Genomic DNA, 71,470 nt, shown 5'->3' on the forward strand with positions numbered 1-71,470 from the left:
TCATTACCAATTATCTCTGTCAAGGGCATTATGTAAGGCTTCCTATGGTCAGCATTATAAACCTCTTGGTGATTCCTTATGAGACAACTATCCTATAAAATATACATTTGAGAAATTCAGCAGTGGTGGCGCACGCCTTTAATCCCAGCACTCAGGAGGCAGAGGCAAGCAGATCTCTGTGAGTTCAAAGCCAACCTGGTCTACAGAGCGAGATCCAGGACAAGCACTAAAACTACATGGAGAAACCCTGTCTCAAAAAACAAAAACAGAAAGAAAGAAAGAAAGAAAGAAAGAAAGAAAGAAAGAAAGAAAGAAAGAAAGAAAGAGAGAAAGAGAGAAAGAAAGAAAGGAAAAGAATTTCACCAGAAGAGCCAGGCATGGTGACACACGCCTTTACTCCCAGCATTCAGGAGGTAAAGGCAGATGGATCTCTGTGAGTTAGAGGCCAGACTCTCTACATTGTGAGTTTCAGGCCAGCCAAAGTTAAATAGTGAAACCCTGTCTCAAGAGATCAAAAAGACAGCATGGTGGCCCACGCCTTTAATCCCAGCACTGGGGAGGCAGAGGCAAGCGGATCTCTGTGAGTTTGAGGCCAGCCTGGGCTACAAAGTGAGTTCCAGGAAAGGCGCAAAGCTACACAGAGAAACCCTGTCTCGGAAAAAAAAAATCCATAACTCCAATCCCAGGGGTATTTTATGCCCTCTTCTGACTCCACGGGCACTAGGCATGCACAGGACACACGTACAAACATGCAGTCAAAATAACCAGGTACATAAAATAAGTATAAAAACTTTTAAAACAGCAACATTAAAAATATAATAATCTCAGGTTGGGGATTTAGCTCAGTGGTAGAGTGCTTGCCTAGCAAGCACAAGGCCCTGGGTTTGATCCTCAGCTCAAAATAAATCATCATCATCATCATCATCATCATCATCATCATCTCACCAAGGTTCATCATCCAATTTACCAAAAGGCATTAATAACTGTTTTATCTAAAGCATTAGCTCAAGGTGTAGACTTGAGAAGTTAGGGGTCAGTTGTTGGTCAGCCTTACTAGTCTGTTCCAACTCTCTGGCAAATCAAGGCCCCATTTCGGTCTCTATTCAGTTCCCTCCCTGGGGATTTTAGAATCCATTACTACACAGAAGGTAAACCGTGTTCAAACACATTGGAGAGTGCTCAGCGTGCTCTGTCTCTACCACCATGACACTGGATGTGTGTCTGCACAACGTAAGCCAGCAGCGCAAATGTGTGCTCTTGCGCCGTCTGTAGATTTGGGATGTTCTATTTTCAACTTCAAAATTGTTGCCTCCATATCAAGTTGGGTTTTCTAGCCCTCTCCATCTCTCTGTGTCTGTCTGTCTGCCCCCCCCCTCACACATGCACACACATATCTCTCTGATATTTGTCTCTATTCTAAGTTTTAGCTCCATCTCTAACTTTGAGTGGCAGAATTCCAACATCCCCTGAGTTATGCGAAGGTCTAGAGATTCCTTCTATCCTTTAGCTCCGATTTAAATGCCGTTTTCTGCCAAGCAAGACAGCTCATGGCTTTACAGGAAGGCTCATGCCTTCCCAGCATCTGAGAAGCTAAAACAAAAGAATCACCAGAAATCCAGTGCCAGTCTAAATCACAGGGTCAGTTCCGGGCCAGCCTGGGCTACAATGTGACACTTTGTCTCAAAAAACTGTCTTTTCTCTGACCCAAGTAGTAATTGTCACAGACTAAGATTTTCTACCAGTTTTCCAGAATCATTCTTGGCTAAAACATTTGTTCATTTCCCTCTTTCTCCCGCCGGTGCTTATCAAGCATCCTCCTTGTATTTGGTGAGAAAGAGCCTGCAATGAGAAATCATCCTACCCTAGGGTAAAATGCCTAAAGAACTCAGTTAGGTGAAGTAGATTCGGCATTTGACCAGCTGTGGAAAATATAAAGCAGGAGTCAAGAAAGGTAAAGACTCCAGATTCTCACAACTGACCAGAGCCTGAACCAAGTGTGTAAACAGCCATTTCCGGCATTACCAAACCCCTTGTCCAGGGAAACAACTTCCCAGAAGAGTAGTTTCTAGACTGATTCAGACCTACAGGGAATCTCACAGGGTAAATGATACAGTGGTTTTTCTGGTTTCCCAGGACGGCAGTGAGTGTGTGTGTGTGTGTGTGTGTGTGTGTGTGTGTGTGTGTGTGCTGGTGTATATGTGTATGCAGGTGTGTGTACAGGTGCGTGTGCATGTGTGTGCAGGTATGTGCACTTGTGTGTGTGCATGTGTATACAGGTATGTGTGCTCACAGGTGTGCATGTGCACATGGTATGTGGAAGTTGGCGACACATGTTAAGGAGCTTCCTCAATCACTTTCCACCTTCTTGGGGGGCAGGGTCTCTCCCTGATCCTAGAGATCTTCGATTTGTCTAGCATGGCTGGCCTCAGGGGTCCTTTATCTCCCCCTCCCCATACCCTGGATTACAGGTGAGCCACGATGCACATCTCCTTCATGTGGGGGCCGGGAGTCAAACTCAGAACAGCAAGCTGACTGAGCTGTCTCCCCATCCCATCTTAGAAGGAGAAACAGACTGAAATGAGTTTGCTTCCCTGGGGATATGCATGACTTCAGAATAAGGCCACCTCTGTCATGAAGAAGTTCACCCGGTGTGGCTGTCCTCACCAGGTACACTGCTCGCCATTGTGATGTTCTCTGGTGTCTATGTATCTGTCCCCAAGAAAAAGTTTGGGGAAAAGCACTACAGAACAGTACGTTATGCAGAATTTGGAGCCAAGCAAATGGGTCAAACTGTAATCCCATCATAGTGATCCTGAGTAACTGACATAAACTCATTGGATATTGATTTCTCTCAAACTACCAGGAGACAATAAGGCTTGTCTCCAATACTTGCCATGATGTGTAAACATTAAGCCAAGCAGAGAGTGTGTCCCTAGTAGAACATTGCTTACTATTTATTGCCTGTCTTCCTCCATGTTGAAAGATCTCTCTTCCTCAGATTTCCATGAGGAAGTCCCATGGTGACTGTGAGAACCAGACCACCTGGCTGATCCTAGTGGGCTTTGGGGAGCTGAACCGCCTGGGCTTCCTCCCTTTCTCCCTCTTTCTAGCCATCTATGTGGTGACAGTCGGTGGCAATATCCTCATTGTGCTTGCTGTGGCCTCAAGTAGGACCCTCCACACACCCATGTACTTCTTCCTCTGCCACTTTTCCCTGCTAGAGATCGCCTACACATCCAACATCATGCCTCGGCTGTTACGGGGCTTCCTGGAAGGAGGGGACAGCATCTCACTGGTCAGCTGCCTCGTGCAGTTCTACGTGTTTGCCTCCCTGGCTGCCGCTGAGTGCCTCATGCTCTCTGCCATGTCCTATGACCGTTACTTGGCCATCTGCCATCCCCTTCACTACCCTGTTCTCATGAGCACCTGGTCCTGCAGCTGCCTGGCCACCGGTGCATGGCTCAGTGGCTTCTTCTTCTCAGCCTTCACTCTGGCCTTGGCAGCCCCTCTGTCCCTCTGTCCGGGCAGCAGGGTGATTGACCATTACTTCTGTGACTTCGCTCCGGTTGTAGGGCTGTTCTGTGGGGAGGTGTGGATCCTGTGGGGAGCTGGCGTCAGCATCTCAGGCTGCCTTACACTCGGCCCCTTCTTGTTGATTGTCACATCCTACGTCTTCATCCTGAGGACTGTGCTGAGAATACCTTCAGGCCAGGGGAGACAGAAAGCCTTCTCCACCTGCTCCTCCCACCTCAGTGTGGTTGGACTGTTTTATGGCACTCTCATTGTGGTCTACGTGGCCCCCACAGACCACATGCCCCCCTTGCTCCGGAAGGCCTTCTCTGTCCTCTACACTGTGCTCACTCCCATGGTCAACCCCATCATCTACAGTCTCAAGAATCAAGAAGTAAAACGGGCACTGCACCGGCTCTGGAGACAGCTCATCTGAGGACATGCTCGCACTGAGGTGTTCCCTATGTAACTTAGTTCATTCCTCAGAATAGGACAGAGAAGGCCCTTGAGTTGAAAAGACAAGACAATGGGATCAAAAGCAGGTCTCTCACAAAATGAGGTGACTTCAATTTTCCATTGTGAGTGCGTAGAGATCAAAAATGCACGTCCCTACAGACTTCATTCATAAACACTCATTTTGATGAATTAAAACTGGAAAGAATGAAAGAACTGAGCAGTAACTCCAGATGGAGACTATTGACAGATTCTTTCATTTTATTATTTTGTTTTCTGGGTTGGTGTTTTGCCTGCATACATGTGTGTGCACCATGTGCATGCCTCTTGCCTGGCACCATGGAGGACAGAAGAAGGTGTCGAACAGCTCCTTGGAACTCAGTTTATAGACAGTGTGAGCTGCCATGGTTAAGACAGAAACAGGAACAAGAACAATACACCCTGCAAGTTAATGCAAGACCAAGACAGGAACAATAGACCTTGCAGGCTAAGGGTTCTGGTTGCAGTTAAGCCCATTGAGAATAAGTTCCTGTCTGTCCTGTGTTTGTTCAACCCATCTGCACCAGATGTGTGTGCTTGGTCACATGTGGGCAGGAAGTACATGAGCAGGAAATACGTCATAATGTATGCTTGCCCCTGATTGGGTGCAGGATACATGCTTGCCCCTGATTGGACATGATGGGAAAGACGGTGGCCTTATGGGTTTGCCTTTATAAGCCTAGGCAAAATGTGACTCTGCACGATTTTCTAAGAACCCTGGAACGGTCCATCATCCTGTCCAGTATTTAATTCAAACTTACTTCAAATTTGGCTCAGAAAAAAAATGTGGAACCGGTCTTTCTCTCGAGATTCTCGGGTTTAACGCCGTGTGGGGGCTGGGAACTGAACGCGGGTCCTCTGGAAGAGCAGCCAGTGCCCTTCACCAGTGAGCCGTCTCTCCAGCCTCTCTTTCAGATTCTTAATCCAAGGCTGCCAGGTCTAAAGTTGGAAGTAAAGGAAGGAGGGGTTGAAGAGGTGGTTGAAACCGGAATTAAGACAGGACTTCCTGCCATGCTCCAAATGATAGCTCAGAAATGAAGAGATAAACTCCTAGCCTTAAAGTCCATCGGGGGTACTAGCCAGAGGGGTTGCCTACGGACTGAGGTTTGGCTTGGAAAACAAAGGTCAGTTAGGGAACAGTCAAAAGCTCAAACTACCCAAGCCTGGAGCCCAGGAGACCAATTAGGCCCCTGCTCTATGAGTCCCAATTAGTTGGTGTCGTTGATATTGGAGCAATAAATAGGAACAGACAGGAAGGAGGCAATTAAATAAGGAGGGAAGGAGAAATTAAACCCAGAGAACTAAGTCTTTCTGCCTCTCCCAGAGAGTCTTTGAAGACTCTAAAAATGGAAAAAGCTAAGAGTAGTGGCATGTGTCCTTAGCCCCAGGGGTTCAGGGCAGACTACACAACAAAGTAAAACTCCACCTCTTTAAAACAAGAAAAAAAAAAATCTGCCAGGCAATGGTGGTGCACACCTTTAATCTCAGCACTTAGGAGGCAAAACAGGTAGATCTCTGAGTTTGAGGCTAGCCTGGTCTACAGAGTGAGTTCCAGGACAGCCAGGGCTACACAGAGAAAGCCTGTCTCATAAAGAAAAAAAAACCAGTCTGAGTTGTGTCTCAATGATTGCTGCGACCAGGTGTGTGGTAGGGGTGTCCCTGAATGGAGGCTTTGAGAGGCCATTGTGTGATGCTGTAAAGATGAAGCCTGGATTGCCTTGGAGACCCCAAGATACTAGAGATGCCAGAGTTGTAGAATACCTGCTGAGGAGAGCTGCTAACAGGGGGTGGAACCAGTCCAAGAAAGAGAAGTGCGCTGTGGCCAAAATGCTGAAAAGGAGCTGGAGATCCGAAGTTAGACATCAGACGTGGAGATGCAGAGTTTGGAGTTTGTCCAGCTGGTTTTCTGTCTTGCTTTGGACTGTATTTCCTCACTGTGCTCCCTTTCTTACATTTTGAAATGCTAATGTATATCCTGTGCCACTCACTGTATGTTGGAAGTCTGTGATCTGCTTTTTTTATTTTGTTTTTATTTTGTTTTGTTTTGCAGTTAAGAGATTGCATGAATCTCAGAAGAGACTTTGAATTTGGATTTTTAAACATTGCTGAGACTGTAATAGACTATGAGGACTTATTAAGTAGGACTGGATGCATTTCTGCATTATGTTATAGCTACGAGCCTATGGGGGACAGGGAGTGGAATGTAGTGGTTTGAACAGGTATGTCCCGCATAGACTCATGTATCTGAATGCTTGGCCCAGAGGAAGTGGCACTAATAGGAGGTGTGGTCTTGTTGGAGGAAGTGTGTCCCTGTGGCGGTGGGCTTGGAGGTCTCATATGCTCAAGCTACACCCAGTGCGGTACACAGCCGCCTCCTGCTGGCTGCTGATCAAGATCTCTCAGTGTTAGGACCCTGTACATGCACAGCGTCTTACGTCATCAGTAGGTGCTGGTGACTACACACCCACCACATAGTCACAACACAATCCCCACCTTAAAAAGCCAGATGCAGGGGTTGGAGATTTTGCTCAGTGGTAGAGCGCTTGCCTAGCAAGCGCAAGGCCCTGGGTTTGATCCTCAGCTCAAAAAAAAGCCAGATGTGGACCCCTACCCCCCCTTTGTTCTCTGCTCTCTGCTCCCTCCCCCCAGGCCTGGCTCCCCTCTCTCTCCCCCCTTTCCCTTCTAATAAAGCCCTCTGTAACTCTAATAGTCTTGGCCGTGGCTCGTGACTTTTACCCTGGTAACCAGCTGGTAACGAGCTCCACCACCAGCACTGTTCATCCTTTCATTGGTGCCGTGGAAGCCTAACAGAGGACCTGGGACTGCCAAAAAAAAAAAAAAAAAAGCACGAGAACAATGCTGGCACAAGCTGGGATCTCACCTCTCCTCGTTTCCCTATTGTTGGGGTAGGGAAATAGCCTTACTCCCCACCTCCTTTCCCTCACCAGATTTAATTGTACTTTCAGGGTTACTTAATGGGAAAAGAGTTTCCAGCTAAGGTAGGAGCTTTCATTTCATTGCTCCCTCCATGGGTCTCCTCCCTGTGCATACAGACAGGGCCCTGATCCATGCCTTGTCCCTAATTCCAAAGAAATAAATTCTCATCCCACAAGCTTTTCTCTTCCCAGCTCCCTCTTCCAATTAACTGCTCAGCTAATGGTTACAGGACCACCACAGAACTGGAGTCCAGGGATCATCAAGTATGAAACCGTAACAGCTAAAAGGTATTTACACCCCCAGAACCAAAAGTGTCTGGGTTCTGCAAAAACAGACTTTAATATAACCGTCTATTACTGTTCAATGCTCTCAACAGTTGGTCCCCTGTGTCTCCTGGATGATAAACTAGTAAAGGAAACAGGTGCCTTAAACAATCTGTCTCTGATAAAGCTTAACAACATGTTCCAATCTTCTGTCTCTCCCATTAACACTAACCAATATGAGCAGAGAACTAAATGCTATAAATGGTCACTAATTTTCTCATGGCTGCTTTTATTTATTTTTTTTTTACTATTTATTTATGTATTATGTATACAGCATGTATGACTGCAGGCCAGAAGAGGGCACCAGATCTCATTACAGATGGTTGTGAGCCACCATGTGGTTGCTGAGAATGAACTCGGGACCTCTGGACCTCTGGAAGATCAGTCAGTGCTCTTAACCTCTGAGCCATCTCTCCAGCCCCTCATGGCTGCTTCTTAACATGTTCAAAATTTTTCCCAAGCTCCAGAAACCAGCTTAAATCCATCTGGACAGGTTGGATCTACTTCAGGCCTTTCCTGTCTCACCAGCATCCTGTCAGACACAAAAGCGGCCAGAGTGCCAAGCCAAGAGGGATGGATGGCTCCAGGGCAGCAGGACAGCCCACCATCCCAGGACACCTGTCTACCTGGGAAGGCCCCCTTCCTTACCACTCACCAAGTCAGCTGGAAGCAGTCTTTTCCAGGAGAAACGATGGCCCTATTCCTATTCACTTGCTTTTTTATAATAAGCAAAAAGTGTGGAATGTTAGGATCCTGTACATGCACAGCATCTTACGTCATCCGCAGGCACTGGCAACTTTGTACCCACCACATAGTTGTGCAATCCCACCTTAAAAAGCCAGATGTGGACCCCTACCCCCTCCTCTCTCTCTCTCTGAGTGTTCTCTGCTCTCTGCTCTGCTCCCTCCCCCCAGGCCTGGCTCCCCTCTCTCTCCCCACTTTCCCTTCTAATAAAGCCCTCTGTAACTCTGAAGCGGTGGCCGTGGCTCGTGACTTTTCCGCTGGTAATCATTTCCACCACCAGCACCGTTCATCCTTTCTCTCAGCTCCCTCTCCAGCACCACGTCTGCCTGCATGCCGCCATGTCTCACCATGATGATAATGGGCTCTGAACTGGAAGCCACCCCAATGAAATGTTTTCCTTTATAGGAGTTGCCGTAGTCATGGTGTCTCTTCGCAGCAAGAGAAACCCTGACTAAGACACATACTAACTCTGTCCAAGGGTTCCCCTCTCCTCTCTCCAGCTCTCCTTGGTCCTGCCACCATCTTCTACAGACTGATGGAAACAGCAATTTAAAATGCAAAACATGGAACTGGAAAGATGTCTCAGCAGTTAGGAGCACTGGATGCCTTTTTGGTTGGGGGGGATTGGCTTTTGGTTTTGGTTTTTGGTTTTTCTCTATTTTTTTTTTTTTTTCTGGAGCTGAGGGCTGAACCCAGGACTCTACAAGCGCTCTACCACTGAGCTAAATCTCCAACCCTGGTTTTTGGTTTTTCAAGACAAGGTTTCTGTGCATAGCCCTGGCTGACCTGGAACTCACTCTGTAGACCAGGCTGGCCTCCAACTCACAGAGATCCACCTGCCTCTGCCTCCCAAGTGCTGGGTTTAAAGGCGTGTCTCACCACCCTGGATGGGGAACTAGTTTGGGTTCCCAACACCCATATGGCAGCTCCCAACCATTTGTAACTCCAATTTCAGAAGCTCAGACCCTCTCTTCTGGCCTCTGAGGGCACCAGGAATGTGTGCAGTGTGCTCACATGTATGTGCTCACACACAAGACACTCATACACTTACAATAAAAGTAAATATTTTTTAAAAAGAAAAAAAAAAAACAGTTAATCAGGTTCCCAGAATCTCTTTTGTAAATATTTACAGTCTTACAAATTTCACTTTGGAAAGTGGCTTCTGTTGTCAGAGGCCTCACATGAAGTGAAAATGAACAGATTTCTCACCCCTCACCACTCCCCAATCTCCTGGAACATCCTTTCAACATTTTACAAAGCCCTTTAAGAAACCAGATCCTGTTGGGTGTGTTGGTACACACCCGTAATCCCAGCACTCAGAGGCTGAGGCAAGAGGATCAACTGTCCAAGGCCACTCTTGACCCTCCCTCGGTCACATGATCTTCCCAGCCTCTCCTGTGGACAGTGTATATTTTCTGCATTAGGTGAAGGGTGAGCTTTGGCCATGTGACTCATTTTGGCCAGTAGAATATCAATAGATGTGATACTAGGAGGAACTAGAAAGGTGTTTACACACTGTTGTCTGGGGTTTTGTGCCCTTATGATTACAGAAAAGAACAGAGCCCCATGCTCAGGTACTAAACCCAAGGCACAGGCCTGATCTTAACCCAGATTCTCCTGTAGCATCAGATCACCAGTGGCACCACAACCTACCAGACCCAAGAGCCAGGAAACAGTGGTGCTGGAAGCCACTGAGTTTGGCAGGGGGATTACAACCAGCAAGGAAACTAAATACTGAAACTTTCCCACCCCCAGACCTTCTCAGAACCATGTTCTTTGTGTTTTCTCCTTTTAAATTGTGTGCATGTACATATGTATATATGTGTGCACCTTCATGTGCACACATAAGTAAGCGAGCCCTCCCCGTTCCATGTGTGTAGGATTGGAAGGTGGACCCCCTAGTTTGTTTTCTGTGCACAGAACCACCCCCAGGCAGGTGCCACCAGGCTGTGTAAGAAAAGCAGCTTAGCAAGCCACAGGAAGCAAAGCAGTGTTCTTCCGGGGTCTCTGCTTCAGCTCCTGCCTTGGCTCCCCTGGATGATGGACTGTAACCTGTAAGTCAAACAAACCCCTTCTTCTGCATAGTTGCTTTGGTCGTGGGGTTTATCACAGAAGGAAAACTAGCACAGCCTCCTCCAAATTCTGTGCCCACGTGGAATGCAGAGGGCCCTTAGACCGTCAGCCGCATCGCCCTAAATCAGGCCCACTGGCCGCTTGGACCCACTCCTGTTCCTGTCCAAACCACGTCGGTGGACAAAGGGACTGTCACGTCTCTTCTGAGGCTTATGCTCCACTACTGAAACCTGTACAGTAGGTGGGGGGTTGTGACGGTTTGAATAAGAACGGCCCCCACAAGCTCATAGATTTGAACACTTGCTCACCAGGGAACCGCACAATGTGAAAGGATTAGGAGGTGTGGCCTTGTTGGAGGAAGTGTGTCATGGAGGGGAGGTGGGGAAGGAGGGAAGGTTGAGGTTCCAGGACCCAAGCCAGGCCCAGTGGCTCTCTCTCTCTCTCCCTGCTGCCTGTGGATCCAGATATAGAATCCCCTCACCTTCTTCAGTACCATGCTCCCCTCTGTGAGGATAACGGACTAAACTCTGACACTGTAAGCCAGTCCCAATTAAATGCTTTTCTTTATAAGAGATCATGGCATCTCGTCACAGCAATTGGACAAACACTAAGACAGGAATGCACAGCAGTCCCTTTCCTGGGGGACTTGGTTCTAGGCGACCTATCTCTTAGGAGCCTATATCTTATATTATCACGTATATTTTATTGGTCTCAAGACTCTCCTGTGTCTGTTGTTAGGTGACTCCTACTTAAGTGTGCCATTCCTTGGTACAGACAACCAGACACACTTTGGAGTAGTTCAATATCCATTTCTATGAGTTTTAGAGAAGTTCCCAGAACAACTCTCAGACTCACAGCCATGGATTTCAAATCAAAGGCTAGCATGATAGATAGGTAGATAGATAGATCAATAGATGATAGATAGATAGATAGATAGATAGATAGACAGATAGATGTGTATAATTATATAGATATCAATATAATGATACAAAGTGACCACCACCTTAGGCCTTTCTCAGGATACCAAGTCCTGAGCCTCCAAACCACAGCAAATAGTAGGGCTACATAGAAATCCCTGAGGTGGGCCTGGAGATGTGGCTCAGTGGTTAAGAACACTCACTGCTCTTCAATTCTCAACACGCACATGGCAGCTCACAACTGTCTGTAATTCCAGTTCCAGGGAACCCAACACCCATGGCAAAACACCAATACACATAAAATAAAGATAAATATTTTTTTAAATCCCTAGGGTAACACGATACAACAAATGTCTATTGCCGACCTTCCCAGGTTGGAAAAAAAAAAATTGCTCTTGGTGTGCTACATCATGGTACTGGTCAGGGTGAATTCATGAGTCGTCCCACAGCTGCGCGCACGCTTGGCAATACAGGCCTTTCGCCATGTGCCGCGCAGGCCACACGAGGGCGCTGTCTGGCTGTGTTTTGCCCATACTATAGCAGCTTGATTGCCAAGCAAAAGAATACTGACTCAAACAAACCACACTTCTTGGGGTTCACAGCCCTTGTGGGAAGGGGTGGTCCCTCACCACGGGCTTTATAGTCTTTTCAAAATATTCATCCCTAGACTATACTCAACCACCTGGAGACACACTGCAGTCTGCTTGGCTGGAGTCCCAGCCCACCAAGACCCGAAATGTAAACACGTTTATAAAGTTAGGTGTGTCTGAGCAGCCAGGCTCGGTCCCACACAGCATCAGCACCTGCAATGAGGCCAGCGGCAGAGCTAGGGGTTGGGGGAGCACCCCACTGTTCGGACCACAGAAGCCAACTCTTTCCAGGCCCTGCCAACCCTGTGCACTGCTCATCCAGCATGGCCCCTAGAGGAATCGCTTACAAGGGGGAGTCTGGCGCATTTTTAACTCTCAGACTATCCTCATTAAGTCGGTGTAGAATTCTGTTTGCTAACCGTCTGTGACGGCTTGCCAGCATCGGCCTACAGAAGATGCATCCCAGCTGCCACCTGGCTCATTACCCAGGATCTGTAGGCTCTGCTTTAAAGAACAGGTTATAATGGAGACTAATTTTTCTACACCCTCCACAGTCAGCAAGGAGCTATCTACCCATCCCAGAAACGCAGTAGCCGGGTAAAGAGCGGCTCCCCTGGGCTCTGAGCTACCGTTTCCAAGCTCCCCCAAAGCCATTACAGTACAAGGACTGTAGCACGTGTGTTCTGTGGCTGTTCTCTGCTTCCGGGCGGACAGCTTTGGCCCAGGCACTGTCTTAAAGAGCTCATTCTCTAAATGACAAGCCCAAGCTTCTCATTTCTCTCTGGGTGGGCGTCTTGTGTACGCTCTGGCTTCTCAGCCCTTTGCCATGAGAATGCAGATTCTGTACTCTATGGGTGGGGGGTCTGCACTGCCCCCACCCAGCACTGGGCACAGACCCTTGGCACACACATATGCGGGTATGTGCTCTACTTCTGAGCTACAGACACAGGCCGTCCTTGAGTTATAGTTATCTATATGTTTCCTACACCCTTATTTTGTGATTGTTTACCCCAGATGGAGGTTGGGGTGGGGCTCCCCGGCCTTTAATCCCAGTTGTAGTTTGATGAAAGAATTTAAAGTCCACTCCTAGAACAATCCAGCCATTAACTGACAGGCTTCGATTCTTAACCAAAATCTAGTCTAATTCCTTTTTACTCCCTAGATAAATCTACCAGTGCTGAGTTTTGGTTCATGTTATTGTAGATGCTGTTAAGATCCTGCCCTCACTCTTCCGGATTTAACGTCTTACATCATCAGGAGGGGGCGGGCGACTGTGGTCACGCAATCCCCACGTTAAAAGCCGGACATGAGGGGTTGGGGATTTAGCTCAGTGGTAAGAGCACCTGTCTAGCAAGTGCAAAGCCCTGGGTTCGGTCCTCAGCTCCGAAGGTAAAAAAGCCCGACGTGAACCCCTATCCCTTCCCTTTTATGTTTTCCCCTCTGCTCTGCTCCCACCATCTTTCTGTTCCCTCCCCCAGGCCTGGGTCTCCCCCCACACTCAGCTCCAGGGGGTATGTGTGTGTTATTTTGTTTGTTTGTTCGTTTTTTGTTTTTTTGAGACAGGATTTCTCTGTGTAGCTTTGTGCCCTTCCTGGAATTCACTTGGTGGTCCATGCTGGCCTCGAACTCACAAAGATCCACCTGGCTCTGCCTCCCAAGTGCTGGGATAAAAGGCGTGTGCCACCACCACCGGGTGTGTGTGTTATTTTATATGTAGTTTAACAGTGTGTGTGTGTGTGTGTGTGTATAAAATGTCAAATTATAATCACCTGAACAGGGAGACTCACCTGAGGAAGTGCCCTGATTGACCTGGCTGGTGTGGGAAGGCCCGCCCCGATTGTGGGCCTAGTGTAGCGTAGATGAAAATCTTATTTGGAAGGAAGTTGTCTCCCTCTTGCCCGAGTGGCCTTCCCTCTTGCCACTGAGTTTATTTACCCTGTTGCTGAGGATGATTTCTTCTCTGATATCAGAATCAGCATGTTCAAGCTGTCAGCTCTCCAGGAACCTCTGGGCTTCTGATGCCACATTAGGACTGAGCCACCCTGTCTAGGTACAGAGCAAATAGCAGCTGCCAGATCTTGTGGGACTATTGAGAGGCATTTCGGCTTCAAGCACCAAGTAACTACTGGGGTCTCAGCTCTCCGGTGGGATTCTGCTATTGTTACCATTTCCAAACTGACCTAATACATCAAATGGATGCATACATATGTTCATCCTATGGTTATGTTCTCTAGAGAACCCTGACTAGTACAAAGGGCTAATGCCTTTCACGTGACTCTCCAGTGGACATCTTTTGACAATGCTTTGATGTAGGATGTTACTTTTTTTTAAAGTTTAGATATAATATAAACTGTTTTTTTTTTTTTTTTTATCCTAGTAATGAAATGTTGCATTAAAGCTTGCCCTGTGATTGGGTAAAACCAAAACTTATTATAAGCCACAGTCATCCTAGGGTCTCCCCTGCTAGGTAGCCTCCCTGGACCTGTGGGTAGATGCAGGTAAGAACCTCTAGAAGTCCATGAAGGCAGCGTGATGGCTCCAGAGAGTCTGAGTCCATGATGATGGAGGGAAGGAAGGTCAGCATGAAAGCAAGGCAGAAGAGGCAGGAAGCTGAAGGCTCACATCTTGAACCATAAACAGGAAGCAGAAGGAATGAACTGGAAATAGTTCATGGCTTTGAATCTTCAAGGACACGCCCCTCCTGGCCCCCAGTGACATGCCTCCTCCAACCAGTCCCCACCTAAACCAATCCAAACACCAACAAGTGGAGACTGAGAATCCAAAGAGCTGAGCCTCTGGGGGACATCCTCATTCAAACCACCCCAAGACCCCTGGTGCCTTCATGAAGGTGTTTAGTCATCATTCCAAACTCTGGGAACCAAACCTAGCATAACCTTGTCACCCCCCAAAAGGACCTACAGTGGTGTTGGGTGTTGGCTAAGTCACAGTTAGCTGTGTGTGATCAGGAGACAATTGTTTTGGAGGACAATTTGAGCCTTTTGGACACTATCCCCTTGAATCCATGAAGTTTAAGGTCTTCATGGTATTTTGTTAGAAGTCTCTAACTGGCCGGGTGGTTGTGGCACACCCCTTTAATCCCAGCACTCGGGAGGCAGAGGCAGGTGGATCTCTGTGAGTTTGAGGCCAGCCTAGGCTACAGAGTGAGTTCCAGGAAAGGTGCCAAGCTACACAGAGAAACCCTGTCTCGGGAGGGGGGTGTGTGTGCAGATCACTCACATACAAGAAAACAGCCCCTGCCTCTAAGTTATCCAAGGTCCCTTTTCAGTCTCCAGCAAATCAATGGGGACTACCTCTGAATGTCCAGGTCAACACAGCCCGCGCATACTGCTTCTGATGACAGCTCCCCATCAAAGGCAAATAGAAACTGAGTTGGGGCATCTCTAAGGTCCAGGACCAAAAACTGGGCACCTCCTGGGAGTTGACTTATGTGAGGTGGGGGCCTGGTGGGAGTTCCTGAAAGTAGGAAGAGGGTTAGAGAGGGTAGAGGGATGTGTGTGACCAGAGTGGATTATAAACATGTATGAAACTGTCAGAGTAAATTATCTTGTAGAGTATGTGGATCAGCCGCTAGCAGGTGTTCAGGTACCGCAGTCTCTTTGGCTGGCCCCAGGTCATGAAATGGCCCGTACTCCTCTGCAGGTTTTAGGGCTTGTAGAATGGGGGCTAGCAGGGTGAATGGCAAGTTTTTAATAGATCAGATCTCAGGAAGTGATCTGTAATGTGTCTGAATCCTCTTCCAAGTGTCTTCCCACTGTGGTATTATTCAGGGTTTTTTTTTTAATATTTATTTATTTTATGTGTATGTGTGTGTGCCTGTGCTAGGTAAGGTTGTTATTGCTGTGATGAAACACCATAACCAAGCCAACCTCGGGAGGAGAGGGTTTATTTCAGCTTACCCTTCCATGTCACGGTTCCTCGCCAAAAAGTCAGGACAGACAAGGCAGGAACCTGGAGGCAACAGCTGAGGCAGAGGCCGTGCTGCTTACTTCTGGCTCCTATAAAATCAAAAATAAGTTAAATACTTTCTTACTTCAAGAGGGAAGAACCAGGACATAGTCACAATTAAAGCAAAACCAAACTCCAACTGTGTCAATAACTCCATGTTCAGTATCTGGGACCCACTCATGATCTTCTAGACTCTTCCAAGGGACTTGGGTCGCTTCTGCAGCTCTGCCCTCTGCAGCACACACAGCTTGTCTTTGAGGCTCCAGCTGGCTCCACTCTGCCAATGCTGCTGTTCTTGGTGGTCATCCCATGGTACTGGCATCTTCAAAACTGCTGGGGTCCCTTGCTGCACCTAGGCTGAACATTCATCGGCATCCTCTCCTGGGTTCTCTTCAGGGACTCCGGCCCTGCCACAAAGTACCAAGCCTCAGCTGCTCTCCATGACCCCTTCGTGCCTTCAGAACCAGTAACACCTGGTGACTCTTACACATTACCAAGTCCTGCTGCCAGCACAAGGTATAACCTGTTGCCGTCTCTAGAACACAGCTTCTGTGTGCTGACCCTAAGGAAGCACTTCCCAGAAGACTTCACCTCAGCGATGCTGGTCTCTTCTCAATCATACCTGGTTCTTCAACCCCAATTGACCCTTTTCAATTGAGTCAGCAAAGCAAAGGTTTTATTTTAGTGGTTTCTGGTCTCTTGTTAATCACGGCCAATTCTTCAGCTCCACCTGACCAGACACCACAGACTTCACACAAAGGCCTGGTAGAGTCTCTGCCTCCCTCTGGAACTTCACAAGCCAGGCCTCTGCTTCGCTTTCAACATTCTTATCTTCCAGGCTCCTACAGAACATCCCAGGGAGATCTCAACGCTCAATGGCTTTTCTAGTTTGTCATAGTCAGGGTTTCTGTTACTGTGAAGAGACACCGTGACCACGGCAACTCCTGGAAAGGAAAACATTTCGTTGTGGTTGTTAGTTATTTGGTGGCGCTCTTACCCTGTGAGGAAATGTCACGAAACACGACAGAATCCACTAACAAGAGTTTTATTAAGATAGGAAAGAGAGAGACAGACGTGAACAGGCCTGCGGAAAACACACGTGAATCAAGAGAGAGAGAAGCCACAGTGGAGGGGACCCCTCCCCCCACACATAGAAACATGCCACAGTGGAGGGGACCCCTCCCCCCACACATAGAAACATGCCACAGTGGAGGGGACCCCTCCCCCAACACATAGAAACGTGCCACAGTGGAGAGGACCCCTCCCCCAACACATAGAAACATACCACAGTGGAGGGGACCCCTCCCCAAACACATAGAAACGTGCCACAGTGGAGGGGACCCCTCCCCCAACACATAGAAACGTGCCACAGTGGAGGGGACCCCTCCTCCCACACATAGAAACGTGCCACAGTGGAGGGGACCCCTCCCCAAACACATAGAAACGTGCCACAGTGGAGGGGACCCCTCCCCACACACATAGAAACGTGCCACAGTGGAGGGGACCCCTCCCCACACACATAGAAACGTGCCACAGTGGAGGGAGTAGAGTTCTCTAAACATTAAAAAAATTATTCTATACACAATTAATACTTCAATGTTTTAGTGTCTCGTGTAGAATATTATTTTAAGATGTGTTACATTTGTTTATGCTGTGGCACATTTGTTTAATGATGCAAAGATGGGAACCCACTCTGTAGCCCAGGCTGGCCTTGAACTCATGAAGATCCAATTGCCTCTGCTCCCCAAGTACTGAGATTAAAGGCATGTGCTACCACTGCCTGGCTAAATTTTGATTTTATATAGAGAGAGATGTTTTGCTTGTATGTATGTGCACCATGTGTGTGCCTGGTGTCCATAGAGGCTGGAGGACAGTCAAAAAAGCAGTTATAGACTTTGTGAATTGCCATGTAGGTGCTGGTAATTGAACCCAAGTCCTCGAGAAGAGCAACTAGTACTTTTAACCACTGAGCCATCTCTTCAGCCCTATGTGTTACATTCGTTTATGTTGCATTTGTTCAACTCTGTGAGGCTGTGTTACTGTGCCTGTCTAAAACACCTGATTGGTCAATAAAGAGCTGAACTGTCAATAGCAAGGCAGGAGAAAGGATGGGCGGGGCTGGCAGGCAGAGAGAATAAATAGAAGAAAAAGGGAGAAAGAAGGAGTGAGGAAAGAGGAGGACTTCAGGGGCCAGCCGCACAGCCGCACAGCCGCACAGCCGCATAGCTGCACATCCAGACTCGGAGTAAGAAGGAAAGAAAAGGCATACAGAAATAGAGGAAGATAAAAGCCCCGAGGACAAAGACGGATGAGATAATTTAAGTTAAGAAAAGCTGGCAAGAAACAAGCCAAGCTAAGGCTGGGCATTCATAAGTAATAATAAGCCTCCATGTGTGATTATTTGGGAGCTGGGTGGCGGGCCCCCCAAAGAACAAAGAGCAAAAACAACCAACAACAGTCTTGATTTATTTCAAGCCAGCAAACGTTCTCTTTTCTGCAGAAGACAATTGAGTCTGTAGTTTCTATTCTTAGAAATCCTTATTCGAGCAATATTGGGCTCTCCAGCTCAAGGAGAGGAAAAAGAGTGGATGTCAGGGTTATAGATCCCATCCCCGACTGTGGTGGAGAGACTGTGAAGAGAGACATCACTGAAGGAACATGATGAGACCCAGACACCTGACAAAAGATGCCCAACATCACTGCTCACCTGTCTGTCCTCTCCAGTCATTCTTCTCCTAAACATGTGCTCAAGAAGAAGGGGAAATATATGTACTCACAAGCTCACATACACACATTTTTACAGCAGCTTTACCTGTAATTACCAAAAACTAGATACAAGCTAGATGTCTACAGTCCTAAACTACATAAACAGCTTGTGATTCATCCATTTGTAGAGGTCCCGTTTAACATGACCACAGCCATCTTGGTCGTAATTACCATTTTGCTTGCTGGTGACCCCTATATACATCTCAAGGACAGCCAGCTAAATACGGTATGGTGGTCATTAGTGCCCAGACTGTTTCTCAACCAAGATAAGCATACTAACAGGTTTGTTTTGTCTTCCTAAAATTCCAAGCATATTCTGGCTGAGAATGACTTATCTTTAGCTAGGTCGGGAGCTGTCTTACAGCCTCCTATGACCCACTCCTGTCCGTAAGTTCGCAGTAAGTTGCATTTTGTGTCACTCTGCATCTGCCTGCCTCTTCTTGCAGTCTTGTGGCATGATGCTGTCAGTCTTCACACACAAGTATCTCATTTTTCTGGAGTGACACACAAAAGCACAGCACGGGCCATCAAAAAGGAGCAAACCATTGTCACCTACGATGTACCCGATCTCAAAATAGACCAGTGGCACATACAATGTATTTGAGTAAAATATTTATACTAAGAAAAAGAGCAATTACATAATTCCACTTACATAAAACTCCAGAAAGTGCATAATAGTATCTAGTCCACAAGCCAGATTGGGGATTGCTTTGGGAGGGGAATAGGAGGCATGGGAGAGAAAGGAGGTATGGGGATTTAAGAAAAGGTTTTGGGATGACTAGACTGCTACACAACTCCAGGGAGGCTACCTAGAAAACGGGACCCTAGGAAAGACCCAAGGATCACCCAATGACAGAGAAATGGATGAGATCTACATGAACAACCTGGATGACAGTGGGAGTAATGAAGGGCAAGATTTGAGGGAAAGGAAGCTTAGGGGAGCAGGAGATCCCAGCTGGATCAAGAACAGAAAGGGAGAATGAGGAATAACAGACCATGATAAATGAAGACCACATGAGAACAGGAATAGGCAGAGTGCTGGAGAGGTCCCCAGAAATCCACAATGATATATCCTCTGTAGACTGCTGGCTATGGTCGAGAGAAAGCCTGATCTCACCTAGTCTGGTGATCAGATAACTAAACACCCTAACTGTCATGCTGGAATTCTCATCCAATAACTGATAGAAGTGGACACAGAGATCCTCAGCCAGGCCCCAGGTGGAGCTCCAGGTGTTCAACTGTCAAGAAAGAGGAGGGTCTACAAGAGCATGAATTGTTGAATCCAAGACTGCAAAAAGCAGAGGGACAAATAGCCAAATGAATGGAAGCACAACCAAAGGCTGTGGAGCCCCCAGCTGGATCAGACCCTCTGGATAAGTGAGATAGCTTGATCTGTTTGGGAGGCACCCAGTCTGTGGGACCTGGACCTGTCCTTAGTGCATGAGCTGGCTGTTTGAAACCTTGGGCTTACACAGGGACACTTTGCTCAGTCTGGAAGGAGGTGACAGGACCTGCCTGTACTGAATCCACCAGGTTTAAATGAATCCCCAGGGGTGCCTTGATCCTGGAGGAGATGGGAATGGAGGGGAAGGGCTGGGGAGAAGGCGGGGGTGGGGGCGGGAGGGAGGAGGACAGGGGAACCCATGGCTGATGTATAAAATTTAAAACACATAATAATAAAGAAAAATAAATAAAATAAAAAATAAAAATAAATTAAAAAAAGAAAAGGATTTGGGTCGGGCAGTGGTGGCGCACGCCTTTACTCGCAGCACTCAGGAGGCAGAGGCAGCAGATCTCTGAATTCAAGGCCAACCTGGTCTACATAGCAAGCTCCAGGACAACTAGGTCTACACAGAATGACTCTGTCTCAAGAAGAATGTTTTAGACGGTTTCTATTCAAGCATATTCCCAATAGATCTGGACATGAAGAATTATAGGGTTGGTCAGCCCTGGACTGGTTTTGGGTGCAGGCACAGTAAAAAAAGCTGTGTCCTCTTGCAACCTTTTAGGAGATCCTCCTGTTCACCTTCATACACCCTCCAGCACACACGCGCACACGCGCACATGCACACACAAACACAAGAGCAATAAAAATTTCTACCCACCAAACTATATATTTTAAATATGTGCAGCTTACTGTGTATTGAGTATGCTACAATAAAGCTGTTAATAGAATAAAACGATAGGGTTAGAGAGACAGCTCAGTCTATAAAGTGTTTTCCTTACAAGCGTGAAGTCTGAGTCCGACCCCCAGAATCCACATTAAAAACAAAAATCAAGCTGGGTGGTGGTAGCGCATGCCTTTAATCCCAGTGCTTGGGAGGCAGAGCCAGGTGGATCTCTGAGTTCGAGGCCAGCCTGGGCTACCAAGTGAGTTCCAAGACAGGCACCAAAAACTACACAGAGAAACCCTGTCTTGAAAAAACAAAAAACAAAAATCAAGCACAGCAGCATGCTTTCCTAATTCCAGCACTGGTGAGGTAAAGCTGAGACTCACTGGCCAGCTAGTCTAGCCCGTTTGACAAGTTCCAAGTCAGTAAAGACCCTGTCCTAAAATAAAGGTGGATGGTTCCTAAGGAATGACACTCTAGATTGTTCTCTGGCCTCTGCACACATGTGCACACACATGCATGTACAGCTACACACACAGACACAGGCACAGCTACACACAGAGACACATGCACAGCTACACACACAGACGCATGCACAGCTACACACACAGACGCATGCACAGCTACACACACAGATGCATGCACAGCTACACACACAGACGCATGCACAGCTACACACACAGACGCATGCACAAATAAAGAAAACTGTACTCTCAGCACTTGGCAGGCAGATCTCTGTGAATTCAAGGTCAGTTGGTCTTTATAGCTAGTTCCAGGTCAGCCAGAGCTACACAGTGAGAGTTCATCAAAACAAAAAGACACACACACAAATATATATATTTGTGTATACACATATATATATTTGTGTGTGTGTGTGTGTGTGTATATATATATATATATATATATATATATACACACACACACACATATATATTCTGCCTACAGGAACTCAGCTAGAATTCAGAGTTATGACCATGTATGTGTAGTGGGTAGCCATTCCAGCCCTGGCCTGGAAGTTCCAACCCTCATTGAGGTTTCGGTAATGGTCACACCTACAAGGCGGGGCTGAAAGAGGACCCTGAAGACCCAGGATCAAGAGGAGAGGCTTCTCTTGCTTCCAGGACCCTGGACGCTGGAGGTAGACTGAGCAGAGTTCTCCAGAGAACACCGCCAGACTGCACCATACCTTTCCCAGACCCTGCAACCTATCCCTTCATTTGTAAGTTACCCCATAAAATAAACCTCCCTTTTAACTACGTGGAGTGGCCTTAATAATTTCACCATTATCTATGTAACCCACATGTGTTACAGAAACAGGAATTCATATAAGGGCATCATGAAAAAGGACTATACCTGAGTCTACTTGGGTCCTGAGGCCAGCTTTACCACTAACAACCTAGTGGTAGGAGTTGCAATGTGGCTCCCAAAGTAGAAAATGCTGATGTCCTGGCCCCGGGATCGTAGACTGTGTCTTTGTCTGGGACAAAGGTAACTATAGATACAATTAGTCAACACGAGGTTATAATACAGTTCCCTTTATGTCTAATATTCTTATGTCCTAGTTAAATTTTGATTGCTATGATAAAGACCATGACCAAAGCAGCTTAGGAGGAAGGGTTTGTTTGTCTTAGAGTTTACAGTTCATCATGCAGGGAAGCCAAGGCAGGAACTCAAGGCAGGAATGAAGCAGAGATCATGGGAGAGTGCTGCTTCCTGGCTTGTTCTTGTGGTTTGTTCAGTTTGCTTTTTTATACATTCCCAGGACCACCTTCCCAGGGTTGATGCAACCCACAGTGGGCTGGGCCTTCTCACATCAATCATTAATCATGAAAGTGTCCCCATTTTCTCAGTTGAAGTTCCCTCTTCCCAGATGATTCTGGCTTATGATTATGGCAAATTGACAAAAAATCTAAGCAGGACACCTTATAAGACAATGCACTGCTGGGCAGTGGTGGCGCACGCCTTTAATCCCAGCACTTGGGAGGCAGAGGCAGGTGGATCTCTGTGAGTTCAAGGCCAGCCTGGTCTACAGAGAGAGTTCCAGGAGAGCCAAGGCTACACAGAGAAACCTTGCCTTGAAAAACAACAGCAACAACAAAAAGTCATCCTCTGGCCTCCACATGTGTGCCATGACATATGCATACACAATAATAATAATAAAATAATATTACATTTTAAATCATCATCATTCAATGTGAATACACTACCTTGGTGCAGAGATGAAACAGTGGGCTGATCAGAGTCCTATTATTTGGAGGGACAAACACTAAATATAGGTTTGCTCAGCATTGTACATTATGATGATGCTTTTAAGTCACAGCACACACGCCTGGAGTCAGGAAAGTCTCCCTGAGAAAATGAATTTTTAAGATGAGACCTGCTGAATATTAATCAGGAGAAAGGCATTGAAGAGACAGATGTTTGTTGGATGAAGCACTCCAGGGAGAGGGGAGGCGTGTGCAAAACTTATGAAGCACAGGGACTTTGTGCTACATTTGCAAAATGCAAACAGGCCAGGAGAGATGAGGCTGGAGACAGATGGCATGGCCGCCGCCATCCGTAACCAAAAGTCACCCTCCACACTGTTTCCGCAGACTTGGCAGGAGGCACGGGGTCTGCTGCCAGGGGCTCTGTTCTGCTTCTTGGGCTTTCTAAGTATATAAAGCTATAGATGGAAATTTGAAGACATGGCCAAGAAGGAAAGGCCCATTATGAAAGAGGACTGAAAACCTAGATTCCTCCTCAAGAGGAAACAGAAATGAAGTTGATGCCAGAACTCAGGAGGCCAAGGCCATGTGTGGTCTGACAAGCACCAGCGGCATCTCATAACAAGTTCCCAGCAGCAGCCGTTCTCGACCTTCCTAACGCTGCCGACCCTTTTATACAGCCCCTCATGCGAGGTGACCCCCAACCATAAAAGTATTTTCGTTGCTACTTCATAACTGTCATTTTGCTACTGTTATAAATTGTAGTGCAGATACCTGATGTGCAGATGGTCTTAAGCAACCCCTGTGAAAGGGTCATTTCATCCCCCAATGGGGTCGCAACCCACAAGTTGAGTACCACTGAGCTCCAGGCTCCTCAACACACCCGAAGGAGCTTAGAATGGTTAATTTTGTTGTTTTAATTACTTTTTAAATTTTAGGTGTGTAAGTGTTTCACCTGTACACATGTCTGTGCACCACGTGCATGCCTGGTGCTCTCAGCGATCCAAAGAGGGCACTGAACCCCCAAGAACTGAAGTTACAGACAGTTTAAGTTGACATAAGGGTGCTGGGATGAACCTGGGTCCTCCGGAAAAGCAGCTAAGTGTTCTTAACCACTAAGCCATCTCTCCAGTTCTGTGATGGTTAATCTTAACTGTCAACTTGATCGGCTTGAGAAAAAGCTAAGATATCAGTAGAGTGTACCCATGATTAGGTCAGGAAGGTTCTGACCAGATGACCCAAATGAATGGATCATGTGACCAAATGATGGAGTCTTGGTGTTATGACATAACTGGAAGATGTTCAAAGGAGATGGAACCTACTTGAAGAAGTTAGGTCCCTGGGAGCTGTATCATGCCCTGGGTCCTTATTATATTCCCTTTTTTTCTGGTTCCTGGCCACCATGATGTGAGCTGTTCGGATTCTCCACACCTCTGCTTCGGTGAGCCGGTGTCTCTAAGGCTGCGAGCTAACACAAACCCTTCCTGCCTTCGCGGCTTGTCAGCAGAAGGCTGATGAACTCTGGGAAAACAAAGAGAAAATACTGTACACGAAGAGACAGAGGAAGGGCCAAGGCAGCTTCAAAAAGGCACCATCAAGGCTGGAAAAAGAAGATGACTGGGGGAATGAGGAGGAGAGCGCCAAAGAATAAAAGGAAGATAGTGATGACTACAGGTGATTCTGATACAGTCTTTCTTTGTCTACAAAACACTTCACCCTTGGACTGGAGGGAGGGCTCAGCAGGAAAGAGCACTGGCTGCTCTTCTAGAGATCCTGAGTTCAATTCCCAGCAACCACATGGTGGCTGCTCACAACCATCTATAATGGGACCTAATGCCCTCTTCTGTCATACAGACATACAGGAAGACAGAGCACTCACATACATAATAAATCAATCTTAAAAAAAAAAAAAAAAAAAACTAACCCACTTGTGCAAACTTTTGGTAATTTGAAGACAGGGTCTCTCTATGTGTAGCCCTGGCTGTCCTGGAACTATGTAGTCTAGGCTTACCTTGAACTCCCAGAGATCCACCAGCCTCTGCATCCTGAGTGCTGGAATTAAAGGTGTGTGTGCCACACCCTGTGGTGGTATTGTGTTCCCCAAAATATTGTGCACCCTAATAAACTTATCTGGGGTCAGAGAACAGACAGCCACTAGATACAGAGGCTAGAAAATGGTGGCACACACACCTTTAATCCTAACATTCCAGAGACAGAAATCCCTCTGGATCTCTGTGAGTTCAAGGCCACATTGGAAATAGCCAGGCATGGTGACATATGCCTTTAGTCCCAAGAAGTGAGCCTTTAATCCCAGGGAGTGATGGCAAAACCAGAAAGATATATAAGGTGTGAAGACCAGAAACTAGAAGCATTTGGCTGGTTTAAGCATTCAGGCTTTTGAATGGCTTTTGAGAGGTTTCCAGTCTGAGGAAACAGGATCAGCTGAGGAACTGGCAAGGTGAGGTAGCTGTGGCTTGTTCTGTTTCTTTGATCTTCCAGCAATCACCCCAATAACTGGCCTCAGGTTTGATTTTATTAATAAGACCTATTAAAATTCATGCTACAACACCCAGCTTGCAAACTAACTTTTTTTGTTAGAACTCAACCTGTAGACCAGGCTAGACCAGGCTGGCCTCAAACCTAGAGATCCACTTGCCTTTGCCTCCTGTGTGCTGAAATTAAAGGCTCAAGCTAACTTTTTAAAAGTTTTTTTTTTTTTTTTTATGTGTTATGAGTATTTTGCCTGTATACACATTTGTGCACTCTATCCATGCCTAGCGCTCTCAGAGACTAGAAGACAGTGTTGGATGCCCAGGAACCAGAATTACAGGGCGCAAACCTGGGTCCTCTGGAAAAGCAGCCTGTGCTCTTCTTAACTGCTGGGCCATCTCTCTAGTTCCAACAAACTAACTTATTTTAAAAGAGGAAAAAAAAAAAAAAAAAAAAAAGCCAGACATGGTGACACGTCTTTAATGCCAGTACTAAAGAGGCAGAGACAGGAGGCTCTCTGACTTTGAAGCCAGCCTGGTCTACATAGGGAGTTCCAAGCCAAACAGGTCTACATGGTGAGACCCTGTTGAAAAAAAGGAAGGGAGCGGGGGAGGATAATTCCTAAGACTGTAGGGTTTATTTGTATATTTTGGGTGTGGATCTTTTCTTGCAATGGCAAGAATCAAATGGTGCTTAGAGCTATTAGCCTTGCTAATACAGAATTACCAATCACAGGGAGCATTAGAGCAAATTCTTGTCTGTGCACAGTAGGAATGATCAACATATGGGGACGTTTCTCGCCTTGTCTCTGAGGTAGCTCACTGAAGTGACTGTTCAATAATTCAGTGGCACTCTACAACAGAAAGCCTTGAGCTACTCTGTAGATATTCTGAGTGCTTCTAAACAAGATCTATATTACAATGATACCGGCTTTTTAATATTTTTTTGGTTTTTTTAAGACAGGGTTTCTCTGTGTAGCTTTGGAGCCTGTCCTGGATCTCGCTCTGTAGACCAGGCTGGCCTCGAACTCAGAGATCCGCCTGGCTCTGCCTCCTGAGTGCTGGGATGAAAGGCGTGCACCACCACCGCCCAGTGAAACAGGACTTTGAAATGAAGGTATGTGCCAGGCAGTGGTGGGAGCACTTGGGAGGCAGAGGCCAGCCTGGGCTCCAGAGGGAGTTCCATGCCAGCCAGGGCTGCACAGAGAAACCCTGTCAGGAAGATCCGTGATCAAAGTGCTTCCCTGCCTGGTCTTCGGATCCCTGCTGGGCTGTTGGAGCGCTGCCCACTCCTCTACAGCACATCATTATCTCAGCTTCTGCTCCTCTAACACTCTGCTTTCTTCCCACCCCCACCCCCTTACTTTCACCTCTGCCTCCTATTTCCCCCACTTTTCCTGGACTGAGGTTGGTTGGGGAGTGACAGGACGGGACAGGGATGCCACATGAACAAACACCTACCACCTCGGATAGGACAGCAAGGACACACCAAAGAAATTATTCCACCCGAGCAGTTCAGTGGACTGTTGAGTTTATTGTTTACTTACAGTAGCATGGATGACTCAAAGACAGGTACATCACTGAAAGCGTTCACCCCAACACTGTGACAACTCACAGAAGTCGCATCCCTGGAGCTGGTTTACAGAGTTTGCTTATTTTGGAGTCTCCTCCCCAGAAATTAATTACTGCTTATATATCTTTGGGAAGGTGGGACTTAAGAACCTTGTAGGCTTCAGGAACTTACTGAGATCTAAGTTTCATTTACTTCCTGATTCCTTGAGCGGCTAAGAGGATACTAATAAAGGAATGTTAGCAAAGCACGAAAGGACCTCAGTACTTATATCTGTCTCTCAGTCAAAAAAGGCAATGTTGGGTACGGCAGCATTAACAGGAGCCACTATCCACCTAGCCATAACCTACATTTCCCATGAGCCATCCAACCTTCTCATCCTGCGGCACTGAGAGGCTTCTGTCTCCCTACCTCTGATGGTCCTGGTGGGGTGGATTGCACTGTTTGGCCTGGCTCAGATACAACAGATGCACTCTGACCTTTCATTACCACTGTTTGGACCAACTCCCTTCTAACAATCTCTGTTGCCGTACTGTGGTTCTGGGCTTTCCACTGGCCAAACCTGGTGTGGTTGTATGAATGGAAAATGTCCACCAGTCTCTGCCATTTGGACACTTGACACCCAGTTGGTGGCAGTTTTAGGTGATGCAGACTTGCCTCAGGAAGTTGGGCTTTGAGATGAAAAGCCTTGTACCACTTCCAGTTTGCTCTGTTTCATGCTTGTAGTTAAGGACATGAGCTCTCAGCTTGCCGATCTTGCCACACCTCCCCTGGCTGTCATGCCTCACAGCCATGGCCTCTTACTCCTTCTGGAACCATAAGCCTTAGTCAGAAGCAACAGGAGAGTAACTGAAAACAGCCTGGGCTGAGCGCATGCTCTTCACCTCAGTATACTTTCTCGTAGGGTGAAATGTACAGCTCATGCAGGTAACTGAAAGACAAACTCAATCTTCTTCCTCGCAGTTTTACTATTTATGAACTGTTATTCAGACTTCAGAAGCATCTGTCAAATGTTTCCCTAGACCAGCGTGACACAAACCTCACCACCAAGCCCTTTGCTTTGCCATTTTCCTGCCCTCTATGGGTTTCCACCAAGGCCCTAGTGCACTGCAGTCTTGAGCCCACTACTGAATTAACTCTTAACTCTCCAGGGAACACAATTCTAGCTGACCCATGAGTCATAACAAGTACCATTTCTCTCATGCCGTTTCTCCAGTGATGCCTGTCCAAGGACAGAAATATTATGTGTTTCCCATTTCCTTCTTCCCTCCAGATGGCATTGGAAGTCCCAGAAAATAATACAGACACTCAAATACAAAAACAAAAAACCCAAATTCAATTCACACTACTTTACATTTCCATAACATTTTAACATTTAATAGAAACTATATACAATAACTTTACTATATTTTACATGGGGGAATCCACCAGACATTTACATAAATAAAAAGCAAGGATAATTAAGGAAAGCCCAGCCCTGTGAGCTAGCTGCTTTTCAGTCAGTCACTAGGAAAAGGGGTTTATATTGCCCAGTTATGTGGAACCGAGGAAAGGCTTAAACACAGGCCTTTAGATACAGATAGCCAGACACCGAACAGCCAGCACCTGAGGAGCGCCATTCCTGACCACAGCCCCTGCCTAGTAGCAGGAAATCACATCACAAAAACGTCTCTTTCCCAGGCATAGTCTCCAATATTCATTCCATCCCAAAGGCAGGGACTATGACACTCTCTTCCTTGCAAAGAATCCCATGACTTTTAAATACTAAAGATCCATTCCTCACAAATTTGGTTTATGTTTGCTTACAAGCACTCTACAGCCCCGAAGAAAAACAATGAAGTCTGGGTTGTCCCTGTTTAGTGAGAGATGAGCAGAGATATACTTGTTTGGAGAATGGAAAGTTCAGATCCACCAAAGTCAACAATGTCCAGAATGAACTGTCAACTGATGGAAGTGGGTCCCGGGTTTCCATTTGCAGCAGCCAATCCACGCTGAGGGAATGATGCACAAGCTTTCTCTAAATTCCGAGGTCCCTGGGCTCTGCACCCATCCCCAGCCACCTGCATCTGGCCCTATTGAAATAAAGGCACTGTGGTTAGAGACCCGGCCAACGGTTCTGAAGCACAACTCTGATTTATCAATGCCCATTTATAGCAACTATAAGAACCCGAGAAATAAAGTCACTTTCCCCAATGTTCTGATGTCCCTGAGACATCACAAGTCATGACTGAAGCTATCAAAGGAGAGAACGGGGAGCTGTTTCTTCCAAATGGAATAGTCATTCTCTACTGAGGCTCCAGAATAGCTGATAAACCACAGGAAGACACTTCTTTAGGCCTCTGCTTGAAACCAACAGCTACAGTCCAACTGCTAGTCTTCAGTAAGAGCCAGTAGTAACCTGAGTCAGTCTTTATGATAACACAATCAGAATGATGAACTCAGCCTTCAAAGGGACAATTTACCCACCCCCTTTCACTCAAGTAAACATATGCCCTACTCTTGAGGATTAGAAACCATGAGTTCTAAAGCTCATCTGGAAAACTAGTCAAAACAAGCACACCAAAGAAAAAGTCGTCATCTGTGTTTAGCAGTGCTATGCACAGAACCCAGGACTCCGCACCCTGACTGTAAGCCTAAGGTCTACGCTAGCTGGTTTTATGTCAATGTCACCCAGGCTAGATTCACTCTAGACGGGAACCTCAACTCAGTCGACGGCCCACCACACCGGTCTACAGACAAGCCCGCAGTGTATTTTCTTGACTGAGATGAGGGCTGAACTCATGGTGAGCAGTACCATTCCTGGGCAGTCCTAGATGGTGCAAAAAAACTGGCTGAGCAAGCCAGCACAGTGTTCCTCCACAGCCTCTGCATCAGCTCCTGCCTCTGGGTTCCTGCTTTGAGTTCCCACAGTGACAGACCTGAAGCACAAGGAGAAATCAACCCTTTTCTCCCCAAGCTGCTTTTGGTCATGGTGTTTTCTCACATTGGAAACCCAACAGCAAGATCTGCCAGTGAACTCTTTTACACAGTATTTGGGAACACACCCTACTCCCTGGAACTCATGTCAACCAACAGGGAAACCTCCGCCTAGCCTGGTCACTGTATGAGGGAACCTAGCTGAGATTCAACTGTCAAGATACTCACTGGGCCTCCAGCAATGTCTCTGATGGAATGATCTTCAAGAGTCAGCGAAGGATCAAAAAGCAAGGGCGATGGAGGGCAGGGCATGCCATCACCCACAACGTCCAAGTCCTAGGAAAGAAAGAGAAGAGACCATGAGCAATATTCAGGAATCATGAGCTAAAATTGACACAATTTTCAGCAAAGTTCAAAGTAACTCTCAGGTGCCCCTTTCCCCTTGGTTAGAATGCTAAACCAATTCAACAGGAGTCAACAAGATTGAAAACGTTCTCTCCTCTGATAACAAAACATAAATCAACAAACAAGCAAATTCCTAGGAGAAATCACACAAAGTACAACAGTGACTACCATGAGTGGAGGGAGAGAGGGCTTAGCAGGTAGAATCTGTGTCAAACAATAGAAAAATTCGAGAGAAAGATACTAGTACTGATTGATAACACACTGAATGTCAACACCACTGAATTGTAAACTTTATAAAGTGGTTACAGTGATAAATTCTATCACACAGGTTCTATTATTATAGTGAACACCAGGAAAACCCTCCAGGGCCAGCAGGATGGCCCAATGAGCAGAGACACTTGCTATGTGTGATGAACTGAGTTTGAACCCCAGAATCCACATGGATTCCCACAACTGTTCTAATGTATATATATACACATAATATGTGCACAAACACACAAAACCAATAACTGTTAAAGTATATATATATTTTTTGTTAAAGTATATTTTTAAGAAAAAATAATACAGGGCTAATAAGATGGCTCAGGGAGTGAAGTTACTTTGCCACCAACCTGATGACTTTATACATTCCCCAACCCCACACAGTGGAAGGAACTGACTCGACATGCATGTGCATAAGTGTGCGCACAAACACGCTCACACACGCACATACTTACAAAAATAAATGTAATAAAAAAAACCCATATTCCCTGAGGCTAATTACAGTTAATCAGCATCGAGATAAAATAACATGGAATCGTGTGGAAAACAAGGCAATACAAGACTGACCAACATTCACAAAGCAAGCAACTAAAAGAGGAAAGGAAGGTAGGAGAGAAGGACAAACCACAGAAACTCAAACTTCTCTGATTGGCCAAGACATAATACTTGGTTCATTCCCTATCCCTAGCATAAGCTGCTGGTAGAACTGAAGTCAGGGCCTCTCGCACAGCAGACAAATGATCTATCCTGAACTACATTCCCAGCCCTCTTCTTCATTTCTACTTGGAAATGGGTCTTACTAAGTTGACCACACTAGCCTTGAACTCACCCTGCAGCCAAGGCAAGACTTGAACTTATGACGCTCCTGCTTCACCTCCCAGTAGCTGGGATTACAGGCCTGTGCCACCTGGCCCAGCTAAGCCTCTGAGTCTTAAACTTAACATAGTTCAAGTATTCTGTTTAAAAAACAAACAAACAAAAAAAGACATTATATTCTAGACTATACTTTTCCCACATGAATCAGCAATTCCCAGAGATAAGGAAGAGTCAACAGACCAAAGACATCATTCTTGGCTCCTGTCTGAAACCAATGATTTAGGGCCCAAGTCACCATAATGGTTCAAGTACAATGACAACCTAAGTTCCACGACACTTGGCACAAGCTCAGTCAATGCTTAAGTTACATCCAAGAACTTACAGGTCCCACACTAAAGAGCAAGAGGGAAGGAAAAGGAGAAGGGACAGTAAGAAAAAGTGACAGGGAAAATGAGTATGATCAAATATGTAATAAGCATGTATAAAGACATCACAAGGGCCAGGCGGTGGTGGCGCACGCCTTTAATCCCAGCACTCGGGAGGCAGAGGCAGGCGGATCTCTTTGAGTTTGAGGACAGCCTGGTCTACAGAGCGAGATCCAGGACAGGCGCAAAGTTACACAAAGAAACCCTGTCTCAAAAAACCCAAACAAAAAAACAAAGACGTCACAAGGAAATCCATCATTTTACACAACTATAATGTACTAATAAAAAAATTAGTTTTTATTTTTAGTGTGCTAACAACCAGGAATAAAAATCATAACCTTTTCATAACTAAGGGGGAGAAAAGTCAAATTATCTACTCCCCTTAAAACTTTCCCAGTCTGGGGCTGGAAAGATGGCTAAGTGGTTAAGAGCGCTGCCTGCTCTTCCAGAGGTCCTGAGTTCAACTCCCAGCAACCACATGGTGGCTCTAGTGGGATGATGCCCTCTTCTGGCATAAAGTTGTACATGCAGATAAAGTACTCATACATAAATAAATAATAAAATCTTTAAAAAAAGAAAATTAAAAAAAAAAACTTAAGTCTAAAAGCTAATGCTGGACGTGGTGGATCACAGCTTTAAAACCAGCAATCAGGAAGCAAAGGCAAGTGGATCTCTGTGAATCTGAAGCCAGCTTGTTCTACAAAGCAAGACCTTTATCTAAAACAAATAAATAAAAAGTCAAGCTTAATTCAACTGGGGGCTCAAGAAAAAACTCAACAGTTAAGAGCACATGCTGCTCTTCCAGAAAACCCAGGTTCACTATCTAGCACGCACATGGAACTCTACACAGAACTGTAACTCCAGATTCAGATCTGGCAACTCTTTTGACCTCTTAGGGCAACAAGGCATGGATATGGTGCACATACATGCAGACAAAACACCCATACAAATAAAAATAAACAAACCTTAAAAAAAAGTTTAAAAGCTAAGCATGGGTGCACATACCTTTAATCCCTGCACTCTGGAGGTAGGTAGAGGCAGGCAGATCTCTATGAGAGTTCAAGACCAGCCTGGGATACATAATGTATTCTTTTAAAATGTCTTTAAAAAGCAGCAGTAATGTAAACAAACTGCCCAGTGTAAGCAGAAACAGAGAAACAGTCACTTGTACTAATATCCATCACAGACACACTGCAGATATCTATGCTATCCACAGAAAGCAATGTTCTCACACCACTGAGACTGGACACTTTGTTTGCTGCAATCTTTATAAAAAGCTTGGGATTGTTCGAAGCTCTTTCCACCCACAGGTACACAACACACACAAAGTCTATTTGTGAGAGCAATTCCCTCTGAGAAGGCAGAGACTGTCAAGAGAGTCTTGTGCATTGGGTAACTAGAAAACATCTACAGGAGTGGACAAGGAAAGCAGACACCCTCCAGCAGGAAGTCCGCTCTGAGCACTACTGCACACACCACTTCCCGAGTCCCCGCCCCAGGTCTTCCCTCTGAAAAGGAGGCTCTCTATTTTAAAAGCTTCCTCATCACTGAGCACGTTAACTCACTAGAAAGAGGATAAGACATATTTTGAGTCTCTAGTTCACAGTAGAAAAAGAAGAAAAAAACAAACGAAGATTGATTTAATAACATGGACAAGCACTCCAAAAGGCTTCATTTCCTAAGGGTTGTATAGGGAGGTGTTTCAAATGTAACTCTATTTCCCCCTTAAAATTAGCAGTCCAAATTTACAGCTAAGAGGTTTACAGACTGCATCACAACTAAACTGCCAAATTGAGGGCAGAAGGGACTGGTATCATCTCTCTGGAAGCCACAGTTTTCTACAGAACACAATCCTCCCCAGGAACCCCATCCCCCGGAAGCAGAGAAGACACAAGGCCAGTTTCTCTTGGGAAGAGTTTATATCACACATCATTGCCCCATCAAGTACCTCCTAAGAGATTTCATTCTAAATCCCTTAGCTCGGTGAATACAGAAAATCATGCAGGCTCAGTGGTGAGGAACACGTATCACTATTGCAGAGGACCCAGGTTTGATTACCAGCATCCACAGGATGGCTCACAACCCTATTTAACGTCAATCCCAGGGGAAGCTCATCAGGCCTCTGATGCCAGGTATGTATAGGGTGCACATACATACATGCAGTCAAAACACACACACATGCATGTACAATAAATATTTTTTAAAAGAAAAAAAATTGAATGCCAGTCTTCTCAGGTCATGGTACAAAGCTGGGCTCAAAGCAGCAAGAAAACCAGAGATGTTCAGCTCCTATTCGGAGCAGAGTGAAATTAACCCAGCACTGCACCAAGGGCAGTCTGCACACCACGTACATGTTGTAATAAAATCTGTCAGTGAGGAACAAATCTTCTTTTTGAAAAGGGTCAGCAAAAATGCCTGGCTACCAGAACAGGAATGTTTAAAAACTACCACAACAAATACAGAATCATGTTTTATATTCATCTCAAAAACCAAAACACCAACGACAACAACAAAAACACCAACCAGAGGCCCCAGGCGTGGTGCACACACCTTTAACCCCAGCACTCAGAGGCAGGGGCAGGGGCAGGGGCAGGCAGATCTCTTGATGAGGCCAGCCAGGACTAGCGAGAGACCCTGCCTCATACTTTCTACTGACCACTCTGGTTTACCAAAAAGCACATAAAGGCTTTTGATGGAGTTTAGTGTTCAAACACTGACCTACCTAAAATGCTTGAAGCCTTAAAAAAAACAAAAACAAACAAACAAACAAAACCAGAGGGGAGGAGGTGTGCAATAATATGAGTAGAGGATCGCCTAAAAAGAGTTTTTTAAAGACCTACTTTACTGTTAGGTATGGTGGCCCATCTTTAATCCTTACACTCAGAGGTGTAAGGATCCGAGCAGGAAGCTAGCATGGTCTTCTATACAGCAAATTCCAGGACAACCAAAGCTACATAAAACAACCTGCAACCCTCCCAGCCTTTAGAAAGAAAAAAAAACATGTTTTATGTGTGTGTGTTGTGCGCCTCAATATGGAGGCTAGGAATGCCTGAAACCAAAAACATAAGTCCTCTCCAAGTGCAGCAAGTACCTTTTGTTTGTTTGTGAGACAGTTTCTCTCTGTAATAGCCCAGGCTGTCCTCGAACTCACAGAGATCCATCTGCCTCTGCTTTCCGAGTGCTGGGATTAAAGGCAGGCACCACCACAGCCTAGTGCAAGTGCTCGTAACCACTGAGCACCTCTCTAGCTGCTTGTTTTGTTTTTTTGAGAGGTTTCACTACATGATCCAGGCTAGCCTCGACCTCAGAAATCTGCACACCTCTGCCTCCAGAGCTACAGGTGAGACCCTATCTCAAAAATAAAAAGTCTTAAATATTAATACAAGCTACAACGTGAATTCTAAAATCACTATATTGGCAGAGTATTGTGACACATGCTTTAATCTGAGCACTCTGGGAGGCAGAAGCAGGCAGACCTAAGTTTCAGGCCAGTCAAGGGATACAGTTAGACTCTGTTCCCTGGCATACCTACCCACCCACCATAAAAAGAAAAAAGCTAAGCACAAAAAAACTATAGACATGCAGGTCAGTGGTGGCACACATCTTTAATCCCAGCACTTGGAAGAGGCAGGAGGATCTAGGATCTGAGTTTAAGGCTAGCCTGAAGTAAGTTCCAGGACAGCCAGGGAGAGTGATACAGAGAAATCCTATCTTGAAAACCTAAGAGGAGTTAAAAAAAAAAAAAAAAAAAAAAAAAAAAAAAAAAAACCTTGATAAAAAATTCACTAATTTATATGAAATGCTCAGAATTGGCAAATCCATTGACAAAAAGAACTTAGGTGGCCCACACCTATAATTCTCGCACCTGAGAGGCTGAGACAGGGTAGTTTAAGGTCAGGGTGAGATAATGCCTTAAGAAAAAGGAGGAGGAAAAGAGAAGAGAAAATGAAGAGAAAAGTTCTCTTGTGGCCCCAGGAGTGGTGGCTCAGGAAAGAAATTTCAAAAAAGAGTACTAAACCAGGCAGTATCCCACCACTCAGGAGGGAGGCAGAGGCAGGAGGCTCTCTGTGAGTTCCAAGCCAGACTGGTCTACAAAGCAACAGTCAAAGCTACAGAGGGAAACCCTGTCTTGAAAAACAAAAGCAAAACAAAAACAAAAACAAAATAACAAACAAACAAACAAAAAACAAAAAAAGTATTGATAGGTACTATGTTTCCTTTTGAGGTAGTAAACACATCCTCAGATAGTAATGATAGCTGCCTGCAAATAAATACCTTTAAAAAAAAAATCACTGACTCATACTTCCAATCACATCCCAAAGTAACCAAGGAGACCAGGCCTGGGTGGTACACGCCTCTAACACCAACACTTAAGAGACAGACATAAAGGATCATGAGTTTGGGTTCAACTCAGGCTACATAGTGAGGTCCTGCCTCAAAACAAGAAAAGTCTGGGGGAAAGGAAAGGTAGGACACAAAGTGTCTAATAAATATAGTAACAAACATATTCAACTACATCTGTGTCATGTCACAAGCTTTATCCATTCTCCTAGCTGAAAACCACTAACTGTTCTCACCACTAATAAACAGGGCCTTCTTTCAAGGGCCAATGAGAGCAGAGCTTCTCTAACTTACATCACTGAACTCCAGTGGTAAACTCTCAGTGGGCTGAAGCTCGGCAGCACTCAAGTACAGATCCATGGGGCCGGCTTCCAGATCGTCTGGCACAGACAGTACCTGCTCGGGCTTATACATCTGAGGAGGCAACTGGAAATGCAGTGGACAGCAGGGATCCTCAGAAAGGCTTACAGGAACTGGTTTGTTGCAGGGTACTTCTTCAGATCCCTGGCAGCATTTGAAGAGAACCTGATTTGTATCCTGGCAAATATCTGCAGAAACAGTTAAGGAAATAGACCCAATCCACTGGAGGTGCACAATACAGGAGTCCACCACGCCAAACATATACACATACACATACACACACACACACACACTCACTCACTCACTCAGAACTATTTTTATAGAAAGCCAAACGCAATGAGTAATCTTTAGTTCTCTAAATAAGTGTCATTCGGTAGCACATAATTTTAGCCCTACCAATAATTTATAGCTCATCCTCCATCTCTTTTCCAGGATTCTGGTCAGTTAAACTAGAGACACTAAGCCCCTACCTACAGCAGTGCTAGGTGGCAACAACACGCCAAGAAACATACACTGACAGAGAAAACCCATATGATAACAAATAAAAACAGCTCGATACAGAAGCACCCACCAACCTCTTCCAAGCCACAATGTTGTTTCTGCTCTTAAACAGACTAAGTCTGCAGAAATCGTGTTCCTAACAACACCATACAATTGCTTCAAACCCAAGAACTCATTGTGTAGCCAAGCATAATCTTTACCTTCTGATTTGCCCACCGTTACCTCTCAAGTGCTGAGGTTACTGGAATGAGCAGGCATGCCTAGTTCATTTTAAAAAAACTTTTAAGGTAAATTTTTAAAAGGTTGTCTGTTGACACAGGCTTTCTTTACATAGCTCTGGCACTCACTAAACTTGTCTGGCCTCAAACCCTGCCAGCCTTCTGCTTCCTGAGCACCGGGATTAAAGGTGTGCACCACCATGCCCAGCTAAAAGGTACTGTTTTGTTGGTTGTTTTTAATTAGCTTACAAAGCACCAGGTTTCCTTAAGTATTTTCATAGTTTGTCTTACTTGATTCCTGTTCCCTACCCCTCCCCCACACACACACCCACTCCATTAAACCTTCTCACTCTAGCATTCTCTCTACTTCAAAGTCTCATGTGTTCTACAGGCTCCAATCTCCCACTTACAGCCCCTTAAACCTCCACCTCCCATCATAGGCCTCTGCAGCTTCCTGGCCTTTACCTAGCCCAATTATGTTTTAAGCATTCATCTTTAGAGCTCATTACCTTGCATAAGCATTTATATACTAAAAGCAGTAACTCTAAACAAGGTGTGGCAGTGTACACCTGTAACCATTCAGACATTCATGTAAAAATCAACCTCAAATATTTCAACAAATGAAACAGGGGCAGGAAAAAAACAAAAATAAAAACAATCTTTTCCTTTCCTATCACAGACCAGACCAAGAGAAGGTTCTATCCTCTTCCTATCTCTCCCCACACAGGCCATCACAAGTTTTGCAGCCCATCAGCAAGGTGGTTCTACACCAAAAGCATATCGTGTAACAGTTTAAATTTACAAATTAGAAAGAATGGGGGAATAGTCCATGTTTTGAAAGTTTCTAATTTGAGTTAATTAAAAACATACAAAAGGACACTACCACATAGAATTTCACAATACAGAATAATGTTCTGGGCAGAAAACCCATGGCAATATTTCTTTCTTGGTAACAGATTTAACATATAACTTTTTTTTTTTTTTTTTTTTTGCGAGGGGTGGGGGGGTGGGGGTGGGTTCTGAGACAGGGTTTCTCTGTGTAGTTTTGGTGCCTGTCCTGGATCTTGCTGTGTAGACCAAGCTGGCCTCAAACTCTCAGAGATGTGCCTGCCTCTGCCTCCTGAGTCTGGGACTAAAGGTGTGAGCCACCACCACCCAGCTTAACATGTAACTTAATGAACAAAAGCTAAATCAATAATGTAGAAGTATCATACAGAAACCTTGGAATGTCATTAAGACTAGCAGCCACCCACATCTGTCACCAACGACTCATTGTCTCTTCAGCTCCCCCTCCCCTTCACCCACTCCAGACAGAATTTTGCTGTGTCCAATCCTCTGGCCTAGCTGCCTTCTGTAGCTAGCCAAGTGCTACAATTATAGAGCTGGATATCACATCCAGTCAGATGTTTCTTTCTAATGAATTGACCATACCATTTAAATTTCTGAAATGGCCAACAGACCATAGAAAGACATTTATTTAGGCACCTGCTTGAAACCAACAGCTTCAGCAAACTGCGGCCTTGATTCAGGGCCAAAGTAAACAAAATCTTCAGTTCAACTGACCCACATCATTCCCAGGGTCTAAACTGGAAAATCAGAACCCAAACAAGCAATCTGAAAAGATACGGGTAAGGCAGTGTCTGGTCATTGGAAGAGACTGATTCGAGCAACGGACGTCATCCACAAAGGCCAAGCACCTCTGACTGGAGCGAGTGGTGTGAGCCTAAAGTGAGAACACACACAAATGAACCCAGAGACGCACACAACTACAATACTACAGCCATAAAACAAAGTCAGTTCATACAAGGTGGAAAACACAACACCTAACAAACCCTTTCACCAGCGGTGGTGGCGCACACCTTTAATCCCAGCACTCGGGAAGCAGAGACAGGTGGAGTTTGACTCTGTGAGTTAGAGGACAGCCAGGGCTACACAGAGAAACCCTGTCTTAGAAAAGTCTCCCCTGCCCAAAAAAAAAAAAAAAAAAACCCCACCAATATTGTAACAATGAAATCTCATGTATAAATGAATATACCTCTCCAATTGTCAAAGTATGATAGTCTGTCCCTTAACCTACAGTCAACTTAGGTCTGAAAATATAAAATATAAAATTATAGAAATAATTTCTAAGTTATAAGTAGCTTATACTACCTTTATATTGTCATAATTGCCCTCTTTTGTTGTTATTAATTAATTATAAGTTTCACAGGTACACAGAGGAAGTAATGGCACACCTGCATTTGATACCTACAGTTTCAGGCTCTGCCAGGAACCCTACAAACTATCCCTCGCAGATAAGGAGGAATGAGTCTGCATCCTAAATAAACAGTGGTGGTTTTAGCCAGACATAGTGGTCTATGTCTCAATCTCAGCAGGGACAGCAGCACATCTCTGTGAGCCAGTCTGGTCTACATGGCATGCCAACCAGGGGGGCTATATTATAGGACCATGACTCAAAAACCAAATTCTTGGCTATGTAGGGAATAAACACAGAATCATAAGCATATTCTCTAACACCAAGCTAAATCCCCAGTGAAACCAATTTATCTTTTAAGAAAAAAACTTTTTTTTGTGGTGGTACTGAGCTAGGCAAATGAAGTAAAAAGGCCCTGGCTGATGACCTGCCTACCTCAGCTGCTGCTGTGATCAGACCTGCATCAGGCCAGCTAACAAGTCAGTTTTGTGTTTTAAAACTTCAATCCCTAATGGTTCACCCTAATTGTCAATCTGACGGGACTGAGAATCACATAGAGTAGCGAAGCGCTTCTGGGATCTCTGAGTGTTAGGGGGCTAAGGAGGAAGGACCTCTGATTGTGGTCTGCACTACTGCTCAGACTAAGAGCCCAGATGAAGTAAAATGGAGCTAAAAGAAAGCTAGCCGGCAAAAATCAAACTCTCTGTTCTTAGCCACCCAAAGGCCAACTACTCTGCTCTGTTCTCAGCCATGATGGACGGAAACCTCCAAAGCTGAGCCAGAATCAGCCCTTCCTACCCTAGGTTGTTGACTTCGGCCACTTTTTCACAGCCACACAAACCAACATAAACTTATGTGAGGCTTCACAAATACAAGAACCATCAAGAGATTACTCGGTCAACCTTACTTTCTTGATATTTAATTGCTACTATACTATGTTTTTTAACCATTATTTTTATTTTGGGGGGTGGGGGGAAGGGAAGGGAAAGAGGTTGGTTTTGGTTTTTCAAGACAGGAATTCTCTGTGTAACAGCACTGGTCATTCTGTAACTAGCTCTGTAGCCCAGGCTGGCTTTGAACTCAGATCTGCCTGCCTCTGCCTCTAGGGTACTGGGATTAAAGGCGTGCACCACCACTGCCCGGCTACCTTTACTTAATTTTAGATGTATGAGTGTTTTGCCTGCGTGTATATCTATAGTGTGTGTAGTGCCCAAGGAGCCAGAGAGGGCTTTGAGTCCTTTGGACTGGAGTTACAGCTAGTTGTGAGCCACCATGTGGAAGCATGGACTCAAACCTGAATCCTCTGGAAGAGCAACTGATGCTCTTAACCACTGCACCACCTCTCCAGCCCATTACTATTCTTTTAGAAGGACTGACTGATTTGCAAAAATACTACGTAGCACAGACTGGTTTCAAGCTTGTGGATTCTTGACCTCGTCCTCTCGCAAACAAGCAGGAAAACCACACTCAGCTTTCTTCCTTGTAAAGATTCCCAAACTGCTTGGGTAAAACTTTTGTCAATTTTCTGGACTGAGGACTCCTGAACCAAAGAACTTAGGAATTGAGGAAACCCCTCAATTTGAATGCTGAGATGTGAGAAGTTAAGCTGCCTCTCTCTGCAGGCACCGGGCTCACACAGAGGACAAAGACTAAACCCACGTCTGCTCACATCCAGGGAAGTGCTTTCATTACAAATCAGATCTCACAACCAGAACCAGACACAGTGTTTTCTTTTCTTTTTTATGACAGGGTTTCTCTGTGTAGCCTTGGCTGTCCTGGAACTCAGAGATCCGCCTGCCTCTGCCTCCCGCGTGCTGGGATTAAAGGTGTGCGCCACCACAGCCTGACGGGGACAGTGTTTCATGATGATCCCATCAGTAAAGAGAATGTGTGCACCTGAGTTATATAGCAAATTACCTGCTGAGCAGCCCCTTCTGTAGCCAGCATTCTGCGTTCCTTCAGCTGCCTGTGCAGTAAGGCTTCCACTCCATAGCGCTGACGGTACCGCCTGAGACATTTCAGTCGCTTTAAGTTCTCTCTCTCTTTGGCTAAAAGTCCCTCTGGGCCAGTCAGGAGACTACTACCTAGGAAGCACCAAAATCAGAATTTCTCAAACAGGACATCAGTCTAACTTATCTAGAACTCACAGCAAACTCCCTACCCTCAGCTTCTCGAGCACTAGAAGACTTCCGACAGTCAACACTGAAAGGTCAGGTGTGACTCCCTGCTGTGTGAGGCGACCACACCACACCACACTTGCCTAGGGCTTCGTGTTCCACTCTCCGACTGTGTAAGTAACGGCGCTTCTTCTCCTTGAGCAGGTGCTGGAGCCGTTTAAACTGATCAATGTACAGAGACTGCAAACGGATTAGCTTCTCTCTCATAATAAGAGCCACTTCTTCGGCTGTGTAGACACCAGCATGTCTGGAATAAAACAGTAAATTCAGCGAAGCATTAAAGCAGCAGCGATGACCAGCTTGGGGATGCACGCCTGTAATCCCAGCACTTGGGAGGTAGAGACAGACCAGTTCAAAGCCTGCCTGCCTATGTAGCAAATTCAAGGTCAACCTCGATATGAAATCCCATCTCAAAAAACCCAGAACAAGACAGAAGTCTGAAAATAGACCCCATTTGTATTTAACAAAGTAGTGCTGACTGACACATCTTATTAAATAGGACTATTTTCACACAGTGTTTTACTAAGACATTAAGGAATAAAAAGAGCTTGTAAGTACAGTATAGCTCAGTAGTAGAGTACTTAGCATGTGTAAGGTCCTTAGTTCATCTTCAGCACTAAAAACAAATAAACTAAAACCCACCACAATCCAGTCTTTTCCCCATGTGTGTTTGGAACCTGCACATGTGCAGATGAAGCTGTCAGGTGCCCTGGAGAACTGACTGTGAAAGTCCCCAGGGGTGCTGGGACAGAGCACAGATTCTTTGTAAGAGGAAACACAAGGGAGGGTAGTCTCTCCACAAAAGGATAGCAATGTGTTAGTTCACAGAATGGGATGGGAGGGGAGATGTCTCATTATTTACATATTTAAAATAAAGATTGCAGCATGAAAGTTATCTAGATTCTACTTTACACAGTGATTTAACAGAGAACCCCTGGTCAGAACAACTTAGTATTTTAGTTACAAAATATGTCAGGGGCTGAAGATGGTACATAGTCAAGAGCAGAGGACCTTGGGTTGATTCCGAGCACTCACAACTTACAACCCTTACTCCAGTTCAGAGGCTCCAGCACCCTCTTTGGGCCTCCACATGCAGAAACACATTCAGACAAAAACTCACAAAAGTATCAAATGACTATATGACTTCTAATTTTCCTTTAAATACAATCTTTTTTTTTTTTTTTGGAGCTGAGGAATGAACCCAGGGCCTCTAGCAAGCACTCTACCACTGAGCTAAATCCCCAACCCCTAAATACAATCTTATACTGAGACATTTTGGCTTTCAAAGACTAACTATGGTTCAAGGGATACAACTCCTACCCTAATAACAAGTTTATTAAAATGAAATTAAACCAGGTATGGTAATGCCTGTCTGTCATCTCAGAACTCAGGAGGCTCGGGCAGAAGGAATGCTTAGGTCTGAGGTCAATCAGCACTGATTAGGAGGACTCTGCCTCAACTAAACCCAAAACTAAAAACAAATAATCTAAAATTATTTTCCCTCTACCAGCAGAAAATATAAACAGTATGGAAGTCAGAATTTATATAGGAAACAAGACTTAACCATTATGCTTTGGCTGATATGTTATAAATGTTATAAACAAGCTTTAAAAATGAAACTGTTAAGATTATGTTTCACAAAGCAATTTAACGGTTACATTGAAGAAAAATCCCATCTCTATAAGCACAGTGAGAAAAACTAGTCACTGCAGTGTGTTCAGTGTCAACACTATATAAATCCCCGCCCAGCAGCTGTGGCCCACCACCTTAATCCCAGGACTGGGGAGGCAGAGGCAGGGGATCTGAGTTCCAGAGCAGCCAGGGTTACACAGAGAACTGTCTCAGAAAGCCAACATATATAATATATATGCACTCTTCTGTAATATGTAAGCGAAGACAAACGTCGTCTAACAGCTAAGATGATTCAGAAACTAGTACTAGAGGAAAGAAACAAAGACTGAGCCAGTCAGAGATACATGAGAACCTGCCTCAAAAAATTAAGAGGGGCAATGTTTTGATAGCCTTTTTTTGTTTTGTTTTGGTTTGGTTTGGTTTGGTTTTTTCAGACAGGGTTTCTCCATATAGTTTTGGTGCCTGTCCTGGATCTCACTCTGTAGACCAGGCTGGCCTCTAACTCACAGAGATCCGCCTGCCTCTGCCTCCCAAGTGCTGGGATTAAAGGCGTGCGCCGCCACCACCGCCCAACTATTTCTACAATTCCTAAGATGACCAGGGGTTATAGAAGATCTTAACATATAATTAAATTTTGGGTTTCTAAATCAGTTTTCCTTCTATTAGACATAAAACCAAAACAAACTACTGAATACTTTTATTTCCCATTTAAAAAGTCAGAACCATAGAATTTTGCAGCAACTGTCCAAGCATAATTAGCTCATTATTTCTGAGATTTAGGACAAGTATCTATTTAAATCCATTTTCTCTTCTCTAGCCAGCCTGTGCTTTTCTGTCTCCTTTCTTTCCACTCCCATGTCAAGAAATCTACTTTCTTCCCTACAGCATCTCCTAGGCATAACTCAGTTCAAGTCACAAGACTTCCACAGAAGAATCAAGAAATCTTGCCTTGGAGCAAGATGGTGTTGAACCGTGACACTTAAGCCCACCTCTATGTATTAACCACACGCCACACTACATTCACATACTAACTCCATAGAGTATGTACAGCCTTATGTGGAGTTACAACTTACTTCAGGGGGTCTTCTTGATCACTGTCTATGCTATCAGCTTCACTGTCAGGGTCACCTCTCCATGTCTGATCCACAGTGATGGGTTCCTGGTCCCCATCACTCCAGCTGTCTTCATCTGAGGCAAGGAAGGGAGAGCAGCCATTAAGACTTCCCACCTCTGTAACTCCACACACGAAGCTACATTACTTAAGAGATCAACCCGAAACTTTACAATTCAAAATTTTTAACTTTTTAAAGAAGGGAAGGTCATCAGTTCGGGAGAATATACCTAAACAAACTCCAATGCAAAACAACTAACAACCAGCAACAGCAACCCTGGTATCTCACCAAATCCCCAGTAACAACCACAAATGCACAAAGCATTGCACTATGCCTAGTTCACTGGGAAGCCTCTTCCCTTTTGACTCCATCCTTACCCAGGATCCGGCTAGCTTCACTGCGACTGCTCTCTGGGGTCTGCGAGCCCAGCTCTGGTTTAGCATATGAGCTCAGCTGACACAAGAGGGTTTCACCCACAGGGCCTGGGTTGTTCCTCTTCATTTGAGCATGAAGTGCTAGGGCATTCCTTCGCGCATGTTCGGCACAGAAAGACACCCTAAGGAGACAAAACAGTAATATTTAATAGGTTCTCTCTTGAAAGGAGCCAGCAATGTTCAGTCACCAACTTTTTTGTCTTTAGGAAATTTCAAATGATTGTTCACACCCTGAAGACCAGTATGAAGGCTAGGTGTGGTAGTGCATGCCTTTAATCCCAGCACTCAGGAGGCAGAGGCAGGTGAATCCCCAAGTTCGACGTCAACCTGGTCTACAGAGTGAGTTACAGGACAGCCTGGGCTACATAATGAGATGCTGTCTCAAAAAAAGAAAAGAGAAGGGAATTCGAATCAGAAACTTAACTGCCCCCACGTCAACCCACTTGGGCTTTTTTGTGTGGTGTGTGTGCGGCTCAAAGTCAAACCCAGAGCCCCATGCATGGAAGGGCTCTCACACCACTCTACTTCCCTAGCCCACCCTAGCTGGTACTACAGGGAAATGCAAGTAGCTGACTTAACCAGTGTCTAGTCCTCGGACAGAACATCCTAACCATAAAAATGATAACAGCAGCTCACAGAACATCAAAGAGATGCTTTTATTTTTCAAAACTAATTCTGGAAACACATTTTTACTATCACTGCAGACAGGTATGGTTCAATTTTAAAATTGAAAGATGTATACACACTATCTAGTAAAATCATATTCCTGCACAGGTAAGTACATACATGATACACACACACATACATATTGTGCCCATCATTTAACAAGTAACGAGGCTGGGCAAGTGAGTCAGCACTCCAGCATTAAGAATGAACTCAGCAAACCAATGCACCTTCTGCCAAGCCAGACCACCTGAGTTCCACCCCCACGCAGCGCAGGAGAACCAGCTCCAGAAGCTGTCCTCTCACCGTACCACGTGTGTGGTAGCCTGTGTATTCACATAATAAATATTAAAAAATACAAATTTAAAGCTGAGTATGGTTGTACAGACAGTAATCCCTGAGGCAGGAGAATTAGGAGTTCCAAATTAGTCTGGACCACAAGCAGAACCTGTCTCAAAAAAAAAAAAAACCAAACCAAAACAAACAACCCACTTAATTTTATAAGTAAGCAATTAATTAAATGTCCTTCCGATTCTCATCACCGGGGAAGGTGTTTCCAGACAGGTTTCTCTGTGTAGCCCTGGCTGTCCTAGAACTCAGATCCGACTGCCTCTGCCTCCCAGTGCTGAGATTAAAGGCGTGGGCCTCCACCGCACAGCTTCAGTTCTGATCTTTTCATGTCTGGATCTCCCTCCCAAATATATCCTTAATCCTTCACAGATATGACCAAGCCTACATATTACGTTCCTCTTTCATTTTAAAACTGAGGGCAGGGGACAGGTGTGCTGGTGCACCCCAACACTCAGGAGGTAGGTATGTTCGGGGACAGCCTGGTCTACATAATGAATCCCAGGGCAGCCAGGGTTATGTACACTGACCATGTCTTAAAAAAAAAAAAAAAAAAAAAAGACGAAGGCAGGAGAGCAGGACTTGGTCCATTCCTATAATCAATCCCAGCACTCTCAAGGCCAAAAGGTTACCAAGATGGAGCTGGAGAGAAGGCTCAGCGTTAAGAGCAATGGCTGCTCTTCCTAGAGGATCCGGGTTTGATTCCTAACAACAATCTGTAATTCCAGTTCCAGGGGATCCAATGCCTTCGTCGGGCCTCTGCTGGCGTCAAGTATGCATGTGGCACACAAACATACATGCAGGCAAAACACCCATACATGTATTTTTTTTTTTAAATTGTCAAAGCCAGCCTGGTCCACATGGGGGGGGGGGGGGGAGTTCCGGGCACAGAGAGACACGACAGAGGAGCCGCCGGGCCCAGGGCTCTGCGAGTCAAGCCTAACGACCTTCTCTCTCGGTACCCACGAGGTAGAACCGACCCCGGCAATAATCCTCTGATGCCCACACCTGTGCCGAGACAGGCGCACGATCGCACACACAGCACGCTACGAACTGGAAATAAATGCTTCGACATGTCACCACCACCATCCTCATCCTCATCCTCAAAAACCTAGAGGCAGGAGGGTTTGGGCGTTCGGGGCTTTTGCACGTGAACAGGCCCCGGGTTCGAGTCTCAGCACCCACCACCGTGCACGCGCACCTACACATACCCATCTTTCTTCTCGGGCTTGGGGGCGGCGCTGGGGCACCGCTTGCCGTTCTTGGTCGAGACGTAGCTACATTGTTTGAAGGGTGCATTCTTGTCTTCGAGAATGTGCTTAATGCAGAACTCCTGCCCCTCCAGACGCGGTTGGGAGCATGGGCGGTGAGCGAAGGAGCAAGAAAGGGGCTCCTGCGATCTGGGCACTGGGGTGATCCTCCCCCGATTCGTTGGCAAGACGTGGATCCGAATCCTGTTCATACCAAAACCTGCAGGGGTGCGGGGGGACGGAGGGGGTCACCCGAAACATCGAAGCACCTCGGCCTCAACCTTGCCGCGAGTCCTCCCTTGTCGGCGTTGCCCCGGCAGGTCGGCCCCCGTCCCCGGCCAAGCGTGCGGCCAGGCCAGGGCCGCGCCGTGCCTCCCGCCGCCCTCCCAGCTCCCGTCGCTAACGCAGCCACCCGCCCGCCGCTCCGGCCCCTACCACGTTGGCCGACTCGCCGCCACAGCAGCAGACCGGAAGCGCCGCGCCAGCCCCACGCGGCACCCCTGCAACGGCGCGCCCCGCCCCCACGCCCCGGCACGCCGCCTTTGTCCCCGGCCGCCTCAGAGCTCACGGCCCCCGGCTCGCGGCGCCTAGGCGTCCTGCAAGCGCCATCTTGTCCTGCGGCTCCCGGCACCCGAGAACCCGGCTCCCGAACGCCCTAGCAATCAAGAGTGACACCGGCGCGGCAGGAGACGGAGTGGCGCGCTGCCCCGACGGAGAGGGCGAGCAGCCACCTCACCGCAAAGCGGAAGCGCCAGGCGCGGCGCCATCTTACCTCCCCGCCGCGCTGCGTCGCGCAGCTCGCCCTCTGGCCGCTCTGGCGGCTCGGAACGCGGCCCTGCGGGCCCCTTAACGCTGATTGGCCGCTGCTCTGCCGGTGGTGTGCTTCTATTGGTCAAGGCCAACACATCAGCTCGAGGAGGGCGGGACAGTGAGAAACCACGCAACGCGAGTGGCTGAGGTGAGCTGTCTGTCAGACACTCGGCCCGTGAGTGGACCATCGGAAAGGCGGGCCACAGCCAGTCGCCAGGTCCGGATAGCTTTCCATGTCAGCGAGGTTCGTTTGCTCAGGGCCTTGGACTCCAGTCCTCCCGGGCAGCTACCTCCTTACGGTCCCTACACAGCAGGCAGATCATTGGACAGAGGCTGACCCTGTTTACACATGGAAAGGCTTTATTAGTTTTCTGTTGTGAACAGTTCAACTCATTTTCTGGTCATTTCATGTCTAACACTCCATTTTTTGGGCTGTCTAGAGAATCCTATGCACTAACTCTTCTTTTTTAAGAGCAGCCCTAAGCGATAGAAATTATTTTCTCCGTTTTATGGATAAGCTGACTGGAAATCAAAATGAGTTGACCACGCTTATGAACTCTGTACCCTGCTTCTCTAAAGTCCTCCATAGTGTATTATAGAAATGGCAGCCTATTGCGTTTTCATGCTCCTTTAAAGATCCCAACCACACCCCCTATAGAAATCCACCTCCGCAGACATTGTCTGTTTTAGTTTATTCCGTTTGTACTAACTGTAGCCTTCTGTGTCTGCTGTCAGAGTCATCTAAATAAGGTCTAGCCATGAACCAAGGAGCAGCTGTGATTAGAGTTGATCGTAAAGAGAGAATCTGCAACCAAATGTAAAAACCATCTGTAACTCCAGTTTCAGATCTGACGCCCTCACACAGACATATATGCAGATAAAACACCAATGTACATGAAATAAAAATAATAAAATCATTTTAAAGTGTCCTTTTCCTTTTAATCTTTATTATATTTATTTGGGTGTGGGGAAGTATATGTGTGGATGTTAAAGGGTAACCAGTGGGGGTCAATTTTCTCCCACCATGTGGATCCCAGGGATTGTGAGGCTTGGCACGGAGTGCCTTTACCCACAAGGCCATCTCATCAGCCCCCTTGCAAAGATCTTCAACTACTGGTAATCCTAAAGTTGGACATACTTGTGCAGTTTTTTTCCTCTAAGTGTGTAACTTGTAAGAGCTACCTTATATAGTGTTCAGTTTCTCTACATTATCAAGAAATTTAACTTTTCTTCTTCACAATGTAATTCTTCCAGGTTTGGTGGTACATGCCAGTAATCTAGTTCAGCACTCAAGATCTTGGGTGTAGCAAAAGGATGCCCTTTGAGGGCAGCTGGGCTACACAGTGAAACTTTGTCTTGAACAAAACATACTGTCTACCAAAGACATCCTTGTGGGTATCTTAACAGTTCAGCTTTTCAAAGATGTGAGATAGAATTATGAATTGTATCTTGATGCTTGCTAGATGAGTGTTTTTGTTTTTTGTTTTAAGATTTATTATGTATACAGAAGAGAGCGCCAGATCTCATTACAGATGGCTGTGAGCCACCAAGTGGTTGCTGGGAATTGAACTCAGGACCTCTGGAAGAGCAGTAGGTGCTCTGAACCTCCAGCCCTAGATGAGTGCTTTTAAGTGTTGCTGCCATAGCAAAGCTGTAACTTTTTACTCTTGCAGGTACTCATGCGACAGTATAAAGAGTTTCCCCCCTGACTACAACTACCAGGTTCATTGTTGTAGTTAATCATAGATCTCCCAATGGACTGAATGTCCATAGGATACTGTGCGATAGGAACTTAATACCGTCAAAAGCAAAGTGGTAAGGATTCAACAAACTAAGTCAAAGACTAATTTAAGGACATGGAACATACGAACAACAATCAGGAGTTTCATCATTAACGTTTATTGATGGGATGGATAAATACAGATTGAGAAACATACTTGACAGCAAGATATCAAACTGAGAGCCAGACTATAAAATGTATACAATATCCTTCTTGAAAATTTTTTTGAGTTTTTAAAGTTTTTTACAAAGAGCCCTTATGATAATGGTCACTTACACCCTATCATCATCATTCACCTAACAGCAGTAGAGATCCCAGGAGTAGCACCCAAAACTGAGGTGCCCCACGGAGGACAGAGGCAACAGCAGAATAATATGCTGAGCAGTACAAAAATCAGACAAAAAACAAAACAACAAAAAACTCACCACAAAATTGTACCTGAGTGACATAAACTGGTAAAGTGTGTTACTTTGTTTTTCATTTTATTTTTTCTTTTTCGTTCTTTGGTCTGATAAGAAAATGGACAGTTTTATGTGTGGAAAGTAAGATATTATAGATCAGTTTCAAGCTCAGAACCCTAAGTTACACCTACAGTAACTGTTTTCTTTTAGGCCAGACAGCACTTCTATCTATTTTGTGTGTGATTTTACTGTGGTCATCAGCTAATCACTTCCTCTGCTTCCACTGACATTTCCAGATCACCTGATGGGAGACATACTTGCTCTGGCTTCAATTAACATGCTGTCAAGCGTCCCTCTCCACAATTGGCATGGCAACACAAAACCCATGAGTTTCTCTTCGTGTAACCAAGAGTACTCACTCATAAAGGGAAAGAGCAGACACTGATTTTTATTAAACATTCTTTGCCCTCTCCTTTCCATTGCCAAGTTCATATTAAGAAACTTTAGCTATATTAAAACGGAGAGCTCACCCACTTAGAAAACAATTCTGAATTTAGACCACTCCATCAAGTAAGATTACAGTACCATTCTTTCAAACTTACATCCACTGAGGAATAAGAAATAAATGACAGCTTGGTGCAAAAGAATGCTTCCTAAACCATCAAGATCCAAAACTCAATCAACACCAAGACATTTGGGGAGGTATGAGTCGTTGAGAGCTCAGTGGGGTGGTAGAAAGCTATTTCTCACTAACTGATGGGTTGCATAGACTGCTTAAATTCTCCCAAACTAAGGAGAAGAAAATAAAACAGGCATTCCAATCTCAAGATGTCTTAATTTCTCACTTTTCCTAGCATGAGTATCAAAATAACTCATCAAAAGAAAAAAATCTTTAAAAAATAATCAGTTCCCAAAATAATGGAAACGCATATATGTAGATTCCAACCATACTAGGATAGACAGGACCCCTCCAATTGCCTTTGTCTAGAAGCAAGGTGTGAGAGGTAATGAGGAATTAGGTTGCAAAGGCTTCAGGAAACCCAGCAGTGATGTTACCATGATTTTGTTTCAATACTCAAATCTACTGCTGTTTGCAATTGGAGATTTCGATATTTCTATCATTGCCGGTGAACCTAACTATAGAAATATGTGGGATACACTAAACCAAAACACTAAAATCATTTACGAGAAGGAAAGGTTGCTGAGAGTCTCAGATACAAAAACACAATGATTCATGAATGAGAAAAGTAGACTAGTATTTAGATATTTTTCTAAACCCAAAGGCGTAACTGGATACTTCAGAAGACCACACTGGTTTTAGGTTAATGATTCACCAGAGTTTAGCCAACAACACAGGTATGATTAAAAGCCCTAAAGACAATCCACAGGTATTTATTTCTGCCAACATAAGAGTCAAGCAAATTTACAGAAGTTGAGGCTCCAAGCCTGCTTACCACCATCACTTCTTGACAGTTTAGATCACAAGAAAAACAAAGAGCCGTGTTTACAAGGCTGACTTTAGATATACAAATACTACTTCTCAACCTTTGAAGTCTGAAGGTGGGAGAGACACACGTGGCTTAGAAGCCTTATTTATACAGAAACTGCACACTATGCATGCTAGCTGGCAGGTATATCTGCTAACCCAAAAACGATGCAGCACTTCATGCAGAGCCCATGAGGAGGAGGTTCAGATACTATGCACAGACCTAAAAGCAGACACTGTAGCTATCTGGAGACAAAACCAGAAGGAAATAATATAGGAAAAGTCTATAAACTAACCGACTTCAGTGTTGATCTACAGTAGAAAGACTAGACTACAGCATCAAGTGGCTCTTTAGACTCTAGAAAGCACTGTTTTCTACTTCACTACTGACAGTTGAAGAACTACAGTATTACCATGAAGAACTGCTATAACGGCAAACGTGACAGCCTTTGTGGTAAGGGAGTGCATGTGATTAGAAAATATGTGACATTAATGAGAGTAATTAAAAGCCAGAACATTTGCCCAAATCAATTATTGTCAATCTCACAGATACAGATGCAAACTAAATGGCACATTCCCTTTTGGGAAGGACAGGATGGGAAACAAAGTCTAAACAAATACCAAGCCTAAATTTAGTAATCATGATGACACATCTATCTTGCACAACACAGGAAATACCAAGAAGAAAGAAAATGTCACTTGAAAAGTTGCATACCAAGAAATATCACTGGCTTATAGATGAGCAAGGAGCTCCTTGTTTTACACAGCAAAGGCAGGCACACCAGACAATTCAAACATGCAGATTAATAACCACAAAGTCACCCTAAGATATATTCCTTCTAACCATTCTCCTCTACTAGGCCATTATATCAATAGTAACTGCCTCAGTGTTTTCCTAGTCTGTTCTTGGCAAGCAGCACCCATACAACTTCTGTTTCCCTATGACTTTCAATGAAAAGAGAATCTGACCTTTCTCTAAAGACTACTTGGCATGACAAAAGCTTCACTAATTAAAACAAGAGACAAATTATTTTCATAGCACCATCTTTTCCATAGCAAAAAATGTACACACACATATACATGTGTGTGCATATATCTATCTATCTATCTATCTATCTATCTATCTATCTATCTATATTTTTTTTTTCAAGCAATGAACCAAAGAATAGCAATGATCTGTGGCTAGGTAGCATTTTCAGTTAGATAGCTTGGCTTTGACTTTTTTTTCTAGCCATTATCTCTTCAAAGATTTCCTTCATCAAAAATATTCCCTAATATCTGGAATAATCAAGCCCCATAACAGGCCTCATGATCCACTTTTTTTTTAAACAGGACTCTTAAGAATCTCTGTCTAGCCACCCAAAAGAAACAATCTAAACACAAGTGTTTGTTGGCTAGGCTTGCTCACTCATTACACCAGTGCTGTTAAATTCACACTCGTCTCTGAAGTCATACAGGCTGCGAACACAAGTATGCAGTTGTTTCCCATTAGATATACAGATAAAAAGCAATTATTACATTCATAATGTAACTTAAAATGCAAAGTCTTCAGAATCCCAAATCACAATTTCATTGTCTTTAGTATCATAACTCAATGGCTTCTCCCAAACCTATCACCACACATGGTCTGCTCCCGGACAGACAGGACATGTGAAGCACACCCTTCTTCCCTTCAGAGACCTGAGCTTTCCCAAAGCCCAACCTGAAAAGGCCCAATTCTGTAGGGCAGAAGCCGGCCTTGCTCAATAAGTTTCTTCCTCAATCCCACCTCCATCTGCATTGAAAACACAAAAAGGGGTAAAAGGGAAGTTTTCATAATAGCGCTAGAGTCTGGTCATTGGCTACATCTGTCCAAACTACAAACTAGAGGGCCACTACTCAATTACAACATAAAACATGTGTTGCAGTATGGGGATGATTTACAATATCAATACATGCCTCTTTATGTTTTCAAGGCCAACTATGCTCTCTAGTAGAATGCTGGGATGTGAAAATGGTTAAGAGTGGGAAGAAAAAGGTAACATGATTTTTAAACACACACACACACACACACACACACACACACACACACACACACACACATTAAAGGTCTCAATACTTCAAGTGGCCTGAGCCTATTTCACTCTTGGCCAAAGCCTACCCTCCCACCCACCCTGCACACACTCCCACCCTCCAACCCCCACCCTCAGTCATTGCTATGTACCTCATACACACAGCAAAATCCCTTCCCCTTCCCAATTATGTAAAAAAACTAAACAGATAACTTACTTTCTTTAAATTACTTTTTAAAAGTCTCTTAAAGATCTGACGTTTAAATACTTCCTCTCTTCTGATACGTTAAACACAATTGCTTGATTACCCCCATGTTTCAGTTCCGGCAAGAAGAGGGAAGATAACTACTCCAATCAACCCCATCAGGATGAGGAGAGGCCAAGAACAGAGTGTTCTTAATCCTTCACAGCTTCAACGTAATCCTACCTCTCTGATACCGTACAAACTATAAGAAAATAGATGTATGAGGCAGCAGACATAATAACTGAGGCCCTCCACCCCCCCACCTGTCTTAATATCAATTTATTCCTTAGTCCAAGGTGACATATTTCATAAGGATGTAATTTTCGTAGTCCAGTATCAGTAGTCAAAACAAAACCAAACAAAACCCAAAAACAAAAAGTGTTTAAGTTTTCGCCTCATGTTGTTTTCACTTAGGAAGAGGGGGAAGTGGTGGAGGCGGTTCTGATGGTAGGGGTGGTGGTCGAGGTTTGTCTGTATTGCCAGATCTGGAGGAGATCCCACCAGCTCGTGGATTCATATATTCACCATAATGAACAAACTCAAATGCAGGGGGCTGAGTGGGCTGAACACCTTGGGCACTGAGCAGGGAGTGGAGCATATTCACAGTGTCTTGATAGTCTATCGACTGAGCTGTGTTGTGACCGTTAGCCCCGGGAGGGCCTTTGTCCAGTTTCATATGAGGAACTCGAGTCTTACAGCCAGGCTGTGAGAAGGGCAGGCCACTTGTGTCTGAGCTATGCCCAGGCAACTGGGTCATTGGAGGAAGAGGAGGGAAGGGGAAATTCAAGGAAGAGGATTTAGTACTCTTGGCAATCTTGGCTGGATGATCAAACACTGCTGCCCCCGTCTCTTCCGGGGGACCCCTTTTACGAGTAGAGCTCGAAGAAGACAAAGTACTAGACAGGCTATAGGTTTTGTGTGCTAAGGTGCTGGTCTGGCCGCTATGTTTTGGATCACCTGGACGTTTGTTCACAGTACCAACAGGCAGCTGTAAGTGAGCGTGCTTGTGTGAATGGTGATTGTGATGGTGGTGGTGATTCGACGGGTGAGCCTTGTGCTTTTCTTTATGTTCCCGGCTCTTGGTGATACTGTCTTCTACGGAATTGTGCTTATCAGCTGCAGAGTGGACTTTAATGCGCATCTTTATCTCCTCTGGTTTGGAGGAGGCTGCTTTATCTCCACTAGCCACCGGGAGTCTCATTTTCAGAGCTGATTTGTCAGCCTTTTCCAGAAAAGGACGTTCAGGGTTTTCTGAGCCCTCAATGGGCATCTTCAGGATGACCGAAGAATGGCTGTCATGGTGTGACAGGAGATTCTGGGCGGCATATGCATATTGTGACTTCACGTTGGCCTCCATATTCTCCAGCTGCCTCTTCTGAGCAGCCAACTCCTCAGCGTGCTTTGCACGGTATTCTTTAAGTGAAACTTTAGCTGACGGCACACTCTTACTAGTCTGCTTCTGGGAAACGAATGCATTCGAGCCATCATGTTGCAAAGAGTGATCAACTCCAATAAGTGCTAAATTCTCACTAGTCCGATGACCCTGAGAAGACTCGAGTTTAAAAGGAGGTTGGGAAGACAGCCATCGCTCGCCTGGCAACATCTCCACATTAGTTAGACTGCTTGATGACTCCTCAGAGACAGGAAGGGAAGGCACTGCACTTGTAGTCGAAGTGCTTGACATGCTCATTAAGCCTGCGATAGTTGTATCTGAGGAGGTCTGAGAAATCATATTGAGGATTGTCTGTTCCGATGTGTTTTCATCTGCTCCTCGGTCATCTGGTTTAGTTTTCATGGCAGCCTGGTATGCCTAAAATGAAACAAATAAAATCTATTCATTCCAGGCAATCCACTAAGTAGAAGTATACTGAAACATCACCTAAGAACCTTCTTTCTTTCTTTATTTTTTTGCTTTATATGTATTGGAGGTGGGGTTTCTTGTTTTTATTTAGAGACAGAATCTCTCTGTGTAGCCCTGGTTGATCTGGAACTCCCTACATAGATAGACAGGCCAGGTAAGTCTCTAACTCAGAGAGATCCACCTGTCTGAACCTCCTAAGGGCTTAAAGTCATGTACCATCACACCCAGAAAAAAGCCATTCTTTTTTTTCTTTCTTTCTTTTTTTGGAGCTAAGGATTGAACCCAAGGCCTTGTGCTTGCTTAGCTCTACCACTGAGCTAAATCCCCAACCCCGAAAAAAGCCATTCTTTTTTTTTTTGCCCCTCCCCGAAAAAAAGCCATTCTTAAGCATTCAGTGTATGTACCTTTAAATAAACTCTAGAAAATTTGTTGAGGTTTTATATGAAAATTAAAGATGAAGTACATGCTCTTAAGTCTACTTCGAACCCTAAGCTTCTAGAGACAAACATTTATCCCTAATTCCCTAGACTTAGGGAATTTCCATGTATGGTAGCACATGTTTGCAATCCCAGCAGCTAGAAGATAGAAGCAGGAGGATCAGGAGTCCAAGGCCAGTCTCTACTAACTGCAAGGTCAGGGACAATTGCAGGGACGAGAGACCTGGTCTCCAAAAGGGGTTGGGGGAGGCATTATTCTTTCTTTTTGGGTGCTGGTGATTGAGTGCAGGGCCTTGTGCATGCTAAGTACTTGGATTCTACCACTGAGTTACACCCCAAGTTCATCCATCTGATGCTCTGGGGAAAAGGAACGACTATTATTCATAAGACTAAAAGAAAATCCTAGGGCTGAAGAGATGGCTCAGCAGTTCTGCTCTTGCAGAGATCTGGATTCAGTTCTCAGCACCTACAGCAGCTCACAACCACTTGTAACTCCAGTTCCGGGGACCTGATACCCTCTTCTGGCCTCCACAGGCACTGCATGCACATAAATGTAGGCAAGCACGCAGACACAAAATACAATATATCCCACCACCACCACCACCACCAGAGTCTTACTATGTAGCCCCAGCTGGTTTCAAGCTCAGAGATCTGTCTACTAACTGTTGGGATTAAAGGCATGTACAACCAGCCCAAATGTAATGGTAAATCTTTTTAAAAGGAAGGGAGAGAGAATAGAAGAAAGAGAATAATAAAACATTTTCAAAGTGGCTAATTTTAAGATAAAATTACAAACATACCTTTCTCCTCTCCCAGAAGTCACCACTATACAGAAAATACAACTGGAGCTGGAGAGACAGCTCTGGGGTGAAGTGCTTGCCTTATAAGCCTAAGGGTCTGAGCTTAGAGCCCCAGCACGGAAAAGCCCAGTGCAGTGGCATGTACCTGGGACTCCAGAGTGAGGTGGGTAGAGGGAGACAGGCAGGCAGACACAGGTTAGTCCCTGGAGTTCAGGCCAGTCTACCTCAAACAGTGAGCTCCAGGTTCAGTTAGACAGACCATGCCTCAAAAATAATGGAGAATAGGGGAAAACACAGGACCGAACCTCCAGCTTCCATATGTATGCTCACAGGCATGTGCACCTACATGTGAATATATGTGTGCAAACAAACCAAATAAATAAAACACTCAGCCAATGTCACTAACCAAGCAACTGTGCAAAAGGTAATTTGCACAATTTGTACAGGACCCAAAGCAAAGACATCTTAGCTAGTATCCATTTTACCAAGTCACAGTTACTGTTAAGTAAGAAAAGGGAAATTCCAAACCTAGTGCACATATCCAATTATGGTATATTCACTGGCAAAGCTAAAGGAAAGAATGAGTTTGTCAGCAGTAATTCTTACCCTCCAATTTCTAATGCGTTTCAGCCTGCTTGGAGTTTTCTCCAGAATCTGCAGAAATTCATGTGTCAATTCTACAAATGAAACATTGGAGAAATGTTCAGAGACAAGAAGGTAATGAAACAAGAACCACCTCAGCTAACTCACTGTTTTCATTGGAATCAAGTCACATTGGCCAGACATGTGACAAATCAAGCAGAGCGGTTCCAGGTCCCTTACACTAAAACTTACCATCTAAAAGTTCCAAGGTCACAGTGGCGTCAACATACTCCCACCAGTGCTTCCCGTCAGTTGAGACTGGGATCTCCCAGTTGGACCACTTGCAAGCCAGATGGATGCAGACACAGGCCACCACAGGAGGTGTGTACTGCAGGCTAAATGTGGTCAAATGCAGGCTGACATCAAAGGGAAGGAAACAGAGAGTGTCATGAGCCCTTGGTTCTCAACCCTAAACTAAAACTCTCCATTATTAAAAAAACAAAAACAAAAAAAACCAAAAAACAAAAACCACAGGAGAGTGAGAAGGACGAGAAACATCCTGTGCTCTGATTCAGTACTCAATTTTCTTCTTTCCTTTCTTTAAAAGATTTCATTTCAATCATGTGTACGTGTCTGTGTGGGGGTACATGCACATGAGTGAAGGTGTCCAGAAAGGCTGGAGGTGTCAAACCTCCTGGAACTGGAATTATAGGTCGTGGTGTACCTCCCACAATAGATGCTGGGAATGGCACTCAGGTCCTCTGGAAGAGCTGTATGTGTCTCTCTGACCCTCTGACTCATCTCTTCAGCCCCTCAGAGTGATTTTCTATAAAAATACTGCTCAGGTTAACAACATTTCTAAATTTCCTATTACCACACAATATATGCATTGATTAGTGAACAGAAAACAAAAACAAAAAAAAAGGAAAAGAACTAGGTAGCCAACGATGATGGCGCACACCTTTGATCCCAGCAATTGGGAGGCAGAGGCTGGCAGATCTCTGTGAGTTTGAGGCCAGCCTGGTCTACAAGCACACTTCAAGATTACTGTGACCTTGTTGCAAACAAACAAGAAACAAACAAACAAACAAAAAAGCCACATTAAAAAAAAAAAAAACAAAAAAAACACCAAAAAAAAAAAAACCCAAAAACCAAAGCCAACATGGGAGCAGATGCCTAAAATCCTGACACATGGGAGGTCACAGTTCAAGGCTAGCCTGGGACATGAGACCCTGTCTCAAAAAAAAATCAAAAGAAAAAATACAATAAAAAACAATTGTTCAAGTATAAATATACCTGATAATTTTATCCCCCAAAGATGTTGGTTGGTTTTTAGACAGGGACTCATTCTTTGGCTGCCCTCAAACTCACAGCAATCCTATCTCCCAACTGCTGAGAAGAACAGACAGAACCACAATAATACTTGACTCTTATTTCAGAAATGTTTCTCCTCCCTCTCGTTTGTGTGTGCCTGTCTGTCTGTGTTTATAAGGGGTCTCACACAGCACAGAATGGCCTTGAACCTGCTATAGTCCAGAGGATGACCATGCCTCTGGGCCCTCAATGTATGTAGTGCTGGGAATTTAATTCAGGAACTTGTGCACACTAGGCAAGCACTCTAGGAACTGAATTACACCCAGAGTGCTCTTTATCAGCTTACTAAAACTGAAATTCCTACACTGATGATTGAGGTCATCAGTTTCTCTGGACAAACAATATGGGAAATCAGACATAAGAACAAGCAAGTCACTCAGCAGAACAAGTTATACACCAATAACTTTTTCTAAAAGAAAAACATATTGCAAATCCTTACATACTAAGTGTTCATTGCTTGGGCAGAGAAGAAAATCAACAACCCTTAAAATTACATGAATTTTCAGAATTATGCTCTTGAACATTTTATAGCAAAGTTAATACACAGAATTGGATAGGCTAAATAATTACAAACCCTAGCAAATTAAAAGGTTTAATGTAAATACAAGGCACAAAGAGTCTGCAGAAAAATCTACATCCTCCAGAGCATTGTCTATAATACATTACATTGAAGTTTATGCCCATGGTCTTTGGCTCTAGTTTACTAACTGATCCTATACACCCACCAAAAGGTGACAAGTCCAGCCCAACCGAATTCCAATCCCAAAAACAGAAGATATAAATAAAAATATAAACCTGTTGGTTGCCATGAAGTAAGATGTCTGTGCTAAGTCCTTGCTTGCTAACAAAAACAAAAGAAAAAGAAGTTATTAGTTCCATTGTTCTCGAAAGACACTTAGTAAAAAACACATATTATCTGTAAGGTACTACAGTGATACACTAGGCAGAGCTAATGCCTGAGTACGTGGTGTGTAAATCCTACCCAAGGAAGCAGATCAAGGATTTTGAGGAGTGAAATGGGATGATGCCATTGCACTCAGGGCCTTTTGTAGGCCAAGCACACGCTATACCACTGATTTCCAATCCTTTGGTTTTCCAGACAGGGTCTGTGTGCACACCAGGCTGTCCTCTAAAGGCATGTCCACCACTCAATGCTTTCAAATGTACAGAACTTACAAACTTGGGCAGGTGAAATGAGGTAAGGCACTTGCCACCAGCCTGGACAACCTGAGTTCAACCCTCTAGAGCCACATGGTAGAAGAGAACAGACTCCTAAAAGGTCTCTTCTGGCCTCCTCCACACATGCCAAATGGCATATAACTATCCCCACCTCCCACCCTCAACACATAAAAACAAACTTAACTTTCAATGTACAGAACTTGGGGAAACTGGGAATTTTCTAGAAATTAAATTTTCATGAAACATTATTAATGTGAAAACAAGGCTAATTATCAGCTCGACATATAAAACTCTACAAGACATCTATATGCACAATGATATCCAGAACTTTGTGTCTCAGAATAAAACCCAGGGCTCCATGTATATCAGCAAATGCTCTACCACTGAGCTCTACGCCCAGCCCAACATGTTCCTTTTTGTTTGTTGTTGTGTTGTTGAGGAAGTCTCACTATGCAGCCCAGGAGAGCTTAGAACTTGCAATAACCTTCCTGCCTCAGCCTCCCAAGTACTAGGAATGTGGGTGTGTGTCACCACAACTAGCACCCCAGATATTATTGATACTATTTAAGTAAAAGGAATCTTTAAGGATTAGGGATGTAACTGGATGACAGAGCACTTGCCTAACATATACAAGGCCCTAGATTCAAATTCTATAGCAAAAACAAACAAACAAACAAACAAACCATAAACAGGGCTGGGTATGGTAGTGCACACCTTTAATTCTAGCACTTAGGAGGCAGAACTCTTGAGTTCCAGGCAAGCCTGGTCTACTTAATAAGTTCTAGCCCAGCTAGGACTACATAGTGAGACTGTGTCTCAAAAATGAAAAATAAATAAATAAATAAAAATAAAAATCAAATAGTTAATCATTTAAGAACTAGTTTTTCAATCAGTTATTAAAAGCACTGGCCTTTCTTCCAGAGAACCAGGCCCTGATTCTCAGCACCTTCATGATGGCTCACAACCATCTACAAATCCAGTCGAAGGAGATCTGATGCCTCCTTCTGGCCTCCAAGGGTACTAGTCACATATGTCCTGCACAGACATACACTCAAGCAAAACACAAACATAAAGTAAGTTCAAATAAATTCTATATCATTGGGGTTTCCTTTAACTAGACATGAACTAATGAGATCATCACTCTAAAAAATAAACTATACTTGTGTATATGTGTTAGGGGATGGGTGTAGGGCACTGGAATGCCACAGCATGTATGGAAGTCAGAGGACAACTTCTTTTAGAAGTCAGTTCTTTCCTACTACTGTGGGATCCAGGGTTCAATCAAACTCAGGTCATCAGGCTGGTGAGGCAAGTGATTTTACCTACTGAGTGAGCCATCTTGCTGGCCCAAGACCACCAAATTCTAAGAATTTCTGAAAAATGCTTTAGATACATGTGACTTGGTGACTTTTCCAAATCTGCCCCTACACTGGCAAATACCCTCAACCAAATATAAATTAACTTTGTTTCTTTTCCTGTTGCTCTGATAAAACACCCTAACATTGTGTGGCTTATTCTGCGCACAGTACAATGTATCACAGTGGGGAAGTCAGGGTTACAGAGCCCAAGCAGCTGCTCACAGGCCTCCAGTCAGAGACCAGCGATGAGTGCAGCTGCTGCTTACCCCCTCCTCCACTAGACAGGGAATGGGCCTGTCCACTAAGGGTGGACCTCCCATCTCAATTAACAAAAGAGAATACCCAGAGGCTTGTCTCCCAGGTAACCCTTGTCAAAATGACAAGTAATGCTAACCTCACATTCTCATTAAATTAAGAGGATCTAAGCCGGGTGGTGGGGGCACATGTCTTTGATCCCAGCACCTGGGAGGCAGGGGGCAAGTGAATCAGTGAGTTCGAGGACAGCTAGGACTGTTATACAGAGAAATCGGGGGGGGGGGGGGGGGATCTAAAAACACTTTTTTCCAATAGATCAGAACCAAGTGCCTGATTCTAGCCAAGCAGGCATGTTAGTATGGACAAAGCAGCTGTGCCAAACCTTAGCCCAGAGCCGAGCACAGCCCCCAAGTAACTCAACAATTCAGGACAGTTAGGGTTACTTACCCCGAACAAGCTGGGTACACTTTACCACATGTGTATGTGGGTGATCAATTGTTAGTTCAAACCCTTAAAAAAAAAAAAAAAAACCCACATTTTATACCTCTTTTGTCTGAATCATTAATTGCCTGTTCATTTTTCTCTCCCAAAAGTACTGTGCAAAAACTAAAAATCACACACAGTATTCATTACATTTTTCTCTAGAATTAAGACCACTGAAGAAACAAAACCTCTAACACAACACAATGATCTTTTTCAAGTGGTTGGAGACACCTCAGAGGCTTAGAGCACCCTTATGGTGGTTCACTGCAACTCCAGTTCCAAAGGATCTGACACTTTCTTCTGACCTCTGTGGGCACCAGGCACACATGTGGCACAGACATATGTGCAGGCAAAACACTCATACACATACACATAAAATAAATCTAAAAGGGTTTTCTCCTTTTTAGGAAGGAAAGGATAGAGTACAAGGTTGAAGGAAGCAGTCATACAGATAAAGGAACCTTCCGAAGTGCAGTGTGAAGAGACAGCACCGTGTAGCCCAGGCTGGCCTCAAAGTCACCATGATGCTGAGAATTACTCTGAATTTCTGATCCTCATGCCTCCAGCTCTCAAATGCTGGAAATACAAGCATGTGCTACCACACCCAGTTTGTGAGGTTCTGTGGACTAGATATCCATGCCAAGCATTCTACCAACTGAGCTATATCCTCAGCCCCTTAAAGCTTAACAGTGAAAAGAAAAACAGAACCCCATTCCGTGCCTGAGGCTGGCTGCAACTCTCTTGGCAATCCTGCCTCAGCCTCTGCCACCTGAGAGCTGAATTAGAAAACCTTCAAACTCTTTCCTCTCACTTCACTTTGTTCATCACCTCCATTTTAATGTGCACTGCCTGTTTTATCCCATTTCAAAAGTTCATTACCAAAATTACAAAACAAGGTCAGTGCATTGAGAATAAAAATAATGTAAGTATATTTCTGTGAGCACATAAATAAAATTTTCAGCCATGCATAGTGGCACACGCAAGAGGCTGAGGGTGTCTGCAAGTTTGAGGCCAATCTGAGTTCAAGGACCAGCCTGGTCTACACAGTAAGACATTGTCTCAAACTAAATAAAGTTAAAATAAAACATAATGTAGACATAATGAACAAGTCACGTGATGAAATTACTCTAACGGGAGAACTGATAACTATGAATTAGGACTGGACTCACTCCTATCTAATAAAGGTATCACTTCACTAGCCAGTTGTACTTGCACACTCTCTTAATCCCAGGACTCAGGAGGCAGAGGCAGGCAAAGGTCAAGGCCAGCCTGGTCTACAAAGTGAGAGCCAGGACAGCCAGGGCTACAGAAAGACCCTGTCTCAAAAAAAAAAAAAAAAAAAGTCAAACAAACAAACAAACACCTTGTCGATTATAAATCAGGTGTATTTAAAGGAAAAAAAAAATTGGCCGTGCTTGGTAGCATATGCAGAGCAGGGAGAACCTGATAGCACATGCCTTTAATCCCAGCATGCTCAGGAGTCAGAGGCAGGTGGCTCACTTGAGTCTTTATTTTTTTGTCATTATTTATCGGGTTAAAAACTGCCAAACTATCAAAAAGATAAATTGTACAATGAGAAAAATTAAAAGCAAAATCCTAGCTGATGGCTGTCTCAAGGGTCACCATACACCTACACTGTGGAAACAGACCAGGGCTAAACTATAAGCTGGACAACCACTATTACCAGTAACAGACACTTCCCAAAACCTTCAAAAGATTTCCTCCTAGGTTTACAAATTTTACATAATTATTCCATACCTATGTTTTCATGCTTTCAAGGAAAATAAACTTACCTAGGGTCTGCAAAATTATGCTCTCTAAAATCACCAGGTCTTGAACTTGTTGTAAGTAGGCCTAGGGGAGAGAAAACAGAAATTACATTCCACAAAAGGGGAAACAATTTTAGAAAACAAAACAAAGATGGATGAAAAGTTAAGAAGACCTAGGTTCGAGTCCCACCACCCACATGGCAGCTCACATCTGTTCCAGGGAATCCAATGCCCTCTTCTGGCCTTCACAGGCACTACACACATGTGATGCACTTAATATACATGTAGGCAACACACCACTTCCTGTTCCCTGTAAGCCAAAATGTAGGACACTCAGTTTTTTCTCCAGCACCATGTCTGTCTGCATACCACCATGTTGCACCATGATGTTAATGACTGAACCTCTGAAAATGCAAGCTACCCCAATTAAATGTTTTTTCCTTTATAAGAGTTGCTGTGGTCATGGTGTCTCTTCACAGCAATAGAAACCCTAAATAAGATAGAAGTTGGTACTGGGGACTAGGGTATTGCTGGGATAGGCCTGACCATGTTTTTCTTTGGAGCAATTTAGACTTTGTTACTTTGGGTTAGGAAAGCAGTGCAATACCATTTAATGAGCCATACTAGTAGGAGCATGGAAGACAATGATGCTGATAATGATTTGAACTGTTGGCTCGAGAGGTTTCAGAGGAGAAGAATTTTAGTACGTGGCTTAGAGACTGGTCTTTTGATACTTTAGTGAAGAATGTGGCTCCTTTATGCCCTTGTCTGAAAAGTTTGCCTGAGGCTAAAGTGAAGAGTTTTGGATTAATTTCATTAGCAGGGGAAATCTTAAAAACAGCCTAGTATAGACTTTGTTGTGTAGTTACTAGTGTTAACTCTAGTGAAGATATATAATGAAAAGGAACAAGGTGAGCAAGGAAAAATATTTGATGAGAAAAGAAGCACCAGAAAGTGGAATGGAGTTAAGTCCTGTGTTCAAGGCGGAAACACAGATTAAGAAATGGAATAAAGGGAGTGGTGACCTCAGGACAAGATCCCACCCAGCTACGTTTCCAACTTGTGAAAAGGAATTGAAGAAAAGTTTAGATCTGGGTGTGGTGGCACATGCCTTTAATCCCAGCACTCCAGAGGCAGAGGCTGGCAGATCTCTGAGTTTGAGGCCAGCCTGGCCTACAGATCCAGTTTCAGGACAGCCAAGATTAGGCAGTGAAGTACAGAAAGCTGGTGAAGATATCATTGAACAGGGGTCCGGGGTTGGGGATTTAGCTCAGTGGTAGAGCGCTGCCTGGCAAGTGCAAGGCCCTGGGTTCGGTCCTCAGCTCTGAAAAAAACAAACAAACAAACAAACCAGGGGACCATATTCCAGTCCCAGTAAGCAGAAGAACTTGTAAGCTTTGGCCATGTGGTTCTAGCTTTAGAGAGGATAGAAGAAAGGGGTTATGGAACCTTCTTCTATGATTAAAGGCAGCCGCTGAGGCCAAGATTGTGTCAGGGGTGTCCCTGAATGGAGACCCATGGAGGCTGTTGTGTGAAGCTATGAAGTTGAAGCCTGAATTGCTTTGGAGACCAAGATGTTAGAAATTCCAGAGTCATGGGTACCTGCTGAGGAAAGCTGCTAACAGGGAATGGAACCAGCCCAAGAAAGAGAAGTGTGTTGCAGTCAACAAAGCTGAAAGGAGCTGGAGATCTGAAGAGTGTGTTAATATCAGACTTGGAGATGCAGAGTCTGGAGTTTGCCAAGCTGGTTTCCAGTCTTGCTTTGATCAAGTATTTCCTCACTATGCTCCCTTCCCTATGTTTTGGAATGGTAATGTATGTATATCCTGTGCCATTATATGTTGGAAGTATGTGATGTACTTTAATTTTAATTTTATAGGGGATTACAGTTAAAAGATTCCATATGAATCTCAGAAGAGACTTTGAACTTTAGACTTAAGTCTGAGACCATTACAGACTATGGGGACTTTTGAAGTTGGACTGAATGTATTTTGCATTCTGATGTGGCTACAAGCCTCTGGGGGCCAGGGGTGGAGTGTGGTGGTTTGAGAAAATGGCCTCCAAAGGGAGTGGAGATGTGGCCTTGTTGGAGCAGGTGTGGTCTTGTTGGAGGAAGTGTGTCATTGTGGAGGTGGGCTTTGAGGTCTCATATACTCTCAAGCCACGCCCATTAAGACAGACCACTTCCTATTGCCTGCAAGATGTAGGACTCTCAGCTCCATCTACAATGCCATGTCTGCCTGTATGCTACCTTGCTTCCCACCATGATGATAATGAACTAAGCCTCTGAAACTGTAAGCCAGCCCCAATTAAATGTTTTTCCTTTAAAAAATATATAGGTGGGTTGGGGATTTAGCTCAGTAGTAGAGTGCTTGCCTAGCTCCACCAAAAAAAAAAATTATATATGTGTGTATATGTATACATGTAGGCAAACACGCATACTCATAAAAATTTTCAATCTTAAGAGGGGTGGTCTGAGAGGGAAGAGGCAGAGTTGGAACTGGAATACAATCTTTATCCTATCCCATTGAGTACAAGAAGGAAGAGCTGGGAACATCAGAGACAACACTTTACCAGTAGTACAGGGCTACCAAAAAGCACAATTTTATTTCCTTTCAGACTGCTATTTTAAATCTTAAAATCAGGTAATTTAGAGATGAGAAATTAATAACACACCTTTTTAAAAATCATCACATTATATTTACAGATCCTTTAACAGCACTGTAAGTATCTAACTGATTGTACTTATTGTCATGGAGCTTTATACTTATGGTTTAACAAAAAGAGACGACCTACATTGCAGTTAACTTCACACTAAACTTTTTTTTTTTTTTTTAAGTTTTTCAAGACAGGGCTTCTCTGTGTAATTTTGGTGCCTGTCCTGAATCTCACTCTGTAGACCAGGCTGGCCTTGAATTCAGAGATCCCACTGGCTCTGCCTCCCTAGTGCTGGGATTAAAGGAATGCTCCACAAGGTCCAGCCAACTTCATCCTAAACTTTATATTAGCAAAGCAAGTAAGGATATAAACTATGCTCGCTAGCCCTCTTTTCCGTATACTGGAGAAAACATCTTCCTATTACCACTTCATATGGGTTGAATACTCAGGCAAGGAATTATGTGAATATGCTTTGGAGAGGAAGAAAAGAGTTAACGGTGTGAACATGAAATGCCTCCCATAGTCTGATGTGTTAAAGGGTCTAGGTGCTAGGCTGGAGAAATGGTTCAGAAAAAGATGTTGTCAAGCCAGGCTGGCAACTCGAGTCCACTCTCAGAAATCCAAGCAAAGGTAGAAAGAGGAAACCTAGGCCACAGAGTTGTATTCTGGCCTCCAGTCTGTGGCTGGCTGGCACGCATGCATACAGGCACACCACACACTAATATAAATGAATTTTAAGGTCTGTCAGCTCTTAGGAAGTAATTGGATCCTGAGGGCTCTGACCTCAACAGTGGACTAATCCGGGCATGCAGTCCTAATCTGATAGCATTACAGGAGCTGGAAGAAACAAGGAGGTGGGCGCAGAAGCACAGCCCTGAAAGACAGCATCTTGACTGTCTTTACTGTTTGTTGCTCTGGTACTACCTGCCAGATGAGTTCTTTGCTCTACCACTTGCTTCTTCCTGGCCATGATGCTCTGCTTCACAACCTGAGCCCAAAAGTAATACAGCTAAGTAACCATAGGCTGAAACCTTTGAAAGGTGAACCAAAAGGAATCCCTCTTCCCTTAAGTTGTTTACTCAGATGTTGCGTCATAGTGAAAAAAGTGGCTACCAAGGTTCACTTTAATACAACATTAAAATTGGAATGATACAGAAATTTTCAAAAACAGGAAATATATATATAATTCCATATATCTTTTTCATAAAGCATAATTAATAAACCCATAAGATAAATAACCTAGTAACAGAAATCCATAATTGTATCTCAATTATAAATGTAAGAATTCTGAACATCTCCAATCATTGACTTCTGAAAGCAGAAGAGCTGGAGAGATGGCTCAGTAGTTTAGAGAATATAGTGCTCTTGCAGAGGTCAGGATTCAATTTCCAGAGCTCACATTGGTCAGCTTACTACCATCTATATATACCTCCAGCTTCAGGACGATCCAAGGCCTCTGACCTCTATGGATACCCATACACAGAGATATATTTAATTAAATACAACAAATGGATAAAACCAGGAGAATTACCCTTCTTTAAGAAAGCCAAGGACTGGCTGGAGAGATGGCTCAGAGGTTAAGAGCACCGACTGCTCTTCCAGAGGTCCAGAGGTCCTGAGTTCAATTCCCAGCACCCACATGGTGGCTCAACCATCTGTAATGAGATCTGGCACCCTCTTCTGTACACATAATAAATAAATAAATCTTTAAAAAAAAAAAAAAAAGGACATCAGGCAGTGGTGGTGCACAACTTATTCCCAGCACTCAGAAGACAGAATGTGAAGCCAGCCTGGTCTACATAGTGAATTCTAGGATAACCAGAGCCACACAGGGAAACCATCTTAGGGGTCAGGGGGAGCCTAGGAATAGGGAGTGTGGCTTTTTTTCTTTCTTTTTTAAGAGACAGGTTCTCACTATAGACCAGGTTGGCCTCACAGGTCTACCTGCCTCTGCCTTGCAAGTGATAAGACTGAAGGCATGTACAAGCACATCCAGCTTGGGGTGTGGCTTCACAATAGAATGTCTAGCATTTCCTGAGATCCAGATTCAATGCCTAATATCACTAACATGAGCACACAGATGAAAGTCAAGGAAGCATGGAAAAAAACAACACACACACACACACACACACACACACACACACACACACACGTGTGTGTGTGTGTGTGTGTGTGTGTGTGTGTGTGTGTGTATGTATGTATAGGATAAATATCCACAGTGCATCTATGGAACATCTATGGCCTCAGAGTTGGAGGCCAGCCTGGGCTACAGAGCCAAGTTCCAGGCTGGCCAGGACTACACAGAGAAACCCTGTCGTGAAAAAATAAGTAAATTTTATCTCTAGGCATGTGGTTCATTTTGAGACTAATTTAAGTCAAGCAGTGAACCTTTCTTTACATACTTAAAAAAATTTCTACAACAAAATTTTAAGAATGCTTATAACATCAAGAAGCTGGTGTGTGTGTGTGTGTGTGTGTGTGTGTGTGTGTGTGTGTGTGTGTATGTGTGCACACCTTTGATCCCAGAAGGCAGAGACAGGCAGATCTCTAACATTGAGGCCAGCCTGGGCTACAGAGCAAGTTCTAGGACAGCCGATTTAAGACAGAAATCATCTCGGGCTGCAGAGATAGATGGCTCAGAGGTTAAGAGCACTGGCTGCTCTTCCAGAGATCCTAAGTTCAATTCCCAGCAACCACATGGTGGCTCACAACCATCTATAATGAGATCCAGTGCCCTCTTCTGACATGCAAGCAGAACACTATATAAATAATAAGTTTTTTAGAGAAATTGTCTCTCACACACACACACACACACACACACACACACACACAGAGAGAGAGAGAGAGAGAGAGAGAGAAACGTAAAAAACAAAAACCCACCACCACAAAGAACACTTATAACATCAATAAAAGCTGTGATTAAGCCAGGCAGTGGTGGCACACACATTTAATGCCAGCACTCAGGAGGCAGAAGCAGGTGGATATCTGTGAGTTTGAGGCCTGTCTAGTCTACAGAGTAAGTTCCAGTATAGCCAGGGCTACTCAGAGAAACCCTGTCTTGAAAAGCTGAAATTATGCCATGCTTCTTCGCAGAATAGTTAGATACAAATATACATGTATATGATGACCTACCACATGGACATTTTTTGTTTGTTTGTTTGTTTGTTTTTCAAGACAGGGTTTCTCTGTGTTGTCCTGACTATCCTGGAACTAGCTTTGTGGACCAAGATGGCCTTGAACTCAGATCCAGCCACCTCTGTTTTAGGAGTGTGGCATTAAAGGTGTGTGCCACCACACCAAGCACTGAACATTCTTAAACAGAAAATAAGAAAAATATTTCAACCTGGAAGGTGGGATGAAAAGAAACCTATACAGATGACGTGATTCTTCTTTGCTGTTATGAAACTTTTAATTTTATGACAAACTTTATTTTAGAAATTAATCACTGAAAAGTTCCAGATTCCAAGCTACAAAATGAAGTTACAACTTTTAACAAGTGTAATAATTAAGGACCTACCTCACTCCTTGTGTCAGGAAGTGACTCCTGGGGATGGAGGCAAGTATGCGCTACCTTGATGACATGTTCCAGTTTTTTTGGCTGTTCTTCCACTTTCGCTGCTAGAAACAAGGCTGCTGGAGCCATAGACTTCATTCATAGAAGGAAAAAGGTCACACGTGTTATTCATTTCTAAGTGATAATCCAAGAAGAGCTAAATCTCAATCAAGTCTCTTATCTACACTTGCCCTGGACTTTCAAATCACAGACAGCAGTCCCTCAGCAAAAGCTAAGGGTCTGTGAGGACACTGTAGACATAAGCTGTTTTCCACCTGGGGGAAAAAAATCACATCATTTTAAGTTTGTTATTTGCTTGCCTTAATTTTTTCACTTTTTTTTTTTTTTTTTTTTTTTTTTTTGGTTATTTGGAGACAGGGTTTCTCTGTGTATTTTTGGTGCCTGTCCTGGATCTTGCTCTGTAGACCAGGCTGGCCTCAAACTCACAGAGATCTGCCTGTTTCTGCCTCCCCAGTTCTGGGATTAAAGGCGTGTGCCGCCACCACCTGGCTTTGCCTTAGTTTTTTTGGTAGGAATTTCACTATGTAGCCCAGGCTGGTTTGGAACTATTTATATAGCCCAAGATAGCTTCTAACTGGTGAACCTTTTGCCTCATTCAGCCTCTTGGATGTTGGGATTATAGGTCTGAGCCACTATGCCAAGGTTCTTTTTTTAAATGGTAACTAAAATCCTTAGAATAAGGAAATGCAGACAACGTAAGTTAGTGTCAGAAGGAAGGGGTAGACTGGGCGTGGCTGCAGTGACAGAGGACGGACACGAGTGACTGAAATCAAACACTGGTGATGGCTGCCTCCATGGGAGCACGGGAAGGCAGATTAAGTAAGGACATACAGCATAACTACATTACCAGGACTGAGGGGTACTGCTAGGTGGATCCTAGAGGCTCAGTGTCCACCAGTTTAGCAAAAAACGACATGCTCCAGGTTCAGTGACACCTTATTTCAAAAAATAGAGAGCGATCAAAGACTTGATGTCAACTTCTAATCTCTGCCCCCTACACACAGGCAAGCACACAAATATATTCAATTCACACACTAAATAAAATGTTTTTGTTGAGTGTGGTAGCCCACCCCTGCAATCCCAACACTCAGGAGGCAGAAGCAGGTATATCTGAGTTCAAAGCCAGCCTGTCTACATAAGAGTGTCTAAAAACAAAGAACAAACAAACAAACAAAAAACCCAGGTGGTTGGGGTCCTCGCCTTTAATCCCAGCACTTGGGAGGCAGAGGCAGGCACATCTCTTGAGTTCAAGGCCAGCCTGGTCTACTGAGCAAATTCCAGAACAGCCAAGGCTATACAGAAAAACGCTGCCCTGAAAAGCAAAAAAACAAACAAACAAACAAAAAAGAACCTACAAAATATTAAATTCACAAGATAGTAAATATTTAGGGAGGAAAAATAATGCAAGTCAATACAAAGCAGCTAAAGATCTCAAGAGACTAACCATACCAGATAACACGGAAACTAAAACATTGTAATACTTGCTTGCAACCCTACTGCCTCCTAAGTTACAATTTTCTACACTAAAGTCTGACATGCCACAAGATACTTGCACAACCTTCCTTATCCTTCCGTGCTTCTTAAAGTGCTAAGATGGAACTAGTCTAGATGTTCATCAAC

The 71,470-nt window shown here is 44.5% G+C and overlaps 3 protein-coding genes and 2 non-coding genes across 10 annotated transcripts in view; 1 reads left to right on the forward strand and 4 right to left on the reverse strand.

Moving 5' to 3' along the window:
• Window positions 1-3,004: 3,004 nt before the first annotated feature.
• Window positions 3,005-3,946, forward strand: LOC118596742 (olfactory receptor 11A1-like). Its single transcript, XM_036207621.1, has one exon. It carries the CDS (start codon window positions 3,005-3,007, stop codon window positions 3,944-3,946), a length of 942 nt encoding a protein of 313 aa, XP_036063514.1.
• Window positions 3,947-26,639: 22,693 nt separating this feature from the next.
• Kansl2 (KAT8 regulatory NSL complex subunit 2) lies at window positions 26,640-47,599 on the reverse strand. 6 transcript variants are annotated; one of them, XM_036208324.1, is made up of 10 exons: window positions 47,521-47,599; window positions 46,710-46,968; window positions 44,431-44,609; window positions 44,015-44,129; window positions 41,393-41,556; window positions 41,050-41,216; window positions 38,565-38,661; window positions 36,256-36,407; window positions 29,840-29,947; window positions 26,640-28,767 (listed from the first exon to the last, which is right to left on the reverse strand). In XM_036208324.1, the coding sequence occupies exons 2-10, from the start codon at window positions 46,958-46,960 to the stop codon at window positions 28,636-28,638; spliced, it is 1,365 nt and encodes a 454-aa protein (XP_036064217.1). In that variant the 5' UTR covers window positions 46,961-46,968; window positions 47,521-47,599; the 3' UTR covers window positions 26,640-28,635. The 6 variants fall into 6 exon arrangements, with proteins under 6 accessions (XP_036064217.1, XP_036064215.1, XP_036064219.1 ...); XM_036208322.1 differs by having other exon boundaries at window positions 36,154-36,407; XM_036208326.1 differs by having other exon boundaries at window positions 47,184-47,542.
• On the reverse strand, window positions 28,950-29,086 carry LOC118597524. The gene has a single exon (XR_004946830.1). It is a non-coding gene; the product is annotated as a small nucleolar RNA SNORA2/SNORA34 family (small nucleolar RNA).
• On the reverse strand, window positions 38,340-38,473 carry LOC118597523. The gene has a single exon (XR_004946829.1). It is a non-coding gene; the product is annotated as a small nucleolar RNA SNORA2/SNORA34 family (small nucleolar RNA).
• A 4,728-nt stretch (window positions 47,600-52,327) lies between the features above and the next one.
• Window positions 52,328-71,470, reverse strand: part of Ccnt1 (cyclin T1) — a 24,591-nt gene continuing 5,448 nt past the window's right edge. The window contains exons 3-10 of the mRNA XM_036208230.1: window positions 69,794-69,922; window positions 63,643-63,703; window positions 61,814-61,876; window positions 59,370-59,415; window positions 57,453-57,616; window positions 57,225-57,295; window positions 53,494-55,330; window positions 52,328-52,999 (exon numbers count right to left, since the gene is read on the reverse strand). Of these exons, the coding sequence (XP_036064123.1) occupies window positions 53,927-55,330; window positions 57,225-57,295; window positions 57,453-57,616; window positions 59,370-59,415; window positions 61,814-61,876; window positions 63,643-63,703; window positions 69,794-69,922 (1,938 nt within the window). The 3' untranslated portion in view covers window positions 52,328-52,999; window positions 53,494-53,926. The remainder of the gene's footprint in view (window positions 53,000-53,493; window positions 55,331-57,224; window positions 57,296-57,452; window positions 57,617-59,369; window positions 59,416-61,813; window positions 61,877-63,642; window positions 63,704-69,793; window positions 69,923-71,470) is intronic.

Source organism: Onychomys torridus, chromosome 16 (genome assembly GCF_903995425.1).
Source record: "Onychomys torridus chromosome 16, mOncTor1.1, whole genome shotgun sequence".
In the NCBI taxonomy this organism is placed as follows: Eukaryota; Metazoa; Chordata; class Mammalia; order Rodentia; family Cricetidae; genus Onychomys; species Onychomys torridus.

What these genes read in the sequence shown, in the direction of transcription:
- LOC118596742 (XM_036207621.1), top strand. Translation starts at nt 3,005, where the DNA reads ATGAGGAAGTCCCATGGTGACTGTGAGAACCAGACCACCTGGCTGATC.
- Kansl2 (XM_036208322.1), bottom strand. Translation starts at nt 46,960, where the DNA reads ATGAACAGGATTCGGATCCACGTCTTGCCAACGAATCGGGGGAGGATC. An exon ending in GATCAAGAAGACCCCCTGAA is followed by an intron (nt 41,557 to 44,014) that starts GTAAGTTGTAAC and finishes GTTTTATTCCAG; the next exon opens with ACATGCTGGTGTCTACACAG. An exon ending in CAGAAGGGGCTGCTCAGCAG is followed by an intron (nt 38,662 to 41,049) that starts GTAATTTGCTAT and finishes TTCTCACTTTAG; the next exon opens with GCTCACACCACTCGCTCCAG.